The 72,089-nt window shown below is 42.8% G+C and overlaps 2 protein-coding genes across 2 annotated transcripts in view; both read right to left on the bottom strand.

Annotated features, from left to right (window-relative positions):
* Positions 1-52,426: 52,426 nt before the first annotated feature.
* Positions 52,427-63,663, bottom strand: nr1d2b (nuclear receptor subfamily 1, group D, member 2b). Its single transcript, XM_067361685.1, has 8 exons — positions 63,220-63,663; positions 61,771-61,986; positions 61,058-61,146; positions 60,397-60,541; positions 56,984-57,648; positions 56,703-56,888; positions 56,381-56,591; positions 52,427-54,260 (listed from the first exon to the last, which is right to left on the bottom strand). The coding sequence occupies exons 1-8, from the start codon at positions 63,236-63,238 to the stop codon at positions 54,064-54,066; spliced, it is 1,728 nt and encodes a 575-aa protein (XP_067217786.1). The 5' UTR covers positions 63,239-63,663; the 3' UTR covers positions 52,427-54,063.
* A 4,874-nt stretch (positions 63,664-68,537) lies between these two features.
* rpl15 (ribosomal protein L15) overlaps positions 68,538-72,089 on the bottom strand; it is a 5,079-nt gene continuing 1,527 nt past the window's right edge. The window contains exons 3-4 of the mRNA XM_067361690.1: positions 71,303-71,439; positions 68,538-68,917 (exon numbers count right to left, since the gene is read on the bottom strand). Coding sequence (XP_067217791.1) covers positions 68,612-68,917; positions 71,303-71,439 — 443 coding nt within the window. The 3' untranslated portion in view covers positions 68,538-68,611. The remainder of the gene's footprint in view (positions 68,918-71,302; positions 71,440-72,089) is intronic.

The raw sequence follows: 72,089 nt of genomic DNA, 5'->3' as shown, positions 1-72,089 counted from the left end.
TGTATGCCTGGAGGAGGCACTCAGGTGTCATCCCAGAGCAGCCCGAGCAGCCAGCGGTCGTCCCAGAGCAGCCCGAGCCCGCTGCCGTACCGGAGCTGCCCGCTCTTCCTGATACGGCCACGGAGGCCGTCACCGAGCTGCCCGCTCTCCATGATACGGCCACGGAGGCCGTCACCGAGCTGCAATTACAAACGACTTACTTCTAGTTTCTGACCAAAGCTGTAGCTCAATACTAGTGTTACTTGATCCCAGTGCTGCGTTCGACACTATAGATCATAAAATATTCCTAGATCGACTACAAAATGATACTGGTATTTAGGGGCAGGCATTACGGTGGTTTAGGTCGTACCTATCAGACCGTCACAATTTTGTTTATTTAAACAGGGAAAAATCTAAGATCACGATAGTAAACTATGGAGTGCCGCAAGGATCTGTCTCTGCTATTTTCAGTATACATGCTGCTACTCAGCAATATTATAAGAAAACATGGAATTAGTTTCCACTGCTATGCCGACGATACTCAGTTATATATTTCAACACAACCAGATGAAATCTCTAAATTATCCAATCTGACAGAGTGTGTTAAAGAAGTAAAACATTGGATAACTAGTAATTTTCTTCTATTAAAGACTGAAGTATTACTTCAGAAAACCTGTACACAGAATCTTTCAGACTACAATCTGCATTTAGAAGGATGTACAGTTACTCCATCCTCGACAATTAAAGACCTGGGTGTTATATTAGACAGCAACTTGTCCTTTGAAAATCATATTTCATATGTTACAAAAACAGCCTTCTTCCACCTCAGAAACATTGCTAAGATACGGAATATGTTATCTATTTCTGATGCAGAAAAGTTGGTTCATGCTTTCATGACGTCTCGACTAGATTACTGTAATGCATTATTAGCTGGTTGTCCTGCTTCCTCAATAAATAAGCTACAATTAGTACAAAATGCAGCTGCTAGAGTTCTTACCAGGGCAGTGTTTCCCAAAAGCATCTTAAGCCTAAGTTGATCATAGCTCCATTGGTTTCAATGGAGCTAAGATCAACTTAAGCTTACGATGCTTTTGGGAAACATTGCCCAGGTCAAGAAAATATCATATATCACCAATTTTATCATCTCTACACTGGTTACCTATTAAGTTCCATATCGATTATAAAGTATTGCTAATGACCTATAAGGCTCTAAATGGTTTAGCTCCTGTGTACTTAACCGATTTTCTATCACCCTACAATCCTTCATGCTCTTTAAGATCACAAAACTCTGGACTTCTGGTTGTACCTAGGATAGCTAAGTCCACTAAAGGAGGGAGAGCGTTTTCATATTTGGCTCCGAAACTCTGGAATAGCCTTCCTGATAATGTTCGGGGCTCAGACTCGCTCACCCAGTTTAAATCTAGATTGAAGACGCATCTCTTTAGCCAAGCATTCACATAATGCATCTCATATCAGATCAATTGCACATGACTATCTTTGCTTAATGTTATGAACAGCAGCTCCACTAATTATTCTCCATTTGCTTTTCTGTTTTACCTCACTCGTCCCGAGATGACTAGAAAAGACATCAGCTTCAGTTTGGATCCAGCCTCTTAAGAAGACCTCAGATGACCAATCCTAATTATTGTTAATATGTAATCCATTTTTCCAGGAGCTCATTGCTTCTACCTTCATTTAAACTGCTAACAGTGATTGTAAATTAATTAATTGCCTAAATTGCCTAAATTTTTACATTATTTGCTAACTGCATTCTCTGTAAAGCTGCTTTGAAACGATATATATCATGAAAAGCGCTATACAAATAAATGTGAATTGAATTGAATTAAATTGAATTGAGTATATTCAACCGTGGGCATGGGGTACTTTTTATCCATGTGTGCACCTAACCCATCTGGTGGGTTTGCTGCCAAAAAGCTCTTTTTTTAGTTTCACCTGACCATAGAAGCCATTCCTGTTTGAAGTTCCAGTCTTGTCTTACAACTGAATATACTGGAGATTGTTTCTGTTCTGAGACTCAAGGCTCAACTAATCTCTGAAATTCTCCAGCTGTGATCCTTGGAGAGTCTTTGGCCACTCAAACTTTCCTCCTCACTGCACATCAGGACGATTTAGACACGTATCCTCGGGCAGCCACGGCAGAACAGAGTCTATAGGCGACCCCAGCGGGTCAGAGTCCATTAAGGGCCATAATAATTCGGAGGCCCTTAACGGCCATGGTTGAGCAGGGTCCCCACCCACAAGCTCCCCACCCTTGTTTATACTCCCCCCCCCCCCCCCCCCCCCCAAAAAAAAAGTTATTGGGGATATCAAGGGAGGCATTGGCAGATTCATGGGCAAGGAGCTTGGGTGGCGCCAGCAGGGCAGATGGCCTGAGCGGCAGCGGTAGAGCAAATGGTCCAGGCGATGGTGGCAGGGCCGACCAAGGCTGCTCTGTGGCCGTATCAAGGAGAGCAGACAACTCTGGGACGGCAGCGGGCTAGGGCTGCTCCGGGACGGCAGCGGGCTCGGGCTGCTCCGGGACTGCAGTGGCCTGGTAGACCGGTCCAGAGTCAAAAAGGCCTGAATGCCTCCTCCAGGCACGCAAGACCGCCAAAACATAAAAAGTGAAGACAGCCCTCTTGGCCATCACAGGACTGACAGGGAGAGCAGGCTCTGGAGCGGACTCACTGGCTGGAATGGATTCTGGAGAAGATTCACTGGCTGGAGCAGGCTCTGAATTTACAGACACTGAAGGGGCGGCCATCTTGCCCGTGGGCACTGGCAAAGGAGCCATTTCGTCCATCGCGTCCAGGGCGCTTAAGTCCATAGCAACCGGCGAGCTTGAGAGCGTTGCAACCGTCGAGCTTGAGAGCGTTGCAACCGTCGAGCTTGAGAGCGTTGCAACCGGCGAGCTTGAGAGCGTTGCAACCGGCGAACTTGAGAGCGTTGCAACCGGCGAACTTGCGTGCGTTGCAACCGGCGAACTTGCGTGCGAAGCGGCCACCGGGCTTGAGTGCGAAGCGGCCACCGGGCTTGAGTGCGAAGCGGCCACCGGGCTTGAGTGCGAAGCGGCCACCGTGCTTGAGTGCGAAGCGGCCACCGGGCTTGAGAGCGTAGCGGCCACCGGGTTTGAGTGCGAAGCGGCCGGCGAGGACTTGGGGATGCCAGCTGCTCGGACCGTAGTTAGTGGAGGATCAGCCACACTGGAACGCAACCCTCTCAGTTCCCGGACTGATCTACAGACGTGACGTGACTCTGGATGATCAGCGGCGACGTGACTTTCCTCTGGGCGATCAGCGGCGACATGACGTTGCTCTGGGCGATCAGCGAAGGCGTGACGTTGCTCTGGGCGATCAGCGAAGACGTGACGTTGCTCTGGGCGATCAGCGAAGACGTGACGTGACTCTGGGCGATCAGCGAAGACGTGACGTTGCTCTGAGTGATCAGCGAAGGCGTGAACTGTTGCTGTTGTGATGGTAGCCGCCATTTCGTGCGTGTTCCTTGGCGCGGCGGCCATTACGTGATCTACCATGGTGTCACATTCCTCTGCGACCTCCACAGTAAACAGAGAACCAACCGACAACAAAGCAAAGTCCATAAAGCTGCTGAGTGATGAACGCGGTCCCTCTCGTCTTAGTTTATCCTGGAGAGGTTGGTTGACGCCATCACAAAAGAAGTCAATCAAAGCACAGTCCGGTAGATCAGAGAGGTGAGAAATATCCAAATATTCCTGCACATATTCCTCTAACGATCGCGTGCCCTGCAAACTCCATAATAACAACTGAGTAATGTCCATACCATGTAAACGTTTTCCGGGAAAGCTGCTGGATCGTTGTTGTGGCGAAGTCTTCTGTAACAAAGCAGGACTCAGGCGGAGATCCATTTGCAAGCTTTTATTCAATGGGAGCATAGTCGTACAGGCTGGGTCGATCAGGGGTAAACAGGAACAGCAAGGAACAGGCAGAGTCGTAATCAGAGTACAGGCAGTAGATCAAGGACAGGCGGATATCGTTATGGGTAATGTAGTCCGGGAACTGACAGGAACAGACGGTGATCGTGACAAGAATAACACAGGGAATCAATTAAAGAACGCAATAGTTATGTTGAACTACTGTTACAATTTGGTGCTCCAAAATCCCAGAGGTTTATCATGGGAATTTGCATTCATCCCAGGCTAACCTTTATTGAGGTTAAATTTATTAGACCATAGTAAATAAAACAATTTACAGTGCAAATGTCAGGGGTGTCAAACTTACAGCCCGGTGTCCAATCTGATTTGAACTATGATAAAACATAGAGATGCACTAGTCCAGGGGCCAAAAATGTTTTTAAGCTGTTTTTTTTTTTATTATTATTATTCTGGGCTTGCAAACAAACTCTTGTGTAATATTTTCTAAAGATATAAAAATCAAAATAGGTGCTAATATATTGAAATAATAGGACACGGAGTGTCTATTTACAGTAAGTGCAAATAGCGTCCCTTGTTGACAAACACTCTTTACAGTATAGCTTCAATGTCTGGTTGGGCCACTCAAGTTTAAAAAGGGACAGTTGTAATTTGATATATTCAGTGGCGTAACAATAACATGTAGGGTTTCAGATTTGGCTTTTACAGCGATCGCTGTGGGGTCGAATCAGCATTTTGCCGAGCTCACCCAATAATAGAGCTCACTACTATTTTCTCATCATATACATTTTCAATAAAATGAAAATAATGTTCAAAAAGTGGAAATAAAATGTGAACAAGTGTTTAATAATATCAAAAGTGTTCATTGAGTATGGGCTTGGTGGAAAGTGGAGGGGTTTTATTCTCCCAATAATGCAGCATCCATTTAATAATTTTAATAAATATAATCACTCTGATATTATTATTTGCCAATACTAGCCTACAGCATCTAAATACTATTTACACTTCTTGCAAAGAACTGATTGGCTGCTTTTACATGGTGTCAATAGAATATATCGCTATTTCACCTAGTATAAATAGCATATTGTGAAAATGCTGCTATTGTCATTGTCATGATCACTAGTGAGAGTGCCCTAGTCAGCCACTAGAGGGCACTCCATCCTGGACTCTTGTTTTCACCCCTTGGACTACATTACCCAATATTCACTTCTGGACTCATTATCCCACTCATTGCACTCAGCTGTTTTGTGTTTCATCATTAATGTCTGTCTATTTATACTCAGTTGTTTCTGTCCTTGGTTGTGGTTTGTTGTATTTTTGTTACGTGCACTTTTGTACTCCTGGCTTTTGTTTTGTGGACTGTTTCTGTGATTTTGACCCTTACCTGTTCGGAGTTCCCTTAAATAAACATCACTGCACTTGGATCTTACCATCTTGTTTCTGTGTGCATCCGTGACAGAACAAACCACCAATGCAAGGATCCAGCAGCAGGAGACTCCGGTCATCGGTGGGGGCTGAGGAGGCTCAGGCCCTGTTGTCAACTCTTCGTCAGAGGAGAATGGGAGTGCGGGCATTTGTCCAGAAGTTCTGGTCACGGGCGGAGGGGTATAGTCTCCCTGATGTGGTCCTTAAGGACATATTCAATGGATGTCTGGATAGACCTCTGCCGCAGTGGGAGATGGAGCTGGTAAAGGGGTTAAACTTTTGGAATTTCTCCAATTACCTGCATCTGCGTGGGAATGGGCTGATTCGACTACCTCCAGCACCCGCTCCAGTCCGTGAGCCCACTCCAGCCCGTGTGTCCACTCCAGAGCCCGCTCCAGCCCGTGACTCCGCTCCAGTCCGTAAGCCCGCTCTAGCCCCTGTGTCCATTCCTGAGCCCGCTCCAGTCAGTGAGTCCACTCCAGAGCCCGCTCCAGTCAGTGAGTCCACTCCAGAGCCCGCTCCAGTTAGTGAGCCCGCTCCAGTTAGTGAGCCCGCTCCAGTTAGTGAGTCCGCTCCAGTTAGTGAGCCAACTCCAGTTAGTGGGTCCACTCCAGTCAGTGTGTCCACTCCAGAGCCCGCTCCAGTTAGTGAGTCCACTCCAGTTAGTGAGTCCACTCCAGTTAGTGGGTCCACTCCAGTCAGGGAGTCCACTCCAGAGCCCGCTCCAGTCAGGGAGTCCCCTCCAGAGCCCGCTCCAGTCAGGGAGTCCACTCCAGAGCCCGCTCCAGTCAGGGAGTCCACTCCAGAGCCCGCTCCAGTCAGGGAGTCCACTCCAGAGCCCGCTCCAGTCAGGGAGTCCACTCCAGAGCCCGCTCCAGTCAGGGAGTCCACTCCAGAGCCCGCTCCAGTCAGGGAGTCCACTCCAGAGCCCGCTCCAGTAGGGAGTCCGCTCCAGTAGGGAGTCCGCTCCAGTCAGGGAGTCCGCTCCAGTCAGGGAGTCCGCTCCAGTCAGGGAGTCCGCTCCAGTCAGGGAGTCCGCTCCAGTCAGGGAGCCCGCTCCAGTCAGGGAGCCCGCTCCAGTCAGTGAATCCACTCCAGAGCCCGCTTCAGTCAGTGAGTCTACTCCAGAGCCCATTCCAGTCAGTGAGCCCACTCCAGTCAGTGAATCCACTCCAGAGCCCGCTTCAGTCAGTGATTCCACTCCAGAGCCCGCTCCAGCCAGGGAGTCCGCTTCAGAGCCCGCTCCAGCCAGGGAGTCCGCTTCAGAGCCCGCTCCAGTTAGTGAGCCCGCTCCAGTTAGTGAGCCCGCTCCAGTTAGTGAGCCCGCTCCAGTTAGTGAGCCCGCTCCAGTTAGTGAGCCCGCTCCAGTTAGTGAGTCCGCTCCAGTTAGTGAGTCCGCTCCAGTTAGTGAGCCAACTCCAGTTAGTGGGTCCACTCCAGTCAGTGTGTCCACTCCAGAGCCCGCTCCAGTTAGTGAGTCCACTCCAGTTAGTGAGTCCACTCCAGTTAGTGAGTCCACTCCAGTTAGTGGGTCCACTCCAGTCAGGGAGTCCACTCCAGAGCCCGCTCCAGTCAGGGAGTCCACTCCAGAGCCCGCTCCAGTCAGGGAGTCCACTCCAGAGCCCGCTCCAGTCAGGGAGTCCACTCCAGAGCCCGCTCCAGTCAGGGAGTCCACTCCAGAGCCCGCTCCAGTCAGGGAGTCCGCTCCAGTCAGGGAGTCCGCTCCAGTCAGGGAGTCCGCTCCAGTCAGGGAGCCCGCTCCAGTCAGTGAATCCACTCCAGAGCCCGCTTCAGTCAGTGAGTCTACTCCAGAGCCCATTCCAGTCAGTGAGCCCACTCCAGTCAGTGAATCCACTCCAGAGCCCGCTTCAGTCAGTGATTCCACTCCAGAGCCCGCTCCAGCCAGGGAGTCCGCTTCAGAGCCCGCTCCAGCCAGGGAGTCCGCTTCAGAGCCCGCTCCAGCCAGGGAGTCCGCTTCAGAGCCCGCTCCAGCCAGGGAGTCCGCTTCAGAGCCCGCTCCAGCCAGGGAGTCCGCTTCAGAGCCCGCTCCAGCCAGGGAGTCCGCTTCAGAACCCGCTCCAGCCAGGGAGTCCACTCCAGAGCCCACTCCAGCCAGCGAGTCCGATCCAGTCCCGCATGCTCTCCCTGTCAGTCCTGTGATGGCCAGGAGGGCTGTCTTCTCTTTTTATGTTTTGGCGGTCTTGTATGCCTGGAGGAGGCACTCAGGTGTCATCCCAGAGCAGCCCGAGCAGCCAGCGGTCGTCCCAGAGCAGCCCGAGCCCGCTGCCGTACCGGAGCTGCCCGCTCTTCCTGATACGGCCACGGAGGCCGTCACCGAGCTGCCCGCTCTCCATGATACGGCCACGGAGGCCGTCACCGAGCTGCCCTCTCTCCATGATACGGCCACGGAGGCCATCACCGAGCTGCACGCTCTCCCAGATACGGCCACGGAGGCCGTCACCGAGCTGCCCGCTCTCCCTGATACGACCATGGAGCACCCCTGGCTAGCCCTGCTGCCGCCCAGGCCGCCAGCCCTGCTGCCGCTGCCCAGGTCGTCTGCCCTGCCGCCGTCAACCAAGCCTTCTGTCCTGCCGCCGTCAACCAAGCCGTCGGTCCTGCCACCGTTGTCCAGGCTTCCTGCCCTGCTGCCACTGCCCCGGCCGTTGGAACCCGCCTGGTCAGTTCCTCCAGCGCCGCCCTGGCAACCAGCCAGGACTCCAGACCCCAGGGAACCCGCCTGGTCAGTTCCTCCAGTGCCGCCCTGGCATTCAGCCAGGACCCCGACCCTCTTAGAGCCCCCGTGGTCTGTTCCATGTTAATGTCTGTCTATTTATACTATATTGTTTCTGTCCTTGCTTGTGGTTTGTTGTATTGTGACGTGCACTTTTGTTTCTCTGGTCTTTTGTTTTGTGGACGGTTTTCTGGATTTTGACCCCTGCCTGTTTTGAATTTATGATTGTGGATTGCCCAAATAAATGCTGCAATTGGATCCGTCTATTGTTTCTGTGTGTACCGTGACAGTCATTTAGTATAAATAGCATCTACAGTAGGGGTGTCAAACTCATTTTAGTTTGAGGGACGGACTGGAAAGAAATTAACCATATGTGGGCCGAATTACCTTCTTATAATAACCTTAGTGCGCAGATAGTTGCATTAATATTAAACATCAACAAATTAATTTGCAAGAAAACTGCATTGTTTTTTTGTTTTTGTTTTACAGTGAAAAGACTATTCGATTTTTATGATTATTTACTATTTTGATTTATCATGGCCAGATTCTGATACTGGTTGCAGATTTTTTTTAAAGCAAATTTATTTGTTGTTTGTTTTTTCACAGGCCAAACTGGCCTTAAACAAATATATCTTTGATATTAGAGGCAAACACTGGCATTTGGATATTAGAGGCATTTTTTTATCATAGTCAAAGATGTTGCACATGAGCAGTTGTTTTTAATTTAAATATCTGAATAATTTCAAGATTAACAGCAAAAACTAGGTCTGGTCTGACTTTAGCTTTTTTGAAATTATGCTACATAAAACAAAATCAGCAGACGGACTGAATGAATATTACTACTTTATATGGAGATAAGAGGAAAAGCCGTCAAAACTTTTCTTAAAACAGCTGCCTTCTGAGATATATTCATATCAATCCCACTGTCATATTTATATTATTCTCCCTATTTTTCGCGAACAATGAGCTTGTGCATGGTACAGTAGTTCCTCTGCTGCGGGTCTGTTCTCTTTGTGTCCGTATTCAGCGTGTTAAAGTCCTGCTTAACATACTTCGTAGATGCACAGATTAAATTTTGGGAAAATATTACAAAGCAGTTTGTTTGCATGCCCAGAATAATAATAATAAAAAACCCCGCTTAAAAACATGTTTGGCCCCTGGACTAGTGCATCTCTATGTTTTATCATAGTTCAAATCAGATTGGACACCGGGCTGTAAGTTTGACACCCCTGACATTTGCACTGTAAATTGTTTTATTTACTATGGTCTAATAAATTTAACCTCAATAAAGGTTAGCCTGGGATGAACGCAAATTCCCATGATAAACCTCTGGGATTTTGGAGCACCAAATTGTAACAGTAGTTCAACATTACTATTGCGTTCTTTAATTGATTCCCTGTCTTATTCTGCCCTCTAGTGGGATATATATCGAACATGCTGCTAACCCTGCCCAATACATACTTTTAATGTTATTAAACACTCGTTAGGCAGGTTATTTGCACTTTTATAACATTGTTTTAATTTCTATTGAAAATAAATGCCTTTTTTGATATGTTATGTGAAACTAGAAAAGAACGAACTCGGCAAAAGGCGGATTCGAAACCGCGGCGATCGCAGTAAAAGCTAGACTGGCGGTCTAATACTTTAGCGTTACGCCGCTGGAGACATTGTCAGATGCACGTCCTTTATCATACTTGATAGATAATGAAGAGTTATTATGTTGAAATAACGAGATATTATGTCGTTATAACGACTTATTATGTTGAAATAACGAGATAACTTTTCGATTTTTTTCCCTTTTTTTTTCACCATGCGGTTCAGGGCTTCCGTAGAAAACTTATCTTGCATCCGCCCTTTCAATTTGCTGCCATTGCAGCCACCTCTTCATGGTCCCCTCATCCTCCATTTCAGCAGGGTTTCTCTGAACTGCAGCTTTGAAATGAAGGAAAACATATTGTAAGGTCATTATTAAGTCTTTAGCATTTCTTTTCTTAGCACCTATATATTTGATAAATTGCATCCAGAGTTTATGCATGAGTTTAAAATATCTGTATACGTACGTTCAGGTTAAACTTTAGTTTATGCTTGCACAAAATCATAGAAATTTCCTTTGCTTTAAAATATATTAAGTACTATGATTTTAAAAATATTGTATGGGATATATATATATATATATATATATATATATATATATATATATATATATATATATATATATATATATATCCCATACAATATGTTTGTACAATACGCACTGTTTGAAGTCTGACACCAAATCTTTTTTTTTTTTTTTTTTTTTACAGATATCAGGGTCAGAAATAAACTTTTCCAGTAAAAGGCATTATTGAGAGGCATTTTTTTTTTTTTTTTCAACATCAAGGAAAACCATCATTACACTGCAAAGGTTGAACATAAGTGACATCTGACATGGCATTTCTGTTTATTGATTATAGACTGTTTAAAGCAGCACACGTACAGGTATTTAGCCTACACAAAATATCATAATGCCGCCTATAAATATAAAAAAGGAACTCTGAGGGCGAAGCTGCAATTTTATAACAGAATTATTATTGCTCTTATGTTAACAATTATTAATAGAACGTTTTGTGGGGAAAAAGCAAGTTCTTCCACCTGAAACGTGCTTCATGTTAGGCCTATATGGCGCCACAGCACTCCGACTCACTTCAATAATCACTCATTGGAAAAGATGAATTGACTGACTGATTTTAGTAGACAAAATATAACTCGATATCTTTGCATTAGCCAACAGTGCTCCAGAGCTCAACAGTTGTTCTAAATATGTTATTCAAAACTATCACTCTCTGGGGCCGAATGGATACTCCCAGCTAACCAAAATACGTGACTGTTACGTAACTGCGACGTAATTTGGTGACCAAACTTTCGTCGTGGCTACGTAACTTGTTACGTTGTGGCAACCGGAAAAGTGAAATTCCCGGATACGTTGCCACAACGTAACTTTGTGACGTTGCCAGTTAGTAACTGCGACGTCGTGGCAACGTCGTGTATCAATAGTTGTGTGTTGGTAATCAGTTTGTAATTTTTATATTTATTTATTTTTCTATGGGCGGACATGCAGTAGTTTAACCTCATTTATGTCCTCATTTGCCCAAACTAATTTAAAGGCTATTCCAACAGCTGTGAACAATGAATGCAGAGCTCAAAATGAATTCAATTCATTTATTTTGAAAAACACGCAGAACATGAACAAAAATCCAAATAAAAATAATGAAATACACCCAAACTATAAATAAAAACATATCGCCTACAGCAAAACATAAAATAAAAGCATTCAAGACGTTTTGCACTCAGTATCATTAAAAACATGCTATGCTAGCGTAACATTTTGCCAATTTCAGATGTTCAATCACAGAGGTAATAATATTAACATAAAGTACTTAATGTAGACTGTGGGTAATGTTACTTAACCAATCTGACGCAGTTGTTGAACTTTATTGCTATATAGACCTTATGTAGCCCCGCCCCTTTTTAGCGCTGCACTCGTTGTCTTTTGACTTTCGGTTTGTATTTCCACAGCGATCCTATGTATTTATGAATGAACTGCTCATTTTAAAATCTTCCCGGTCTACTGACATTTGTTAAAACATCTGCTTTAAACATAACAATGCTCATCATAACTTTCATTAACTCTACAACAGGTAAATCCACTTCACCTTCTAATTATTCTTCAACAGCGATGCCACAGAAATATATGGGCTACCGCAAAAACGGAAGTTCAAAGACAATTTTCTAAAGATGGCGGCGCGCTTGTTTCTCAGGTAAATACATAGACAGTAAAAGAAATGGACACAGCGACCCCCCATTGGAACTCAATTTTTGCGATTTTTAGCACTTCCGTTTCTGACGCGCAGACTCAAACTAAGCTTGATGACATCAGCAACCTGTCTGACAGATGTAAATCTTCTAGTAGCTGTGCATGAAAACTGCCATCGTTAATCTTGCAGAGATGGCGAGCTTGAGCGGGGAGTTCTTTGGCGTGAGTGAGCAGGAATAAGTATTCTGATTAATTATTTTGTATAGTATTTTAAAATGTAACGCCAGTACGCCATATTAAGATAATCTCCCCGATTGCCTGCGAGCTTCTCCTCCTGTCTGTACGGTAATTTCTCTACTGTGCGACAAAGAGTCGAGTGGTTATGACGCAATCGTTAGCCTATTTTTACAAAAACTGTTTCTACGGGGCCATAATGTAACATAGAAGGTAATGGAGCCCTTTATACATTGTCGTGTATGTTTAGAAATAAATAATGGACAAATGGAGTCTTTAAACGCCTCAGATGTAAAATTATTGTAAGTAATTAATTAAGTGACGCCAAAATGAATGGGAGTCAATGGGATGCTAACGCAAGTGAAGTTCTGCTACAAGATGGAGGCACGCGGCTGACTTCAACTTCCGGTCGACTTCCTTGGGCACTGGGTAAATAAGGTCTATAAAACTGACGAGAAACACGGAGAAACGTTGACGCTGTCCTCTCCAGCAGCTTGAATGTTTTCCCGGTTGCCATGGCAACTCTAACGGCCACCAGCACTAACGTAAACATAACAATCAAAGATGGTTTTGCGTCTTTCCAAAGTTAACTTTATACATTTTTATAAAAGCCGTTTATTCGTTGTCACCTCAGAAAAATAAATTCTTCTCTCAGAAAAATTAACTTTACTCTCTTAACATACTGCGCGCATTTACTCCATTTGTGGAGGCGCACGCTGTATGTCACGTCATGACAAATTATGGACTGTAGGAACTGTGGACGAACCAGACAAATGAATCATTCAGATGATTCTTTCAAAACATATTTCTAATTCAGAATTGAGGTTTCGCTCTGGCTCGTCTACAGAGAGAACCAATGCTGAGTGCTTTTACGACACCCTATGCTTCCTGATAACAGGAGAAGCAACATACTAAAGGGTCACCCAAGAAGATAGATCCTTTGATCACCAGAGCAAAGGAACAGAGAGACAAAGCAGACCCCTTTTGTTTCCTTACTTCACAGGAAAGCCAAAGAGACTGTTCTACAAATAAAACTGCTTCAAAATTGTTCCAACAATTTTAATGGACTTATCCAGAGCCAGCCCGTTATATAGGCAGTATAGGCAAATGCTAAGGGCGCTATCTTGCTAGGGGGCCCCAAAGAGGCCGGATGTGTGGACAGGGGCGGATCTACCGGGGTGGCACGGGGTGGCATCTGCCACCCTAAGAAAAAGCTTTGCCACCCCAAAATTATTACAGAATAAAATATATAAGCAGTGTTTCAAGTACTGCTTTTCAGGAGTGGCGCTTCAATATGATGAGATGACTAAAAAAATTGCATAACGCAAAGTAAGTGGCAAGAAAACACGTCTTTCAATAAACAGTGTGCTTCATTAACCGGTTCTTTGAGAGTCAAAAACACAGCGCAGCCAATTTTTTGGCGAGCCACTCCACTTTCATCATGGATAAAGGTTTTTTTGCCATCCAACGAACCAATAACATGAAATCAATACGGAGATCCCGATCACAGAAACTAATAGCAGAGTTGGTGTAAGAATCTAAACGTATTTTAGCTTTTCTCGATTGCTAACACATTAGAAGTGATTCAGTTGGCCCAGTTTCCCAAACCATTCCTTCAGTTATCAAAACAAAGACACATTTCTCAAAACGTTTAACATTGACAACATTAGGTAGCAAAACTGATGACACACCAGTCAAAATCTGAGAGAGAGCTGAATGAATAATTTACAGGGGTTTTAAACTTACACAGTACCAGTAGGCTATTTTAGATAAGGGAAATTTCATGTTGTGCACCCTCAATGTTGTGATTGTCAACTGTCTTTGTAGCCATTTGTTATACGTATACTGTATTTTTTTTAGCGCTGAGAAATTATTGCCTAGGGATATAGTCTTGTGTCAGAAGACCAATACACTGCTATAGTACTGTACTGTAATGAAATTTAGCCAAATGTGCAGAGGATGCTGAATTTATTTTTACTGCAATTGAAAGTATACTGCATTGTGGTGCATACCAAGTTCATACTTATTTTTCCTCATGCTTTTCATCTACTGCAGGATCAATTTATAATAGTAAAATGAAAAAGAGGTATTTTTGTTACCGTGTTATATGAATTGATCTCACTAGTGTTCACTGGGCAGTGCAGTAGTCTGTGTATTTGTGTGTCATCTGATGCCAAAGTCTGATTTTGTCAGACAAGAATAAGTTTTTGACTTCTGAACATTTTATTTTGACCTGGACATTTGAGGTTTGTGAAGTTGGTGTATAGTTTTGATATTGTGTTTAGTTGTGAGAAAATGTTGAATAGTTTCATTAATTGTGCTTTCGCAATCAAGAAAAACAATAGAGACTGAAATGTTTGAAGGACAAATTTATGTTGGCTTGTCATAAACCCAACTTCAAGTCTTGTTTAAAAAATGTAAAAACTTTGGTCAGTTAGTCCAGAATATAGATGTTCTGGGTGATTGCTAAAGTGTTGCTAGGTGGTTGCTAGGAGATTCTGGGGGTTGCTAGGCTCTTGCTATGCAGTTGCTGATGTGTTGCTAGAGTATGTGGTTGAGCTGGGCGAACACACACAGACATTCCCACCTCTGCTTATAACAGAAAATCAAAAATTGTTTTGTTTCTCTTTAACGTGCACTAAAATGTGATTTATACCATTGAAGTAGCCTGTGTAATATTAATAAAACTGTTCATCTCCTTTAGTGATACAAGCTCAGACTCATTTAGAAGTTTTTCATATAGTGTATTTACTTGGTGCCATGATGGATATTGAAATTTTGTTATTTATTATTTATTTTAAACAGTATATAGATACTTTCTGGTAATGCAATGTTTGTGAACACAATTGTGTATGTAAGGCTATAAATGTATGTAAGGCTATAAGTCTCCAAAAACTTCGCCCCTTTAGATAATACGCAATATAAGGGGGCGCCAAAAAAAATCTTGCCTAGGGCGCCAAAGAGGCTAGGGCCGGCACTGAGCACAACCCAACCATCTCCTGGAAAACAGGCGAAATCCTGAAGTGGGGCGACACCTGTTTCTCTCGCTGTCTGGCTGAACTTCCTGTTCCATCTTCTCCTTCGCCTGATCTCTCCCTCTGCGCCACTTCCATCATGAGTCCAGTTGAACAACGCTCCATCGACATCCCCAAGTGTTACGCCCCCTTCAGCGATGTCTTCTGCCCGCAACGGGCTTCCAAGCTGCCTCCACATCGGCCATGGGACTGTGCCATCGACCTGCTTCCGGGTGAACCAGTGCCAAAGGGTAAGATATACCCACTTTCCATCCCGGAGGAGAAGACCATGGAAGGGGGACGAGTGGAACGAGTGGAAGGGGGACGAGTGGAAGACCGCCTTCATTACTCCTACCGGCCACTATGAATACCTGGTGATGCCGTATGGCCTGGTCAACGCCCCCTCCGTATTCCAGGACTTCATACATGAGGTGCTCCGGGAGTTCCTCCATCGCTTCGTCCAAGTGTACATCAACGATATTCTCATATACTCCCGGAGCCAGGCCGAACATCGCCAACACGTTGCGGAGGACCTCACCCGTCTTCGTCAGTTCAACCTGTTCCTCAAAGCCGAGAAATGCTCCTTCCATCAACCCTCTGTCTCCTTCCTCGGATACAACATAGACCACAGTGGCATCCGGATGGACGAGAGGAAGGTGGAATCCATCACCAACTGGCCAGAATCCACTACTATCAAAGAGTTACAACGCTTCCTCGGATTCTCCAACTTCTACAGACGGTTCATCAAAGGTTACAGCTCCATCACCCATACACTTAACAGCCTGCTCCGTGATAAGCCCAAGTCTCTGTCCTGCAACTCGGCAGCCACCAACGCATTCAATCACCTCAAAGAAGCCTTCACCACCGCTCCCTTACTCGTTCATCCTGATCCAGAGAAACAGTTCATCGTGGAGGTAGATGCCTCGACTACTGGAGTGGGAGCGGTGTTATCGCAGCAGCAGGGGACGCCAAGTAGACTCCATCCATGCGCCTTTTTCTCCCGCAAGCTCAGCCCGGCGGAAGTCAACTACTCCATCGGTGACAGGGAACTTCTTGCTGTTAAGCTTGCCTTGGAAGAGTGGAGGCATTGGCTGGAGGGAGCCAAGCATGCGTTCCTGGTGCTAACCGACCACAAGAACCTTGAGTATCTTTGTTCAGCGAAAAGACTAAACCCAAGACAAGCTCGCTGGGCCATGTTCTTCTCCCGATTCAATTATACCATTTCCTACCATCCAGGTACCAAGAATGTTAAGGCTGACGCTCTCTCTCGTCTCCATGCTCCAGAGGAAAAGACAGAAGAACCTGAACCTATCATCCCGAGCTCTCTCATTGTAAGTCCCATTACCTGGTCAGAGGAGACCATTCCCTCCTCCAATGCCTCCACGAATCCTCCGCCGGGCTATCCACCTGGCTTGCTTTACATCACTCGGACACGACGCACTCCAACCATCCACTCGGCTCACATGTCACTTGGCACTGGTCACCCGGGGGTCAATGAAACCCTCTCATTGCTAAAGGATCGCTTCTGGTGGCCAGGGATGGCATCTGATGTCAGAAGCTATGTGCAGGGCTGCCGGGAGTGCGCCATCTCCAAAAGTCCTCGTCATCTGCCAGCTGGGAAACTCCTTCCGCTGCCTGTTCCAGATCGACCATGGTCACACCTAGGAGTGGATTTCATCACTGATCTCCCTGTCTCAGAAGGAAATACCACCATCCTAGTCGTTGTGGACCGTTTCTCAAAGTCCTGCCGTCTAATTCCACTCCCAGGATTACCCACTGCCATGGAGACCACAGGAATACTCTTCAATCACGTGTTCAGGTATTTCGGAATACCAGAAGACATAGTCTCTGACAGAGGACCTCAGTTCATCTCCAGAGTGTGGAAATCGTTTCACTCCCTCCTAGGTGTGGCCGTCAGCCTGACTTCCGGATACCATCCACAGTCGAATGGGCAAACGGAAAGGTAGGTTCAGGAGATTGGCTGCTTCCTCCGTACCTTCTGTCATGACCACCAGGACTCTTGGAACCAGTTCCTGGGTTGGGCCGAGTACGCCCAGAACTCTCTCCGGCAGTCTACTACAGGACTCACACCATTCCAGTGCGTACTCGGCTACCAACCCCCACTGTTCCCCTGGACCGGGGAACCCTCCAAAGTTCCGGCAGTGGATTACTGGTTCCGAGAGAGCGAGAGGGTCTGGGACTCAGCGCACCATCAGCTGCAACGAGTCCTGCGCAGACGCAGAATGACGGCCGACCTTCGACGCTCCAACACCCCGGTTTTCTAGCCCGGTCAGAAGGTTTGGCTGTACACCCGGGATGTCAGACTGCGTCTGCCCTGCAGAAAGCTGAGTCCCAGGTTCATTGGCCCATTTCCCATCATCAAGCAGGTCAACCCAGTCACCTATCAACTCCAACTGCCACACGGGTATCATATTCACCCCACTTTCCACGTGTCACTGCTGAAACCTCACCATCCTTCTGCTCTCTCCACAGGCGTCGTGGTGGTCAGCTGGAATATTTAGTGGACTGGGAAGGTTATGGTCCCGAGGAACGCTCCTTGGTCCCAACAAACGACATCCTGGATCCCAGCTTACTCCAAACTTTCCACGACAGTCACCCTGATAGACCGGCACCGCGGGGAAGAGGATGACCACCACGGCGTCGGCGTCCTCGGCCCTCTGGAGCGGGCCGTGGAGGGGGGGGTACTGTCACAGACACGTCAGGTTCCAACCTCAACCAATCACAGCACACACCATCTCCAGAGTACTGATCACTGCCACCTGCACCTCATCACCTCACTCATCAACAGCACCATAAAGAGCACACACACACAGCACTCCATGTCCGGTCTCGTTCGCATATACTTCCTGTTATGCTTACCTCAAGGACTCCTCTTCATATACTCACCTGTCTCCAGCGTGTCTCCTTCCCTCTGTGCGCCTCGTCTTCTGTGTGGGTGTGCTCCAGTCAGCTCCAAATGTCTCCAGCGATCTCCAAGCTCCAGCGTATATCAACCTGCAACGAAAAGGACAGTAACTATTCCCTATATTACCATCTGAACTTCATCTGCATCCATTCTACTCACCTGTTTGATATCCCATGCTCTACTGTGGTCAATAAACAACCAATACCTGTTTACATCTGTGTCTGCCTCCTGTGTACCGTAACATACACAGGGTAGATACATATATACAGAAGTGAAAGTAAAGAAAGGGAAAGAGAGAAGAGAGGTGGCAAACTTACTAGCAGTCCTTTGCTGAGAGCCAGCACAGAAATTAGTTATCTAATATTCAGAAATGGTACTTGCATCAGTTTGCTTGCTGAGTTTCGGTTCAGTCTATGGTTCAGTGCTGCTGCAGTTCATTGGCTTCTTCCGTTTCCGCGGGAGGATTTGAACTGAGGACGTGAAAGTTAGTTTCGCCGGAGAGATGGTGGTCCCGAAAGATGAGCGCGATGGATTTGCTTGCTGAGTTTTGGTTCAGTCTATGGTTCAGTGCTGCTGCAGTTCATTGGCTTCTTCCGTTTCCACGGGAGGGTTTGAACTGAGGACGTGAAAGTTACTTTCGCCGGAGAGATGGTGGTCCCGAAAGATGAGCGCGATGGAAGCGCGTCCCCGTAACGTCCGGGAGAGACGTACGTGAGTGGGCGAGGGATGATTCAGGGCAATCGGGAGAACACACAGGAAAATCCTGGTGCTCCTCTTTTATGACAGACAAGCCGACACACCTCCTTGAGATGGAATAGCCAGTGACATAGGTGCAAAGTTGGCGGGCAAACTTTTCCTTTGTCTTGTCTTGTGGCTTGATTTGCATAATTTATGGAGGTATCAGATAGGAGTGTATTTCACAGCAACAATGCATTTGACAGCATATGACAGCACACATAGGTGAATGAGACGTGGAAAGAGCTTTAAAACGAATCCAAACTTGACAGATAAGAAAAGCATGTAAAAGAAGTTATGGTTTACAGACAAAATTCCATCATTAAAATGAACACTAGCACAAATACAGTCATTTAAACTAAGTCTAAACATTAGGAAACATACATGCACTTGACATACAAGATGGGTACATTTTGGCCCAGTCATATTTTGAGAATAGCTGTACATACAATCTCTAAGCATGTTTGTGTGGGTTTTTGTGTGTGTCTGTGTGTGTCTGTGTGTGTTGGAATGTGATCTGGCACTTAATCCACATGAGGGGCCTTAGGAAATGGGGCCCTCTGTTTAATTTCTGACAGAGTAACAAACGTGTCAAAGTGTCTTTTTCTGGACCGGCCGTTGCCGATGTGAGATTTACAACACAGTCCATCATGCTAAAAGCATTCTGAAGATTCCAGATTTTATTGACTGTCCTGATAAGTGTGCATATGCTACAACAGGGAAAAAAATTTAATCATTATTCATGTTATCAAATCTAGGGGGTATCTGTCCAGGTGATTGTCCATACACTCATTAAAATCTCCTCCCAAAATAAAATAAGCATTATTGTATTTTTGTGTAACTTTTTAAGTTTATCCATTAGATGAGAGAACATATTGGAGAGTTGTGTCCATATACACAGCAAGCTATAAAGGTGGCGTTATCTTTTTTAATTACAGCACAGACCCATCTGCCTTCATCAGAGCACAAAGTTTCTAATACGTTCCATTTAACTCTATGTAACATAATGGCAGTCCCAGCCAAGTAGCTACTACCATGGCTAAAGAAAATTGAGTTCACCCATTGCGTCCTCCAAAACTTGACATTGTTTTCCCTTGAATGAATTTCTTGAAGAAAGATAAGATCAGCTAAACTACTTTTACAGAACAACAAGATTGTCATGCGAACCTCGGACATTTAAAGTTACAACCGACAAGGATTTAAACATATACTGCATAACAAAAACTCAGAACAGAGTGAATAAAAATAAACAAAAGATTACCTTCCCTATGTTATGATACAGACGGCACGGAGACAGAAGTAAAAGCAGGTATAGTGGTTTATTAGAGGATCAGCAATAAGCAGGTGAGTAAATGTAAGATGGAGGGTCTCAATGAGAAGGTAGAGGTTTGATACTGTCCTTGTAATTGCAGATGGAGTTGGTAGTCGAGGAGATGGAGTATGGTGGACGAGGAACACTCACACACACGGAAGGAGGAACACAGGAGGAGGACTGGAGACAACGGGGCGATAGGGATCGCTGGTAGCAGGTAAGTAGCAGGTAAGTCCTTGAGGTTCGTATACATGAGTCTACTACAAACGAGACCGAACAACTGGTGTGTGTGTGAGTGTGGGTTAAATAGTGCTGGTGATTGAATGACTGATGATGTGCAGGTGTTGACGATCAGAACTCTGGTGATTGGGTTCGTGGATACTGACGGGAGGTGGAGCCTGACGTGTCTGTGACAGTACCCCCCCTCCCACGGCCCGCTCCTGAGGGCCGAGGACCCCGACGTCATGGTGGCCGACCTCGAGGGCGTGGGGCAGGTCTGTCTGGGTGGCTGGAGTGGTAGGCTTGTAGCAGGTTGGTCAAGGATGTCGTTCCGCGGGACCCACGACCGCTCCTCTGGCCCGTAGCCCTCCCAGTCGACGAGGTACTCCAGGAGACCACCACAGCGCCGGGATTCCAGAATATCCCGAACCTCGTAAGCAGTCCCATCCTCCAGAAGAAGTGGAAGGGGGGGCTCGGCGACTGTCACGTCAGGCTCTGTGGAAGGAGAGAGAGAAGGGTGGTGAGGTTTGAGTAAAGACACGTGGAAAGTGGGGTGAATCTTATACTCAGGAGGGAGCTGAAGACGATACGTGACGGGATTGATCTGCTGAAGGATGGTGAATGGGCCAATGAAGCGGGGACTCAGTTTCTTGCATGGCAGACGCAGTCTGATGTCCCTTGTCGACAGCCAGACCTTCTGCCCAGGTTGGTAGTTGGGAGCGTTGGAGCGACGAAGGTCGGCTGTCATCCTGCATCTGCGCAGGGCCCTCTGCAACTGATGGTGGGCTGAGTCCCACACCCTCTCGCTCTCCCGGAACCAGTAATCGACGGCAAGAACGTTGGAGGGTTCCCCATCCCAGGGGAACAATGGGGGTTGGTAGCCGAGTACGCATTGAAAAGGTGTTAATCCGGTGGAAGGTTGACGGAGAGAGTTCTGGGCGTACTCGGCCCAACCCAGGTAGTGGTTCCAGGAGTCCTGGTGGCCGTGACAGAAGGTACGCAGGAAGCGGCCGATCTCCTGGATTTTCCGTTCCGTCTGCCCATTCGTCTGAGGGTGGTATCCCGATGACAGGCTGACGGTCACACCCAGGAGCGACAGAAAGGCCCTCCAGACCCGGGAGATGAACTGGGGGCCCCTATCAGATACTATGTCTTCGGGGATTCCATAGTGGCGGAAGACGTGGTTAAACATTAACTCAGCAGTAGTGAGAGCGGTAGGTAGACCTTGGAGAGGAATCAGTCGGCAGGCCTTGGAGAATCTGTCCACTACCACGAGTATGCAGGTATGACCATCAGAAGGTGGGAGATCTGTCACGTAGTCAACTCCCAGGTGTGACCATGGTCGCTCAGGAACGGGCAGAGGAAGGAGCTTGCCGGCCGGCAGTTGACGAGAGCTCTTCGAGATGGCGCACTCCCTGCAGCCCTGCACGTACCTTCTGACATCCCTGGCTAAGTTGGGCCACCAGAAGCGTGCTTTGAGCAGCGAGAGGGTTCCATTGACCCCCGGGTGACCAGTGCCAAGTGATGAGTGGGCTGCGTGGATGAGTTGAGTGCGTCGTGCTCTGGTGATATACTGGAGACCGGGAGGACAACCCGGCGGAGTGTTGGAGGAGGCATTGGAGGAGGGCAGAGTCTCTTCAGACCATTGGATGGGATTCACAAAGATGGTTTCTGGAAGGACGGTTTCAGGATCTTCAGATTTCTCATCCGGAGCGTGGAGACGGGATAAGGCGTCAGCCTTGAGGTTTTTGGAGCCGAGACGATAGGAGATGGTGAAATTGAATCTTAAAAAGAACATGGCCCAGCGGGCTTGTCGGGGGTTTAGTCTTTTAGCAGCTTTAAGATACTCCAGGTTTTTATGGTCGGTTAAAACTTGGAAGGGGTGCTTGGCTCCCTCCAGCCAATGCCTCCATTCCTCCAACGCAGGCTTGACAGCCAGGAGTTCGCGGTCACCGATATCATAGTTGACCTCCGCCGGGTTGAGCTTGCGGGAGAAGAAGGCGCATGGATGGAGTCTACTGGGTTGCCCCTGCTGCTGTGATAGTACTGCTCCCACTCCTGTGGTCGAAGCGTCTACCTCGACGATGAATGGCCGTTTGGGATCAGGGTGGACGAGGAGGGGAGCGGTGGTGAAGGCTTCCTTAAGGGCTTTGAACGCTTGTGTGGCTTCTTCGGACCAGGACAGAGACTTGGGCTTATGGCGTAGAAGGTTGGTGGGTGGGTAGACAATGGAACTGTAGCCCTTGATGAAACGGCGGTAGAAGTTGGAGAAGCCTAAGAAGCGTTGGAGTTCTTTAACCCTCTGGAGTCTGAGGCTGATTTGGGGCTTGGAGAAGTTTTGACATGCCCTGACATTTGTGCTTTTTTCAGTTCTTCATAAACATATTAATGGAAAAAGTGTCATTACACTGTATTCAGCACAAACTAGGCTACAATAATATGTGAGGAACATGTATGTACATGTTTGTGTTTTTGAAGGAATAACATTTATGCGTGGTTATTGAAAAAACAAAAAACTTAAGTCACTGAAATAAGGCCAAAAAAGTATAGTAAATCTGTGTTCACAAGACTTTTGGGTATTGGAGGTTGTAGACTAGAATTTTTGCTTCAGAATTATGTAAAAATTATGCTGCCTACTCCTTCATATAAAACAATATATTCATTTAGTTTTTGTAAGACACTTTTTGCCATGAAACACAGTATGCGAGGAGGCGTGAATCACCACTGAAAATGGGCCATTCTCACCTGAGAAGACAAAAGAATTGGATAGTAATGAGCTGAAATGACTTGCATATTAATGAGGCATTTCAGTCAGGTAGGCTGTGAAAAAAAACCTTCTGTGATGTCTCAAGCTCATTATGATATATGAAACATACAGAAAAATATTATTACAATATAAAGTAATGGTTTTATATTATACTTTAAAATATAATGTATTTCTGTGATGCAAAGAGTCTGAATATAGGCTTTTAGTTTAAAAGCATGCACATTTGGAGAAATATTGGATTCTCATATGCTTATGTCAATTTTCTATACAGAGGAGTTATTAGGGCCCAAGCGAAAATTCGCGCAGGGCCCTCTTGTTCTTCTAAGGATTATTAGGGCCCAAGCGAAAATTCGCGCAGGGCCCTCTTGTTCTTCTAAGGATTATTATTATTTTTTATTTATTTTTTTTTTTTTTATTTTTTTTTTTTCCGTCTTCCGGGGCTTTTTGGGGGCCTTAACATGCTCAAAAACTCTTGAAAATTGGCACACACATTGGAATCCGCGGCCATTAGGACGCCGGAGAGGCTGGTACCCGGGCGTGGCAGGGGGGCTCGACAGCGCCCCCTTGAAAAAAGTCTGAAAATTTGGTCCATATATTAAACATGCTTGCACGTATTAGTATGAAACTCGGTACACATATAGACCTCATCGGGCCGAACAACTTTCGCGCTCTAAGTTAATCGCCACGCCAACAGGAAGTCAGCTATTAAGGGTTGTTTGAAAAACGCATGCTCTGGAATTTGATATACTCCTCCTAGACGATTAATCCGATCGCCACCAAACTCGGTCAGCATGAAGTCAAGACACTGATGATTAAAAATTGCCAGGGGATTTTTGATATCTCGAACGGTTTGGCCGTGGCGAGGCAACGAATTTATGGCGAGAAAAAGGAAACAGGAAATGTGTTATAACGTCTTAATACATATATTGATCTTTATGAAACTTCACGAGTGTGTTCGTTATAGGAGTCTGATCACATGGATGTGACTATTGTGAGTCAAAGTTATAGCGCCACCAACTGGCAGCAGGAAGTGTATCACTTTTTGAAATGTTTTGAGATCACCCTCTTATTTTTACCTGATTTGCTTCAAACTTCATCAGTGTAATGTCAATACACAGCAGATGTAGACCTATGACAGGATTTTTGATATTTGAAATATTGTTGCCATGGCAACAGGTCAAACTGTAATAATATTCTTGAGTGTTTTTGAGGCTCTTAACATGCTTCAAATTGCATGAAACTCGACACACACATCAATATTGTCAACCAGTAGACATGGACAAAGCCATAGAAATGGGCGTGGTGGAGGGGCTCAGTAGCGCCACCTTTTGACAAAAGTGGGGGGTTAGTTTTTCCTACAGTCACCAAACTCGGTACACATATTATTCTCATCAAGCCGGACAATTTTCTAATTTACATTCATTAGCTCCGACCAACAGGAAGTCAGCTATTTTGGTTTGAATGTTAATTTTTTGAAAAAACAGGCTATGAATTTTATACTACTACTCCTACAGGGTTTATCCAATTTACACCAAGCTTTTTTTAACTTGTTGCGAACACATTGAAGTTGTTTAATTGCAAACGGATTTTGGATATCTCAAACGGTTTGTCCGTGGCGAGGCAACGAATTTATGGCGAGAAAAGGGAAACAGGAAATGTGTTATAACTTCTACATACATTGATTGATGTTTATGAAACTTCAGGAGTGTGTTGGTTGTAGTAGTCTGATCACATGGATGTAACTATTGTGAGTCAAAGTTATAGCGCCACCAAATGGCAGCAAGAAGTGTATCACTTTTAAAATGCTTTGAGATCACCCTCTTATTTTTACCTGATTTGCTTCAAACTTCATCAGTGTAATGTCAATACACAGCAGATGTAGACCTATGACAGGATTTTTGATATTTGAAATATTGTTGCCATGGCAACAGGTCAAACTGTAATAATATTCTTGAGTGTTTTTGAGGCTCTTAACATGCTTCAAATTGCATGAAACTCGACACACACATCAATATTGTCAACCAGTAGACATGGACAAAGCCATAGAAATGGGCGTGGTGGAGGGGCTCAGTAGCGCCACCTTTTGACAAAAGTGGGGGTTAGTTTTTCCTACAGTCACCAAACTCGGTACATATATTATTCTCATCAAGCCGGACAATTTTCTAATTTACATTCATTAGCTCCGACCAACAGGAAGTCAGCTATTTTGGTTTGAATGTTAATTTTTTTAAAAAACAGGCTATGAATTTTATACTACTACTCCTACAGGGTTTATCCAATTTACACCAAGCTTTTTTTAACTTGTTGCTAACACATTGAAGTTGTTTAATTGCAAACGGATTTTGGATATCTCAAACGGTTTGGCCGTGGCGAGGCAACGAATTTATGGCAAGAAAAGGGCAACAAAGTGTTATAACTTCTGCATACATTAATTGATTTTGATGAAACTTTGGCTCAGTCTTCGTTGTACAAGGCTGATCACATGGATTTGACTATTGTGATTCAAAGTCATAGCGCCACCAACTGGAAGCAGAAAATGTGTCACTTTCAGCATACATTGAGATCACCCTCTTATTTTTACCTGATTTGCTTCAAAATTAATCAGAATAATGTTAAAACTTGGCACATGTAATCCTTTGAAAATGGGCAGGGAGGAGGGGCTCTATAACGGCACCTTGTAGTGCAGTAAATGTAGAGTGAATTTGACATAGTCCTTTGATGTTTAACCGTTTTAAGTGCCTATTGCCCGCTGTGCACAGTTGCCCTGAAGCCACCGGGGTGGCGGTGCCACCGGGCTTGGGCCCGCCATCGCTGCTCGCAGCTATATTTATTATTTTTTTTTTTTTTTTTTTTTTTTTTTTTTTTTTTTTTTTTCCGTCTTCCGGGGCTTTTTGGGGGCCTTAACATGCTCAAAAACTCTTGAAAATTGGCACACACATTGGAATCCGTGGCCATTAGGACGCCGGAGAGGCTGGTACCCGGGCGTGGCAGGGGGGCTCGACAGCGCCCCCTTGAAAAAAGTCTGAAAATTTGGTCCATATATTAAACATGCTTGCACGTATTAGTATGAAACTCGGTACACATATAGACCTCATCGGGCCGAACAACTTTCGCGCTCTAAGTTAATCGCCACGCCAACAGGAAGTCAGCTATTAAGGGTTGTTTGAAAAACGCATGCTCTGGAATTTGATATACTCCTCCTAGACGATTAATCCGATCGCCACCAAACTCGGTCAGCATGAAGTCAAGACACTGATGATTAAAAATTGCCAGGGGATTTTTGATATCTCGAACGGTTTGGCCGTGGCGAGGCAACGAATTTATGGCGAGAAAAAGGAAACAGGAAATGTGTTATAACGTCTTAATACATATATTGATCTTTATGAAACTTCACGAGTGTGTTCGTTATAGGAGTCTGATCACATGGATGTGACTATTGTGAGTCAAAGTTATAGCGCCACCAACTGGCAGCAGGAAGTGTATCACTTTTTGAAATGTTTTGAGATCACCCTCTTATTTTTACCTGATTTGCTTCAAACTTCATCAGTGTAATGTCAATACACAGCAGATGTAGACCTATGACAGGATTTTTGATATTTGAAATATTGTTGCCATGGCAACAGGTCAAACTGTAATAATATTCTTGAGTGTTTTTGAGGCTCTTAACATGCTTCAAATTGCATGAAACTCGACACACACATCAATATTGTCAACCAGTAGACATGGACAAAGCCATAGAAATGGGCGTGGTGGAGGGGCTCAGTAGCGCCACCTTTTGACAAAAGTGGGGGGTTAGTTTTTCCTACAGTCACCAAACTCGGTACACATATTATTCTCATCAAGCCGGACAATTTTCTAATTTACATTCATTAGCTCCGACCAACAGGAAGTCAGCTATTTTGGTTTGAATGTTAATTTTTTGAAAAAACAGGCTATGAATTTTATACTACTACTCCTACAGGGTTTATCCAATTTACACCAAGCTTTTTTAACTTGTTGCGAACACATTGAAGTTGTTTAATTGCAAACGGATTTTGGATATCTCAAACGGTTTGGCCGTGGCGAGGCAACAAATTTATGGCGAGAAAAGGGAAACAGGAAATGTGTTATAACTTCTGCATACATTGATTGATGTTTATGAAACTTCAGGAGTGTGTTGGTTGTAGTAGTCTGATCACATGGATGTAACTATTGTGAGTCAAAGTTATAGCGCCACCAAATGGCAGCAAGAAGTGTATCACTTTTAAAATGCTTTGAGATCACCCTCTTATTTTTACCTGATTTGCTTCAAACTTCATCAGTGTAATGTCAATACACAGCAGATGTAGACCTATGACAGGATTTTTGATATTTGAAATATTGTTGCCATGGCAACAGGTCAAACTGTAATAATATTCTTGAGTGTTTTTGAGGCTCTTAACATGCTTCAAATTGCATGAAACTCGACACACACATCAATATTGTCAACCAGTAGACATGGACAAAGCCATAGAAATGGGCGTGGTGGAGGGGCTCAGTAGCGCCACCTTTTGACAAAAGTGGGGGGGTTAGTTTTTCCTACAGTCACCAAACTCGGTACACATATTATTCTCATCAAGCCGGACAATTTTCTAATTTACATTCATTAGCTCCGACCAACAGGAAGTCAGCTATTTTGGTTTGAATGTTAATTTTTTGAAAAAACAGGCTATGAATTTTATACTACTACTCCTACAGGGTTTATCCAATTTACACCAAGCTTTTTTTAACTTGTTGCTAACACATTGAAGTTGTTTAATTGCAAACGGATTTTGGATATCTCAAACGGTTTGGCCGTGGCGAGGCAACGAATTTATGGCAAGAAAAGGGAAACAAAGTGTTATAACTTCTGCATACATTAATTGTCTTTGCACTGGCACTGGCTACCGGTCAGGTTTCGCATCGATTTTAAAATTCTCATGCTCACCTACAAGGCCTTGAATGGTTTAGCGCCACAATATCTGTCCGAACTTTTAACTGCATACACCCCAAGACGCAATCTTCGTTCTTCTGATTCTGGCTTTTTAATTGTACCTTCTACACGTTTACGCTCTATGGGTGACCGGGCTTTTTCTTCTTTTGTCCCAAACTCTGGAATGCTCTTCCCAATGAGATCAGACATGCTGACTCTTTTAGTGTTTTTAAATCTTCACTTAAAACTTACTTTTTTAGGCTTGCATACAAGTGATTTTTTTTTTTTTTTTTTTCCTCTTAATTCTGCTCAAATGTATGTTTATTGTATTTATATGTTTCTGTGAAGCGCTTTGAGATATAACTTTAAAGGCGCTATATAAAATAAAGTTTATTATTATTATTATTATTATTATTGATTTTGATGAAACTTTGGCTTAGTCTTCGTTGTACAAGGCTGATCACATGGATTTGACTATTGTGATTCAAAGTCATAGCGCCACCAACTGGAAGCAGAAAATGTGTCACTTTCAGCATACATTGAGATCACCCTCTTATTTTTACCTGATTTGCTTCAAAATTCATCAGAATAATGTTAAAACTTGGCACATGTAATCCTTTGAAAATGGGCAGGGAGGAGGGGCTCTATAGCGGCACCTTGTAGTGCAGTAAATGTGGAGTGAATTTGACATAGTCCTTTGATGTTTAACCGTTTTAAGTGCCTATTGCCCGCTGTGCACAGTTGCCCTGAAGCCACCGGGGTGGCGGTGCCACCGGGCTTGGGCCCGCCATCGCTGCTCGCAGCTATATTTTTTATTTAATATTCAGTGTCATTACTATGAGCGCTGGTGTTTTCAATTCATCCTTGAAGTCGGAGGGCGCTCTGTGCATTTTAGTCCACAAATTCATCTAAAAGAAGAAGAGGCTATTCCATGAATGGAGTTTCCAATTCATACAGCAGAAGGAGGGCGCTAAAGAAACAAAAACTCATCTAAAATTCATCCATAGAAGAAAAGTAAACAGGAAGTAACTGCATGTCTTCTAGAGATCGCTAACCCTGACTTTTACATCCAGATAAACACTTTTCAAGACAATAAAAACACGATTGAGATGATGAATGCATGTATTGCCTCTGAATTTGCGTCTGAATAGCGCTGGCTCCGTGGGCGTGGCCGCATTAGCGGATAATGAGCTGAATCACAGTCTTCTGACATGGCTCTCTTTTCATACAGATTACATAAACACAGAAGGTTTGTTTTCGATTTGACTTACATGATTTAAAACCTGACATCTTAACGTTTTTTTAGACATAAGTTTAATTTTTGTGTGATTAGTATTCACTAAGTTACAGTTCATTTTCTGAGAATTATCAGATTGGATTTCGTTCAGAGGGAGAGGAGAGATCACACATCATGTTAGTTTTCTTTATTTTACAAAAAGCACAATATTTTGTTTTTACTTTGAGTGTATATAAATAAAAGAAGACATTCTATAGTTTCAATTGATATATTACTTATGTCTCTATGACAAAAAATGACGGAGTATTTGAAGTCTGTTTTGCTGCAATGTGGAAAAAAAACTGCAAAACGCGCCGACGCGCTTTTAGACCTCAGAGTGTTAATGGTAGTCGGAGTGGGCCAGGACCGGATGGCGTCCACCTTCCCCTCGTCCATCCGGATGCCACTGTGATCAATGTAGTAGCCGAGGAAGTGGACGGAAGACTGGTGGAAGGAGCATTTTTCCGCCTTGAGGAAAAGCTGGAACTGTCGTAAGCGTTTGAGGACCTCCACAACGTTGTGGCGATGTTCGGCCAGGCTCTGTGAGTAGATGAGGATATCATCCATGTATACCAGCACAAACTTATGGAGAAACTCCCGGAGTACCTCATGAATGAAATCCTGGAATACGGAGGGGGCGTTGACTAGTCCATATGGCATGACCAGGTATTCATAATGGCCAGTGGGCGTGACAAAGGCGGTCTTCCACTCGTCCCCCTCGCGTATCCGGATGAGGTTGTACGCGCTGCGGAGGTCCAGCTTAGTGAACACAGTGGCACCACGGAGATGTTCCAGGGCCGCTGGGACAAGGGGAAGTGGGTAGCGGAACTTAATGGTGATCTTATTGAGTGAGCGTAATCAATACAGGGCCGCAAGCCTCCGTCCTTTTTGGCCACGAAGAAGAAGCTGGAAGCAGCAGGGGAAGTAGATGGACGGATGTATCCTTGCTTGAGGGCCTCGTTGATGTAGTCCTCCATGGCCTTCTCCTCCGGCACAGATAGGGGATAGATCCTTCCCCGTGGCACTGGTTCACCCGGTAGCAGATCTATGGCACAGTCCCATGGCCGGTGTGGAGGTAACTTGGAGGCTCGTTGTGGGCAAAAGACATCGCTGAAGGGGGCGTAACAGGCTGGAATGTCGATGGATCGTTTCTCGATGGGGCTTTCAATGGAAGTGGCGCAGATGGAGACTTCTTTGGAACGTGGAGATGAAGGAACAGGAAACCCAGAGAGACAGGCTGAGAAACAGTGTTCGCCCCACTTCAGGATTTCGCCCGTGTGCCAGGAGATGGTTGGGCTATGCTGTTCGAGCCACGGGCGCCCTAGAACCACGTCAGCGGTGGATTCCTCCAGAACCAGCAGATGGATATCCTCGACGTGAAGGAGGCCTATACGGAGTTGTAGTGGACCAGCACATCGGGTGATTCTCTTGCGGCTTAGGGGTTTTCCGGTAATGGAGTGGGCTTGATAGGTACTAGGCGACGGCGAGGTTTTGCACTTGAATTGACGGCAGAGGGACCCGGAGATGAAGTTCCCGGCTGACCCTGAGTCGATGAGTGCAACAACTGGAACAGAGATATTGGCAGCAGTAAGGGTTACAACGGTGGTGAGTGGTTTCATCTGGATAGGAGAGGGAAGAATGGAACTCACCAGAGGCCTTGGAGGGCGTGTTGGGCATGCAGAGAGGACATGCCCGGGAGAGGCACAGTAGAGGCAGAAGTTCAGGGTCAGCCGGCGGTGTCGTTCTGCAGGGGTGAGTCTGGAGTTGTCAACTTGCATAGGTTCGTTGGCTGGTTCTGGGGAGCTGACGGGTTCTGACCGACGGAGGAGAGGTTGAAGAGGCGGCTGGCCCTGGTGCTCTTCAAGACACGGCTGCATACGAGTGCCTACGCGGATGGCGAGTTGGATGAAGCGTTCGAGGCCGATGTTGTCCTCGTATGCAGCGAGATGCAATCGCAACTTGGGTTCTAACCCCTGGCGGAAGGAAGTGATGAGGGCTTGTTCATTCCATCCGCTACTGGAAGCCAGGGTACGGAACTGCAAGGCATATTCACTCACAGCATTAGATCCTTGTTTTAAGTTATAGAGTTTCTCACCGTTAGAGGAATCCGAAAGGGGTTTTCCAAAGACTTCGCGGAAGTGAGAGACGAAGGCTGCTATAACGCTATAACGGACCTAACACCAAGGTATACTTCGGGCGTTCACATCGCGTAATTTTCGTCATCAGGAGGGTTCGCGGACAGTATGGACGTCTGCACTCCCCGTCCGCGTGCAGGCCAATTTTCGTGATGGCATGGACCGTGTGTGAACTGTACACCGGCCCATGCGAAAGTGAATTGAGTGCTTGAAAACAAAAGTCCACTAGATAGTGTACAGTGCACATGCTGAACGCATCTTTCTGCAGCCAAATACTTTCAAAGGCTCGCATGCGCATCTGTGCACGAGACAGAAGCCGTGTGCATGTTCATAAAAATGAAGCATAGGCCTAATAGAAATAATGTTGTCAATAACTTGCTAAAGCCTATCTATGTTAAACGTTACTACTAAAATCATTAAGAAGCTGAATAAATGGACAAAGAAAGTGTCAATTACCATGACTTAATGATGATCTATTGCATTTGACCGTCATTTTTAAAGTGGGTTTCTGAAACTTATGCATGCAGTAATGTAAGCAAGTACAGAATTTTAAACGAGTCATATTGGTTTTCTGAAAAAAATAAATAAATAAATAAAAACGGCTACGTCTGCACATTTTAAGATACTACACAAGATGTGAATAAATGTAACTCGTACTTAAAAATGTAAATGTAACTTTGAGTTCGTTAGCCCAGGGCCCCGCGAAGGCTTAACGCGGCACTGGTCAAGGTGATAAGCAAATAAAGAGATTAATAGTAAATTTAACAATTATAGAAAAACAAATATAGTAACTTTCACATTTTAGGTCTATATGCAGATTAATAGTTTTTTTTTTTTTTCAGTTACATTGTTCATCAATTTACACCTTTTGCATGAGAAAAGTTAAGTGCAAACAGCAGCTTAGGTTACATGACGTCTGAATAGAAGACTTGTTTACCATCCGTCAGAGCAAAGGAATTACGAAAGGTAGCTTTTTTGCCCTCCTCCCATGCTTTCTTCATAAGAAGCCACAGCTTATCCCGCGCTGCTCTATCTTCAGGAGACAGAGGTTCAGAGAGTCACAGTTTATTGTCAATTAGAAACTTGCAACCTTTTGCAGCACTCCAAATAATGTCATGTATGCGGCGATGCGAGAAAAGAATTATGAGCTTTTCCATCCACCCTCTTTGGACCCAGACGATGAACAATGTCAGCACTGTCCTGGAACCTGTCTCTGATTCCAGGAGCAATTTTCTCGAAGACGTTGAGAACCACATTTCGAACGCCATGCAATTTTAGGAACCATCTCCAACTGTAATGTCTGCACTCCTGTACACTTGCTTTCAGCGTTTTGTTTTCCTCTCTCAGAGTGCAGACCTCAGATTCCAGATGATCAAGAGCCTCTTTATGAACACCGACATCCAAGATAAGCTGTTGCACCCTCGCGGTCAGACTCTTGATTTTTTTGGAGGTTGCTTCAGTTGTAGTTTCAATCGGCGAAATCTTTTGGAAAGTTTTGTTGTGTTTTAAAGCAAGCTCACGGATAGCTGCCAATACATCCTCATTCCCATTTCCACTAGATTTTTATTTATTAAACAAAAGACAAGTTATTTCAAGTCATTTAACTCAAGTCCAGTCAAGTCTCAAGTCATGAATGTCAAGTCAAAGTCAAGTCAAGTCTTTTGTTAATATTTGTTAAGCAAGTCTCAAGATCTTAAATGTGCAACTTAAAGGTGCGTTCACGCAGCCTTGTAATTCCTGTAGTTGTGAGATTCTAGCTTGTAAAAAGCGTTCACGTCCTCGTATAGCTCGTAATTACAGTTTGTAAGCTGGGAGTTTTCTGAAAGCTCCCAGATGTACCACATGGCCGCTGTACCACCTGACCGGTGTAGATTAATTTAGAAGTTGATAGTGGTGCCATGGAAGCGCATAATTCCCAGTCAAAGGATGTGAACAGCTCAGAATATAATGTCACGTGTTGTCATTTCAAGATTCCAGTAAATACGAGGTGGCATGAACGCAGCATAAGTGACTCGAGTCCCCCACCTCTGGTATTTAGAATATACAATAACAAGAAGCGACACTTAGAACGTTCCATTGCAACACTGGCTCCCAGCAGCAGCCCTGCGGATTCCTCGACTATGAATAGCCCCAGAGTCGGGGTCGACTCCAGCACAGGAATCGACTCTAGGTGTCAACTCTGTTGCTGTGTCCGGAATCGTTCACTTGTTTACTGATTCTCGAATCCATAGCCTACATAATGCATGGCAGTTAAGTGCATAATGTCTAGGGTTAGGTGCACTAAGCAAGGAGTGAACGAAATGAAGCGAGGAATTCGGAAACTGACTAATTGCGTCAGAGAGCTGTCGCAGAATCTTTGTCACATTTATGTAGCTTACTTTAGAAATAGATAACAGTCATAGTGACTTTAGTTTGTAATTATACATACCTCCGTGTCAGCTTTAGTATTAATGGTAGCTTATATTATTGCAATAAATATAGATTTGATTTTCCATAGTTAACCGTGTTCATTAAACTAACCATACATAAAAATAATAAAAAACTCACATCAAAAATAAACACATTAATAAGTGTACATTGTTGTTTGCAGTTTTTATGTATTGTATTAATTTTAGTATCTTTAACTCATGTCCAAGCACTTTTAAGACAATGATCATGTGCGTTTAGCGCCATCCCCGACCATTATAATGAGATGAATTCATTAGAATCACTGCTTTCTCGTTTATTTAATTCTGACATAATATTTGACCACAGATGTTTTTCGTGACTTTTCTCTCGGTAAAATTAGGTATTGGCAATTAGCAACATTGATAGTACTCATCAAGTCATCTCTAAATTAGACTAATTTGGACAGTCTCGCTTAACGTGATTTTAAAGCTTCGCGTCGGGGAAAAATAAATGAAGCGTGTAAGGACTGCCATCTTGGCTTATTTAAGACCCTAATTTCATCGACTCCTACAGTGGGAGTTGGGAGTCGGAGTCGACTCCAAAAAACATGGAATCGAACACCCCTAATCAGCTGCTTTGTTAAAAAAAACATACATTAAAGCTGAAATCCAACTTGAATGATGACAACACAATAAAATGCTATCACTAGTCATCATCAAATCCTTTTTACAGTTTATTTTACACACTTGTGTTTAAGTCTTCCACTTTTTTCACAAAACCTCTAGAAACCCAGTTAGTTTGGGTTAAAATTCTTTAAAAGGCTTATAAACACTGAATTATTACCAACGTATGAAAGTAAATTAAGGACATGCATCAGAAAAATTGGAAATGTTGGACAATAAATATATGAATATCAGCTTGTTCCCTTTCGAAGGGAACTTCAACTCTGCGTTTAAATCGCATTGGGGAACGTCACACGTGAGCTGATGTCTGAAAGCCACGTATCAAAAAACTCCAATCATATTGGCCGGCGACAGCCTATGACATCATCATAGCGCAACCCGGAAGTATATAAGGAGCGTCTAGAGAACCAGTCAGTATCTTATCGTCTTTCGGGACTGTTCTGTCTGATTGCGATTGTATCGACTCCGGTAAGGGATTTTATAATATGCCTTACAAACGTTCAAGAGAGTGTGTTCATCCGTGTCCTAGGTTTTGACACTTGATATACACATTTCTGGGCATTTTCTGTCTGGGAGAGGAGCGCGCATAGACAGTGTTTGAGGGTGCTGTCTGTTTTTTTCTGTTATTTACTGTGAGCATCTCCCTTTTGGGACGCTCCATTCTTGTTTGGCACTCTTCTCGAGGGAAGAGGTGTCCGCATCTGCACCTGGTGATTCTGGCCCCGTTTGTGCTGAGGCAAAATGGCGGCTGCAATCATAGGGCTTGCAGGTGAGCTTGTTGGGAAGTTTGAGAGAGTTGTATTCTCTCTTAACTCCCCTGGGGCTGACGAGGATGAGTTGTTGGATGACAAACACCAGCAGCTTCGCATACACAGCAGCCAGAGGAGCGCGTGCTGCCGGATGCGATGACGTCCATGTTTGACAGCGTCCGGCAGCGCGCGCTCCTCTGGCTGCTGTGTATGCAGAGCTGCTGGTGTTTGTGGGGCAGGCTGCAGCTGCCGTGAGAGCGCGTTGAGAAAGGGGCCGCACGCGGACGGCTCAACGAGTGGTTCCTTTCTGTCAATGAACGCTGCAGCTTCCATAAGCTTTCCATTCCTTCCTGAGATCGGGAGGGCATGGAAAAACCCCAAGCCATTCAGATTTGCATCTGAGCCCAGACAGATTGCATTCTTTCGCATTCATTCATTTTTTTTTTTTGCATTCTTTCTCTTATTCTGGAGATTTGGAGGCGAAGCCCAGGCTTTACAAGGCATGTGGCCCTGTAGGCCCGCAGCTTAGCGGCCAGGCTAGAGCTAGGTTAGGTGTGTTTGTTAACTACCCTATGTATGACTATCCCGTGTCAGGTTGTATAGTTCCTAGTTCTGGCCTCCTCCTGAGGGAGTTGTTAAGCTGTATGTCCATTTCCCCTTGTTCATGTAGGTGCAATTAGTTATGTAGGTGTTATTAGCCTCCCTGGTGCTGTTTTTCTCAGGTGGTAGTGTACGCTAGGCCCCACTCTCTAGAACATCATTCATGCTATGAATTTGTCTTTCCCCTGAGCCACTTGATTTAACATTCAAGTTTGAGTTGACGGTGCTAGCTTTTTAGCCTCTGTCCTCTAGGGCTCAGCACAGATTTGCTAAATCTGTTTGGTGAGAGCATTTATCCTCTTTAGTATGGCATGTATTTCATTGTGTTTGCTTTGAGTTCTAGCTTTTTGCCCTACATTTGTTTATGTGAGCTTTACTCTAGTGCTGCCACAGGTTGGCACCTGTTATCATAATAGTAGGCTTGTGAAATAAGCCTCTATTTAAGAGCATGGTGACTATTATACTCCCCAGTTAGGGTTTATTGTGTGTCACTGAGTGCATGTTGGATTGCATACTCAGGGTAGTGTTAGAACCGCTTTCGCAGTCTGGTTTCTATTAGCTCCCTGTGGTGGTCTTGACAACAGCTATATTGCATATAACTTTAGAGTTGTAGGCTCTAGTGCTTTTAGCCTCCTTGTAGTTTAGCAGCTTGTGTTTCTCAAGTGCTGTTGTTATGTGATCATAGTTTGCTCACATGATTTTGCAGCTCACGTGTGATGTTCTCTGATTCCCCAACAAATGTGAACACAGAGTCTTGTTCCCTGTTCTCAGGGAACTATGGTTACATACGTAACCTGAGATGATTTTGCAGTGTTGTCTAATGTCCATTGAAGCAAAGTGTCCAAAAGTGTGAATTATGTGATAACGGACACAGCAATGCATCATAAAATCATTATGTTTGTAGCGTGATCCATTAAAATGTACAATATAGCCTATTTCAATTCAGACCTAGATATTATTACTATTACTCCACTATGTCTAAAATATATTGTTTGCTGCGCTTCTGATTTGGCAGTGATATTCACCGACTTTGGGTGCGTAAAAAAGGATTCTATGGTCCAGTTAGTATTTTAGGAAAAGTATGTTAGGAAAGTCATGTCTACCTCAGATTTAACGTTTGAATTGTACATCAGCATCACGTTACAATCTTGTTTACTGTAGAGAAAGCTGCTTACATGTAGGCTACACATGGAAAGTAACAGTGAAGACACTTTTTTATCAGCTTTTCTGCATACTGTCCCTGATAATCATCACACATGCACTTACCACTTACTACTTTAATGAAAATCCTTTTTAATGAATGAATAACTGTTGCTCTGCTCTTCATCAACAGGTGCTTGCACCACCTGCTGGTGAGGTAAACAAACAGCAGATGGAGATTATGTTCGGTACTCTACTGCTATTCCTGCAGTTGAAATTTGAACCACTGAATTTGTGGATGCGAAATAATATGGACCGAAAATTGCCTGCTGAATATTATAGCTTGTATTTTTAAACAGAATTAATATTTTGTAAGAGAAATCTAAAAGGTGAATATGGATCATTGAATTTTTAACAATGAAAATATGCGTGAAATGTTTTAATTGAAATATCCACAGTTTAAATATAGAAACATGTTGAATTTCAGCCCATAAAAATGCAAGCCCTAAAAATACAATGCTTTAAAATACAAGCACGGTTAATGCAATGTATATTTTTTTCAAGTAGTGCAATTCAACAAGATTTTATTTCAAAAACACATGGCATGAGTTTACTTCCATATAAAGGCCCTTTCACACCAAAAGTGAAATGAATAAGCCTCAGGCTGAAGGAAAAACCTCTCTGTACAGTAGAAGGTGCAGCTCAAACAAACCTTTCAGCTGTACTGATTAAAGAGCATATACAGGAGAAGGAAGTTCAACACTCTTAATTCTAAATCTAATCTAAAGTAATTTTTTGCTTAGTATGGTTGAATTAGATCATTGAGGGTCAGCAGCAAAGACATTGGTTAATAAAGTGAGATTAAATACATAAAGTATATTTGTGTAATTTAATATAGTTTCACTGTTTTTATTCATTTTGAGGAATACTGAATGTTCTCATGCAAGTGAGATGAGTAAATGGATGTTCACATTTAGTCTAGAACTACAATAACCATCATGTTTACACAGCAAACACAATGCCTCTGCACTTTATTCTCTCAACATGGGGACAGTAGAGCTGCCATTCAATAAATGTGAAAAAGTAAATTAGATATTTTGTTGTAAATTGAAAAAGTAATGCGTTACTTTACTAATTACTTGAAAAAGTAATCTGATTACGTAACTCAAGTTACTTGCAATGTGTTACCCCCAACACTGTTACCATTACTGAAACCACCAAAGTGTTTTTAAAATACGATGGGACCAGCCCCTCTAAAACTCTGATTCACTATAGACGTGATCGAGGAACCCACCACATCCAAGACTTGAATTAACAGATGTGGTGGAATAACACTGAGAGAGCAGCAGGCTGGTTTCAGGTGATGAATAATCTCTAACAGATAAGAGGATGTAACAGGCTCAAACAGTTATTTGGCCAACAGTAAATAAGTCAGGAGGGGCTAAAGGACAGCCATGATCCAGGACAGGATTAGAGATACTAGCTCTAATGTTTGTAATCTTATCCATGAAAATTTTCAAGACGTTTTTACAAGCTTTTCCTGAATATTTAAGACAAAATTTATTACACGGAATAAGACTTTCCGACTATGATGGTTCTTTGAGATTAGGTCTGAAAAATACTGTGCCTTGGCCAATTTAATAAAATGTTGATAATTGATCATACAATCAATAAGAATCTCATATGAGACATGGAGCTTATCTTTTTTTCCATTTTCTCTGTGCTTTTCTCCATTTTTGTCTGATTGACCAATTCTCTGTGTTAATCTAGGGCTGAGATACAGCTTTAGATTTTACCTTTTTAAATGGAGATATACAGTCCAGAATAATGTTACACTCACTCATTGTTAAAATCAGCCAACAACTCCTCTAAACTCATAGACTAGATAGAAATGGATCCCATTTATCCCTAGTGACTGTGTATGGGAGTTAAACGCCTCTGAAAACTTAGAGACCACCAGAGCATTAATGGTCCTGACATAACGATTAACTGGCTCAGGGCCAGTTGGCCCAGTGAGCTTTGCATTAAAAATAATTACAAAATGGCCTAAGAGCACAAAGTTTTCTATAGCCAGTTCACACGCTGGAACCCCCCAGGACAGTACCAAATCCAGTGTGTGACCCTGCATGTGTGTAGAGCCCACTACAGATTGAGTGAGGTTAAAAGATTCCAGCAAGGATGAGAAATCTTGTACTAGAGGCTTATCTGGGCAACAAATATGGATATTAAAATCTCCTAATATGACAAGGCTATCACATCTTGGTATCAAGGATGATAACAGTTCAGAGAATTCACAAATAAAGTCTTTGTTATGGTTAGGAGGTCTGTATATAAGTGTACAATTAACCGGCCTAATTAAATCCACTTTAAATACTTGCTTCTCAAAACTAACAAATCTATCCACCAATACAGTCTTGCATTTAAAACAGTTCTTGAAAATAGTGGCAATTCCCCAACCCCGACCCGTTGTCCTTGAAGAGTTCAGAAAATTAAAGTCACAGGGGGAGGCAATAAATTCTGCAGCTATAAATGTGTGGGTCAGAGTGTTTTTTTGTCTATACTATAAAAAAAAATGTAAGTAATGTTTGAGAGAGAGAGAATTTAGAACACAACTTGTTTAGATTAATGGCTTTGATTTTCTTACAATTTTTGAGTTCAACATGTTTTATGAAATATATATTTTATATTAAAAATGTTCAAAAATATTTTTCATAAACTAAAACCTCTATCCCCAGTTTCACAGACAAGGCTTAAACCTAGTCTCAGACTAAATCGCATGTTTGAGCTGTCTGAACTGAAAGCAACTTGCACTGACATATCTTAACCCTCTACTGTACACATTTTGATGGTACGTGATAAAAATTATTCCACATAATTTCTTGGATCATTTGGGAACATTTTATTGATAAAACATTCTTTTTCTTCTTCTGTTCTTTGATACTTTTTTGACCATTCTAATTGGTTGCATTCATTTAAAGAAACGTACTGAACATGGCACTTAAGAAAACTTTCCATTGCTCGAGGGCAACGCTATGCTGTAGAGGGTTAAAATATGTCAGAGCTATTGTTTTGTCTCAAGATGCCTACCAGAGGGCTGTTTCATAAAACAAGATTAGAAAAAAAGCCAGGCTTATTTTAGTTAGTCAGTGTTATTGTCATTGAATTCTGTTTCATAATACAAACTTAAATTAGTTCAAACTCAGTTACTCTGGCAACTTATGCTGGGAAACTAGCCTGGTTAACTGCAGGCTAACTGGCAGGCTAAGCTGAGCTCCTCTAACACTGACCAATACAAACGCTGACTCGCAATGATATTACAGCTGACTCTCTCACATACAATTATTTTACTTTATTAACCACTCTCAGTCCTTTAAATATATATATATATATATATATATATATATATATATATATATATATATATATATATATTAACACATTTACTAAATAGAGCTAAATAAAAAAAAAAATTGGTGTAAGTTTAAGACATTTTTTTATTAAAGGTATAGATAATGAACCAAAACATCTTAAGAGAAGTAATTTCTTAAAAATTAAGTGTTATGTAGCCTACTGAATCATTCTCAGACTTAATACTGACAAAAATGGAACCACTTGGGAGAGAACTGTCAGGAGACTTATTTAACAAAAGAGGACAGTGGTATAGGAGGATTACCAAATCATTGTTTTAAGAGTGAAAATATAGCAAAAGTAACGTCTCGGTTACAAAGGTAACCCTCGTTCCCTGAAGGAGGGAACGGAGACGTACGTCGGACAGACCGATGAATAGGAATCTTGCTAGAGAGGCCCATCTACTTTGAGTGTAACTAAAACGAGCCAATGCACATTGACATGCAATCATATGCATCAGCTGCTCGCCTCGCAGTGCGGGTATTTAATGAGCAGCAGGTGCGTTGCATCTTCAGGTTTTCGCTGAGGAGCCGAACAGGTTAGGTGGCAGCATCAGCGGGGTAAAGCGACTGTGGCGATGGGACGTACGTCTCTGTTCCCTCCTCCAGGGAATGAGGGTTACCTTTGTAACCGAGACGTTCCCATTCAGTCGGTCACGTTCGATGTACGTCGGACAGACCGACGAATAGGAATCCCTACCAAAGCACCACAGGAGCTTACCCCTTCCAACACGCTGTAGTAAACCACCTGACCCCCTTGCCTGAGCACGGTGGGACAGGGCTGACACAGAGAGTTTCAATCATGGCTGTTCCCCAAAACTCACTCAGTGAGACTATAGGATAACACTGGGAAAGCGTACCCTTTCGCTGGGAAGGAACGCTGTGGAAACCACATCCTTACCCGAAGGAGTTATGTGGAGAAGCACATATGGACTAACCCCGTAGGGCTGTACTACATATGGAAGAACTGGGGTGACTCCAACCCAATGAGAGGTGGGTTCTCCCAGAGGGAAAGACACAGGTTTTGTTTAGGAGAAACCGTGGAACTAGAATATGGGATCCCTGTAGGGTCCCACATAAGGTCTCCAGCCTAAACCTGGTTCTCGAGGATACAACGGATATAGGAATATAGGCCTGGCCAGACGCTCCACCACGTCAGCTGCCGAAGGGAGATCGGAGGACTCAACAGGGTCTGCCTTGTAGGGACTCTCTGGAGTAATAAGTGCATGTAAGCGCAGCAAGCCGACACTAAGCCGGGGCCTCTCTGTGCCTCTGACCTGAGGTGAGAACATGGGAGGAGACCAGCTCGACACAAAGGCTATAGAATCTAGCGAACGTGTTAGGTGTCGCCCAGCCTGCAGCTCTACAAATGTCTGTTAGGGAGGTGCCACGAGCCAGTGCCCAGGAGGATGCGACACTTCTCGTGGAGTGAGCATGCAACCTGAGCGGGCAGGGCATGCCCTGAGCTTGATAAGCCAGGGCGATGGCATCCACTATCCAGTGGGCCATCCTCTGCTTGGAGACAGCCTTTCCCTTCTGCTGGCCTCCGTAACAGACAAAGAGCTGGTCTGAGGTCCTGAAGCTTTGGGTTCTGTACAGTCGCAAAGCGCGGACTGGACAGAGCAAAGCCAGGGCTTGCTTGCAGGCTCACTACCTGGTCCCTGAAGGGAGTAGTAGGAACCTTGGGCACATAGCCAGGCCGGGGTCTCAGTACCACATGGCTGTCACCCGGCCCGAGCTCAAGGCATGAATCGTTGACCGAAAATGCTTGCAGGTCCCCTACCCTCTTGATGGAGGCCAATGCAACCAGCAGCAAAGTCTTCATAGACAGAATCTTTAAGTCTGCTGTCTGCGAAGGCCCAAAGGGAGCATTCTGAAGTGCTCTTAGCACCAGAGCAAGGTCCCAAGAGGGTATGGAGGGGGGTCAAGGAGGATTTAACCGTCTCGCCTCCCTAAGGAACCTGACGACCAGGTCGTGCTTGCCATCTATGTGGTCATGGTATGCAGAAATAGCAGCAGCATGGACTTTGAGGGTGGAGGGGGACAGCCTACGCTCCAACCCTTGCTGCAAGAAGGAAAGCACGACTCTGCCAGTGCATCTGTCCCGAGTGTTCCCTCGGACAGGGAGTAAAACAACTGGCAGTGGGAGGTTTCTGGTGAGGCAAACAGGTCTACTTGAGCCTTTCTGAACTCTCTCCAGATCAGCTGGACCACCTCGTGAGAGCTCGTCGGCCGCACGGTGGCGGGCGAGTTGCGACATGCGACGGGAGCACAGACCACCTTGACGGTTGATGTACACAACGGTCGCAGTGTTGTCCATATGGACCAGTACATGCTTGCCCCGTAGCGGCCCTTTGAGGTGGCTCAGGGCAAGGCGTACCGCTAGCAACTCAAGGCAGTTGATGTGCCAATGCAGTTGGGGGCCCGTCCACACCCCTGACACTGCATGCCTGTTGTTCACCTGCTCTAGGGACACTCCAGCCCGAAGAAACAAAGGGTCCGACCACGGGCTGAAGGCTTGGTGGCACTTCAGAGTGATTGCCACCCGGAAAGTGCCACGTTGCCATGCCCATCTCGGGACTCGGCCGTGAAGCCAGTGTTGAAGCGGTCTCATATGAAGCAAACCGAGCAGGGTTACTGCTGCTGCGGCTGCCCCATGAGCCTCTTGTAGCGAATTAACTCAAAGGGGAAATATTAATAATTATTCATACCTCAATATGATTTATTAATTATGATTAATTATGAATATGTAAATCTGTTAATCAGATTTACTGGATATAGCTACATTAATCTTAATATTACAATCAATTAACCTGTTGTCCAGGGGACACTTAGTGTTGATTGTTTAATAATTCTAAGAAATGTTAATCTCCAGGTTATGGAAAAATAACATTCTTATTGCACCGTGCTACTTAGAGCATAGGTTCGGGTCTAAATCATTTAAGGGGCAGTTTATTAGCAGACGGAGTCAGAACCAAACATGTATTGTGCACAATCTTTATTAACTAACTCACAAACACAAAACTAAACTAACAAACACATAACATATAACAAAGGTCACACACACATACGAACTGTACGTAAGAATGAGTAATGATAGGGTTGAACCGGAAGAGGTACTATTACTAGAGCTATAGGAAATGTCAAAGACAATCTGGAAAGTAATCATCAGTTTCTTTTAGCAATAGCAAGGTAAGTCTTACAAATCAATACTAAATCGCTGTTTAGCATTAAAATGTACGATACTTGGAGGTGCCCTTAGGCTGAGGAGCGTCGGATCTGCAGGTTGAGGATAAATCTTGAAGTTATCATCTGAAGTTATTGCCAGTCTGTTGGGTGATGAGCACATGGCTGGGTGTTGTAGGCTGGGGGCCTACCAGCCTTGCGGGCCGGGCCTAGAGAGGCCAGCCGCAAGAAGACCTGTTCGGTTGTCCAGAAGCAAGGAAGAAGAAGGGAGTGGCACTGTTCGCTGGTTTTTAACCTCTGGTCAAAGTCACACCTCTCAGTTGTTGACCGGACCAATGAAGATGTTGTAATTCCGGGTGGCAACACCCCTCCTGTCAGGGCTTTTACAACCCAGAAAGATTAACAAGCTGAGTTCTTGAATCAGAACTATTAAAGATTCTTGTAATACTGATGTGTTGCACAGGTATGGACATATCGCATACACAAGCATTTAAATCTTCCCGCTACGAACGTATAGACACTAAACATGGCATTATTGAAGTTACCTTAAAAATCATAAAAAAAAACTTAAAAATCATAAAACATGTAAATACAATGACTGCAATACAACACAGTAATAATAGATACCATTTCCTGGGAATATGCCTGTTCATTTATAGAATTAATGCTGTAACGTCTTTGTTCTGTGTGGAAAATGCAGGGAAGATGCAGATTTCCTGTGTCTCTTCGCTGCTCTCAATGTGGAAGCACATTCCTCAGTGCAATAAACTTCTCAGGGGATGGGGACAGTCAAATCTCAGAGTGAGCTTAAAACTATTGGTGAACTAACAAATAATTGTGTCTGATTTGTTTCAGTCATTACACTCTGAAATAATTTCAGTGGGACCGCTGTCCTGTCTTTGAAAGTATTCAAGCAGTTCAGCACTGACTGAACACGTTCCTCTGTGAGGTGTGCTGTCTGCTTGACCAAATCCAACTCCATACTGAGAAAAGAGATCCTCTGCACAGGGGAGAGTTTGCTCTTTTCCCAGTTGACCTGAAGGCTCAACTGGCTGAGGTGACTGAGCAAATAAAGAATAAATCAAATAAAGAATAAATAAATAAATAAAAAACAGCTATTTGCTCAATAATGGCAAACAAAACAAAAAACAGAAAATAAAGAGAGGACTTCGACCCCGCTGCTGTGCTGTTCAAAGAGAGGGAAGAGAGGAACACAGTCCAAACAATGGGCAGGTATGAGACACAATAACCAGCAAGCAGGCCAGGAAGTGCAGCTGCTGTAACTAGATCAAGATGACGGTAGGCTGGAGAGCAGTTATGGCAGAGCAGAATGAGACCAGAGGACATCAGCGATGGCCAGGCAGGTACACTAAGCCCAACAGGCAATGCACTCGGGTTTCTCAGGCTCTGCACTAGGCTTGCTGCAAGGCAATAATCTAATTCGCAGTAGAGAAAGCAGCTTCGAAAGCAGTCTATACACAGGGAAAGTGATCTTGAAGACATTAAATTAAACATGAACACAGCTTTTGTGTCTTTATCAGCTTCTCTGCATATATTCTAGCCCTGATAATCACACTTACCATTTGCTCTATTTCTTTAAATCCGTTTTTGTGAATGAACAAAGACGACTAACAGCAGTTGAAGATCATGCATCGGCGATCTACTGTTATTCCTGCAGTCCCCGGATGTCCAATGTTAAATTTGAACCACTGAACTTGTGGAAGCGAATTTGTAAAGTAAAATAAAATGGACTGAAAATTGCCTGTTGAATATTTTTTTGGTTGTATTTTTAAACAGGTTGTAAATTTTTAATCTTCGTTAACGTTAATTAATGAAAATACAGTTGTTCATTGTTTGTTCATGTTAGTTCACAGTGCATTATCTAATGTTAACAAGATTTTAATAATGTATTAGTAAATGTTGAAATGAACATAAACAATAATTAATAAATGCTGTATAAGTGCAGTTCATTATTAGTTCATGTTAACTAACATAGTTAACTCCCAGATAGCATGTAGTATTGTGGCCCACAGCTTGTGGCACATGTATATTTGTTACGGCTGTAAAGCCCTGGGCCGATTCCTGTTCACCATAACTGGCCCAACTCTGGCTATAGAGATCTGGGCCACTTCTGGCAATGACTTATGTTCACTCCCAGATGGTATAATGTAGCAATAATTATCATAAAATTGTCTTAAAATTGACTAAAATGTCTTGGTAGTTCCTGATGTGTGTTAACTACACGTTTTAACTAGCAAATTTGTCAAAAACTATTTAAAAACTATTATAAAATATTTGCAGTAAAACTTAAAATAAGTGCCATATAAGACAGAACATTCTCTAATATGTATAATATCAAATCTATTTATAAGTAATACAGCAATTCATTTTATATGCTTTTATGTATTTTAAACAGGGGTCTCGTACCTGTGGTATGAGCTAATGTTAAAGCTGCTGTCCGTAAGTTTTGCCTCTTTGTCTCCTTCTCCGTTTGAAACCTGCAATTGCGGTTATATGCAGAATTATTATCGTTATGTGCGTTGTGCATCGGCACGACTCCTCAGTGCGGATGAATCTAATGTGTGCTGTCAGTCACCACATCAGTGGATACTGTACTTCGGAATCACAGATTCTACATCTTGGAAGTATGACCAAAATAAGAATTTTTACCAGGAAATGTCTGAACAAGTAACAAATCTGCCACTTTTGTTCTGACCAACTGAGGAAAAAAGCATTAGCCTACAATAAATCGTGCTGCCAATGGTGATTAAATCTAACAATCGCTTAGCTCATATCACATCAAACCATGCAAATTATTATTGTTGTTATACTTTGTTCTCAAATTGTTAATGTAAACAACATCAGCATTGCTTGACTATGTATTTAGTGTGTATCAGCACTACCTGTAGATTTCAATTTCTGTAGCCACTCCGCAGTCCGAAGTCTTTTGCTTTTGACTACGGGTCAAATCTCCAGTTGTCACTTATGATTGTCATTTGGACCATTCTGGATTAAAATCTGCCATCAAAATGTTAAGTTTAATTATTTCAGCTGCTTTGAGAAAAGGCTATAAATGATCCTCTACCACCAGCATCCTATATGTATAGTCTGCTAGCTGAAACTCCTTCCCTTCTGTTTACAGACGTGACATAATGACACATACTTGCTCAAAAATTTATTTTTAACCAAAAAAAAAAGTTATGGACTGTAGATTTAACTAATGAACCTTATTGTAAAGTGTAACTGGCTTTTTTTATTTCAAACACTTTTGGCATTAATAAACTTCCATATAAGAGCGGCTTAAATTTTATTGATTTTGACTTCCTTAATAATACCCTAAAAATGAATTGGCTTAAAGGTGCCCTAGATTCAAAAATTGAATTTACCTAGGCATAGTTAAATAACAAGAGTTCAGTACATGGACAAGACATACAGTGAGTCTCAAACTCCATTGTTTCCTCCTTCTTATATAAATCTCATTTGTTTAAAAGACCTCCGAAGAACAGGCGAATCTCAACATAACACGTGTACGCCCCCAATATTTGCATATGCCAGCCCATGATTGAGGCATTACACAAGGGCAGCCAGGATTAACATCTGGATGTGCAGCGAGCTGAATCAACAGTCTAGGTAAGCAAGCAAGGACAATAGCAAAAGATGGCAGATAGAGCAATAATAACTGACATGATCCATGATAACATGATATTTTTTGTGATATTTGTAAATTGTCTTTCTAAATGTTTCGTTAGCATGTTGCTAATGTACTGTTAAATGTAGTTAAAGTTACCATCATTTCTTACTGTATTCACGGAGACAAGAGAGTCACTATTTTCATTTTTAAACACTTGCAGTCTGTATAATGCATAAACACAACTTCATTCTTTATAAATCTCTCCAACAGTGTAGCATTAGCTGTTAGCCACGGAGCATAACCTCAAACTCATTCAGAATCAATGTAAACATCAAAATAAACACTGTACTTAAATGATTAGACATGCTGCATGACGAACACTTTGTAAAGATCCATTTTGAGGGTTATATTAGCTGTTTAAACTTTTTTTTATGTTGTTTAAGGCAAGCGCGAGCTCTTGGGGTGTGGAGCATGAGAAATGAATCGGCTCATTTCTAATTATGCCCCAAAATAGGCAGTTAAAAAAATGAATAAAAAAAAATCTATGGGGTATTTTGAGCTGAAACTTCACAGACACATTCAGGGGACACCTTAGACTTATATTACATCTTTTAAAAAAAAAAAGTTCTAGGGCACCTTTAAATGCTTCCTCTACAATCAGTCTTCTATTTGTAGTGTAATCCCACGATATGTCTCTCAATTAAAGGTATAGATTTCATTTTAATGTGCAGTTATTCTATTAGTAAACTTCCTTTGAAACTCTCCAATTATCATGAGCAAATGATTTTGGCTTTGGGACTTATTTACAAGCATCATTTCTCACCACACAGCTTATTTTTTTGTATTTGGAATAACATACTAACGTTACTAACGTAACCTCGGTTCCCTGAGATACGGAACGAGTACTGCATATGGGGAAAAGTCTCCCTTTTTCCCCGTCACTGAAGCCTTTTTCAATAATGCAGTGTAACTGCATCGTCATTGGTTCAACAACTTCTCATGAGTGAACCAATGACGATGCAGTTACACTGCGTTATTGAAAAAGGCTCGGCATAGCTGCGCGGCCTATGGCGACAAAGCGCGCGAATATTCCCTCCGAAAGGGCGGGGTTTAGTGCTATATAAGCGGGCGTTTCGCCATAGGATTTCAGGCCATATCGACTGAAGCGACGACCCTGAAGCCGCAGCCTCTTGGCATGGCAAGCAACACAGTACTTGTTCCGTATCTCAGGGAACCGAGGTTACGTTAGTAACCGAGTACATTCCCTTTCGATACTTCATTCGTACTGCGAATGGGGAACGAATTCAACCACGCCGTGCCACTGTAGGGAACGACTGGACATGTTTGGGACACCTAGGGGGGTCCACGAAACTAATAAGGCAGAAGCCGATCATCACACCGATAGGACCCAAACTTGCAAAGTCGGAACGCCCAACTGGTAAAATCTGACAAAGGTGGACGGCGAGGACCAGCCGGCCGCCTCACAGATGTCTTTGATAGAAACTCCACTGGACCAGGCCCATGAAGAGGCCATACTTCTAGTGGAGTGAGCTCTAACTCCTATGGGGCATTCTGAGCCCATGGAGGAGTAACAAAGAGCTATGGCGTCGACAATCCAATGCAAGAGGAGTTGCTTTTAGACCGGAGACCCTTTGGTGCGGTGTGAAAGTAGGCATCTTTCAGGTTCAGTGAGCAGAACCAGTCCTCGTGACAAATCTGTGCGAGGATCTGCTTCAGCGTCAGCATCTTGAACTTCCGTCTCATGAGGGAGCGGTTCAGGATCCTGAGGTCTAAGATGGGTCTGAGACCGCCATCTTTCTTGGGGACCAGAAAGTAACGGCTGTAAAAGTCTGACTCGCTCTCTGGAGGAGAGACTATTTCTATAGTCCCTTTCCTGAGCAGCGCCAAGACTTCGGTTCGGAGAATGTGAGCGTCATCCGAAATCACCGAAGTTTGAAGCACCCCGCTGAAGCGTGGGGGTCTTCGGGCGAACTGGAGCGAGTAGCCCTGACTTACGATCCCTAGAACCCACTTTGACAGCCCGGGGATGACCCGCCAAGCCTCGACCCGGGTGGCAAGAGGTTGAATGACATCGGCTGACAGCCCGCCTGAGGGGGGGGGGGGGGGGGGGGCGTACACCGAGGGGAGTGGAAGAGGAAATTTGCCCTTTATTAGAAAAGGTAAAAATGTGTTCGCCGTGAAAACGACGGTTTGTGTGGACGCAACATTTGTGGGCCCATCTGTAACACTGAGCATCATTCCCACGCCCGGATGTGAACGAGGCGGAGGGGAAACTGCGCAAAGGAGCTTTGGGGGTGGTCCGGCCGCAGCGAGACATTCCCCCGTCCTCTTCCTTCCTCTTAAATCAGGATGACTTGGGCGTCACAGGGTCCAGCGCAATCTTGGGCCGGGGTCCCTGGCGTCTCGGGAAGGAGCGTTTGGCAGAGTGAGAGCGCTGGCGTTGCTCCTTTGGCGGTGCTGCCTGGGATTCAGAGGGGGCAGGCTTGCTCTGCTGAGCCGGCGCAGGCCTGGGTCGGCTTGAAGCAGATGCGGAGCTGGAGTGTTTTGGCAGGAAGTGTCTCATGGCCAGAGACGACTTCTTCGCTGCGGTGAATCACTCGGTGAAACCCTCTACCGCTGGCCCAAAGAGACCAGAAGGCGAGACAGGGGTGTCTAAAAAGGCCATCTTATCCGCGTCCTTGATCTCGGTCAAGTTGAGCCATAAGTGACGCTCTAAAACCACCAGGCTGGCCATGGACCTTCCAATGGCCTGGGCTGTGGCCTTCGTGGCTCACAGGGCTAGGTCAGTGGCGCTGCGGAGGTCCCTGAAGGCGGGTGCATCAAAGCCGGACTCGTCCATAGAGTGGAGAAGCTTGGCTTGAAACACTTGGAAAATGGCCATAGTGTGGAGCGCCGAGACAGCTTGGCCTGCGGAGGCATAGGCTCGCGAAGCCAGGGTGGAGGTAGTCCTGCAGGGCTTTGAAGGAAGGGCCCTCTTTGTTCTCCAGCCCACAGCCACGGGAGGACAGAGGTGAGCTGCCACTGCTTCATCCAGGGGCGGCAGGTGCTGGTAGCCCTTTTCTTCAGCGCTGTCCACAGTCGTGATGGCTGAATGGTGCGTGGTGTGCAGGCAGGCAGAGTAGGGGGCGCGCCATGACTTAGTCAGCTCCTCGTGTACCTCAGGGAAGAACGGGGTAGCACGTTGACGAGGGGCCTGGCATCTTCCCGGCAGGAACCACTCATCCAGGCGACTCCGTGACGGCTCTTCCGGCGGAGCCCAATCCAGTTCTAGCTCCTCCACAGCTTTTGAGAGAACACAGAAAAGTTCGGCATCAATGCCCGAGCCGTGTTCAATGGGCTCCAGCGGAGGCGGGGGGGCGGGGTCGTCCGACTCGCCAGCCCAGCCTTCTGCTTCGGAAGCCACAAGAGACATGGAGTCATCTAGCGGCTCTTCATTCGATCCACCGAATGAGATGAGGTCAATTGCATGTGCTGAGGGATGCTGCTCAGGGTGGGAGAATCTGACGGGCGACTGCTCTCTGGTGGGAGAGGGCGAGGCACGCGGGGGCTGGGCCGACGTGAGCTCGCTCAACTCCGGGCGCTGGGTCGCTCTAGCCTGCTGTCTCTTCCTCGCAGGCTCGTGGCGGGAAGGGGACGGGAGGGCGCGAGCGGCGGGACTGCTTCCGGCAAAGAAAGCAACCCGCGAGCGCAGAGAGGCCAGACTCATGCACTCGCAGTGCGGGCTTGAAGCGTTGGTGAGCGCGGCTTCCGCATGGGGCTTACCCAGGCATCCAACGCACTCATCGTGTCCATCGTTGTCCTGCAGAGGGGCTCTGCAGGTGTCACAGAAGTGAGGCGGCATTTGAAGCAACGCCAGCGCCATGAAAACGGCGATTGGGGGGCTCTTTTAGAGCGGATGAATCCGCTAGGAAATGCTCTTAGAGCGGTATAAAACCGCGAGGAAAACGCTCTCAGAGGGGGCGCCGGATGGCGGCAGGAGACGGTGGCCGGAACAGGAAGCAGGCGGCGGGCGTCTAGAAGAAGCAGTAGTCCACGAGGGCGCTGGCGCTGTCGTAGTCCGGCGGCTCAGCTGTGTCCATTGCGGGGCCTCTTCAACTGCGGCGAGAGCTGCTTCTTCCAGGCGGCAAGCTTCTTCGGCTTCAGTGCGGAGATCAGTGAAGAGATGTGTAGTCGTCGCTGAAGGAGAAAGGACTGAAATCCTATGGCGAAACGCCTGCTTATATAGCACTAAACCCCGCCCCTTTCGGCAGGAATATTTGCGCTTTGTCGCCATAGGCCGCGCAGCTATGCCGTGCCGTCATTGGTTCAACAACTTCTCATGAGTGAACCAATGACGATGCAGTTACACTGCGTTATTGAAAAAGGCTTCAGTGATGGGGAAAAAGGGAGACTTTTCCCCATACGCAGTACGAGTGAAGTATCGAAAAGGAACTGTAATATTCTACATAAGAGGAAATCCTTGTTTCTTGAAAACTGGTTCAGTAATGGAGTGATGCTAGTAAACCAGATTTCTAATAATGATAATGATGGTAATTTAACTACTCTGATTTTGTTTTGAGTACCAATTTCCAGTATCTAGGAAATTATTTTTTATAGTTTTCAAGGCCATCTCTTTGGAAAATTGTATGCTCTTCAGAAACAATAATAGTGGCTCAATAATATATGTTTGTGATTGAAGGTCAAAATTACAGTTTCAGTGCAGCTTCAAAGCATTCTACATGATCCCAGACAAGGAATAAGGGTCTTATCTAGAGAAACCATTGCTCATTTTCTAAGTTTGCACTAATTGTTTTATACTTGCACTAGCATATTGTATATGACAATGAAACTAGCTGCAATGAAACTGTAATTTTGACTTTCAACCGTTTGAAGGCCACTGAAGTCCACTATATGGAGAAAAATCCTGGAATGTTTTCATAAAAAAAAACTTAAATTTCTTTTCAACTGAAGACAGAAAGACATGAACATCTTGGATGACATGGGGGTGAGTAAATTATTAGAAAATTTTAATTTGAAAGTGAACTAATCCTTCAAGGACTTACTGCAAAAACACACAAAACCTATTTTGAACGATAGTGGATGTCTATCTATTAGACTTCACTTGTCTTTCTCTTTACATTTGTGTCCTTACAAATGGATGCAAAAATAACCAAATGGGGAGAAAGAGATCAGCATTTATCTGTTTATTTTCTTATTTATATGCATTTAATTCTCTATATATATCCAATATATATATCTAGCTTACAATGCTTTCACAGAAGAAAACAGACAGACTGGATTATGGCAACACAACACAGACAATGAGTGAGCCACAGGCTGAACAATGAGATGGGAACACCAACACCAAACCTAACTGAAGATACTTCTTTAATTAACTATTCACATACAGCAGCTTTGATATCAGATCCGACCCGAGAAGAGTTGATGCCCAGAGATAGCAGGGAGAGAGGCATTGCCAGTGTTCCTTGGTGGAGTTTTGGGCCATGTCCAGTTTCCTTTTCCTGTCTGGTCCAATATTGCTCAAGTATGTGCACTATCTGCTTACTGCAGCTAATCACACAGACACAATAATTCTACAAGAACTTTCACTCAACAGACTTGCCAAAAAAAAAAAAAAAAAAAAAAAAAAAAATTCAAAAAAGAGAAATGAACAGAATTGCATTTATATGAAGTGGAGCATTTCCTCCCTAACCATCAGTCAAAAAATTCATCATAAATATTCAGCCTGAAATGATCACCCATACAGATGCATCAAACTGGCAGGTGACATTACTAGATGGCTTTGTGTCCCATCAGTACTGGGAGGAGCATGCATTCTTATAGACATAAAACGCATATGTCCTCCTTTTGTCATTCAGCATCATGAAACATTGTGTCATTATTAAAAGCCCTACGAATCAAAACATATACACAGATGCACCATTATGCAGATCTAAAGTCAGAAACATACTCTATGCAAGAACGCAAATGCTTGGCCAAGCCTGGTTGAATATTGGCGGTAACAAACACTTAAGCTGGCAAAGGAGTCACCTTTAAATGTTTGTACCAATAACCCAGATGTGTCATTATTCAGGTAGCTATCTATAAACTTGTCAGCAGCTGAACTAACTTTAACTTTCTTAGCTAGATTCTTTTCAAATTATTGCACCACCAAGGCTGACCTGAAGGAGAAAACTGACTGTTAATGTCTCCTACAGTGTCGGCAAGCCATGCATGGCTGGAACTTGCAGTCCTTTACCATAAAATTGAGCTTGTATAACAAGAGGCATTTGCGTTCACATACTTGAGTAATGTTTCAGGTCTAAGACAGAGTGGCTTACTTTGCACATAACAATTTTTTAAATGGAAACAAACCACAAAAATAGATCTATCCATTAAACATTCTTGTGTCCTTCTGCCAGAAATCTCTGATTAGCAGCTTGTTCCACATTCTTCCATTACATAGTTGGTGCTTTTTGTCTTTTCTTGTCTTCAAATTATAGAAAGGACCTCAAACTGTGCTTGTGTACTAGTTTCTCGTTTGTTTTAAGCTTATGTGTTAGACTATCCCTTCATATCCCCTCCTGTTAACAACACACAGCTTTCATACAGCCACCTTACTTCCTCTTCTCTGAAAGTATTAAAAGACCAACAAGGAACAATCCAAAAACAGTGAACGTGTCACTTATTGCACAGGCAGTATAAATCTAAAAACAAATTCAAGGTGCCTCTGCTTACACACAAACCCCGTAATCATACAAACTCTCGTAAGCATCTACAACGAAACCCCTCCAGTTTGTGTCTGCGGGTCTTGTGCATTAGCACGAACAGAGGCGTTTTACAGTACAATGACTTCTTAAGGGGCGTGGTCCACAGTTATGGGGGTTGGTGGGTGGTCAGGGTTGGACCTTGAAGGCCAAGAGCTGCTCAGAGTGCATGTTGTTGAGGGAGCGCAGGTCTGGAAGTTTGAGAAGCAGTTTAGTAAAGATGGCAATCTCGTTGGGGTGATTCTTGGTGATCAAGCTGCGCAGAGCTCGAATCAGAGTTTCCTGAAGTGCCTCAACTGAGTTGACGTTCTCGAGACCAGAGCGATCTGTGGGGAACACAGAAGTGGAATTAATTTCACAAGTTTTCATTGGCTCGAGGCATACTGTGGTCCGAAAATAAAAGTTTATTTTTGTACTATATAATCATTATGACCTTCCTGACGTCACTTCTTGTTCCTGCGTAGTCTAAGTTTGGAGCTGAATCAATTTTAAACCTTTAATCATTAATTTTATTTCTGAAAGTTTTTAATGTTGTTTATATGTCTGTGTGGTGTTTTTTAATATGCTTTAAGACAAACCATGTTCAAATTCATCAGTCAAAACCATTGCTGTGTATTTTCTCCTTAAAACTGCAGTGAGCCAAAGAAGCCGAATAAATGTTTTTTCACAGGAAAAAAAATTTAAATGTGTAATTTTCCTGGTTTCTCCCAAGGTTTTTTTCTCCATTTTGTCACCTTTTGGAGTTTGGGTTCCTTGCTGCTGTCGCCTTTTGGCTAGCTTAGTTGGGGACACTTGATATTCAACGTTTTTGATCTGTCTGCATTGACACCATTGTATGCGAACTGAACTGAACTGGACGATGACATCACTGTTTTCTCCAGAGCCGATGTATAGATTAATTGACTAAACTAATCCTTAGTTTTTAAATTTAAGTGAGATCTAATCGTAACTTTATCTTGAAATCTTTATCCTTAAAGGGTCATGAAACCTCAGAACACATTTTCTGAGCTGTGAACAGATATGTATAGACTGCACATCACTGAAAACACTAAAGATACTCATTAATTTTATTTATAAAGTTGAAATGAGTTATTTTTGCATTTTTCAGAGCGATTTCTGTCTTCCAGGTTGGAAAAGCAAAGTTGGAGCAACGTCACAAAATCTGATGTCATCGTTTTAATACCGGCAAGATCCGGAGTGCTGGTTGGCTCCAGTATGGGCTGGTCGAACATGCTGACGTCAACCGTTTCTGCATGTATTCATGACAAAAAGCTCATTCAATCAAATTACTGCGCTATAGTATGCATAAGATTATAATTGCAGTATTATGCATGAGGAATCACTTGTCTTGCCTCAGTCTCTATTGTTGTCATTCAGAGACATGGGTCATAGATGCTTGTTTCCTCAGTGCTACAACACAAAAAAGCGTTTTCCTGTGACGCGACCAGAGCAGAAGTTTGGGTGCATGTGGTTTGTTTTGCTGTAATCTACCAGCACAAATGGAAAATATGTTTGCATGAGATCGCATTACAGCGGATAATTCAAATGTCACAAAAGTGCTGTTCATTCAACTCTGCCTGCTCTGCGTTTGGACACGCGTGCCGTGTGTATGTTTCCCCCAGCACAGAAACACATGAGTGCTGTTTGTATTTTGCCTGCGATGCGGTCAGAACTAGAGTTTGAATACGAAGACATAATACAATTGTTATGATATACACGTGGAACGCGCATATGGTCGGGTTCAGCGCAGAGCCACGTGGATCAAAGACCATATACCGAATAAAGTTTTAAAGTTTTTATAGACATTATTTCACACATTCTCCTGCACCAAACATGAACCAGCATGGTGTATGAACACATATTTCATCAAGTCTTCTTCAAAAGAAATATATGTGCAAACTGGACATAGTGGTGTATCTGAACGCAATGACACGCTTATTCTGATGGACAAGACTTAGAGAATGGACAATTAAACTATGTCTTTATTCTTTCTGTGTTAAACTACATGTTGTTTATCATGAGACTAGTGCTCGTAAATGTAATGAAAGTATTATTAGCTCTTTTAAATATTCTTTTGCATTTCTCCCTTGTGCTTGGGAGTTTGTTGTCATTTTCTCCATGCTCATATATTAATATTCATTATTCTGTATAATGAGTGTGTTGTATGTCTGTGTTTTATTGGTTATTCTCTCCCCTATTCCCCCACCTCTACACTCCCACTTTTCCAGAGCTTTACATGCCTATTTTTACAGAGTTTTTCCAGCTCAGAGGTGTGAACGACCAGGCTAAAACAGGGGGGTTTCATGACCCTTTAATTGCAAATATTTAATATTTAAAGCCTTAAACTGTCATTTGAATTTGCAAAAAGTCATTTCATCATCTTAGATACAGAACTATTGAGTGTATGGTCTGAGAACGGTATGACACAACAAGAAGTGATAAATACCTGCAGACACCAGCACTACAGCTGTAAAGAGGCTCATTTCCTCCTCACTGAGGTTGAGAGCTTGCAGCTTCTCAGTGAAGTCAAACATCGAGTTGAGGAGATCTCCAGCTCCCAAAGACCGCAGAGCCTCCACGCTATACTTCTTGCCACTCAGAAATGTAACCGTCCGCTCCTTCACATCGAACAGGGATGTAAAGCGCACCACAAGCACCTACCAGGACAGGAACCAAACAGGAAACCTCAGATCTTTTTACAGTTCAAATGAAATTGAATTACTTGCTATGGGATTCAGTGTAGAGATTGTGTTGTGTTTTGTTCATACCTCAAAGGTACCAGCCTTGAGCAGGCTGACCTGGTCATGCTGGGATAGATCTTTGAATCCTGGGATACGCTTTGCAAATTCCACTACCTCCCTGACAGCTGGGGTGAAGCTCATGGAGAACTCCTCCCAAATACTGTGACCCGATTTCTGAGGATCCACATAGGGTGATGTATTCATGGGGCAAACCTGTGAAAGAGGATCATGTAATTTCCTGAGTATTTGTATGGACTACTGAAATTTTGGAATTGCCATTTTTTGTATTAGTACTCTGTGTAACTCACCAGGTGCATCCTGTTAACCCTTGTGAATGTTGGGACAGTATAGCTGCCATGGGCATGGGTTTCATTGTCATTATGAGCTCTCAGACAAAGGTTCTGCAGAGATGGTCCACTGGAGATGCAGTTGGGCAATCTGACAGGACAGCTGCTCTGAGTACTGCAATGTCGGCCGGAGTCTTCAGTGCCCTGTGGGCCAGAGCTCGACTGTGGCTTCTGTTCACTCACTGAGGATGTATTGTTCTCATGGTTCCAGACATCCTGAGTCTTCTCTGTGAAATGGCTGAAGTTGTTAGGGGCCTCTGAAGGCATGCTGCCCTGCTCCTGATTGTACATGAATGTCTCCTGGTGTGCCCTGGTAACTGTGCTGATAACCTCCTCCTCCCCGCTGTCAGTGGCACTGGAAGAGTCTGAGCTTGGGCTCGTATCCATGGCAATCGGAAGCTCTGGGTCAGGGCTGGTTTCGGATCGGTTGCTCCTGGGGGAGGTGGAGGGGGAACGAGAGGAAGGGCCAGAGCTTTCCTCTGAAGCTCCATCGGTGGCTGAAATCTGGTTGCTAAGAGGCAGGGGCTGATTGCCATGGCTGTTGTTCATCATGTTGTTCATTGCGTTCTGCATCTCGAGCAGCATGCGCTGCTTCTCTCGTTTAGGAATCCGGCCAAAACGCACAGCTGAGGAGCACAGACAGTGTTAGATAACAGACTTTAACAGACTGACACTTATGTAGATAGATAGATAGATAGATAGATAGATAGATAGATAGATAGATAGATAGATAGATAGATAGATAGATAGATAGATAGATAGATAGATAGATAGATAGATAGATAGATAGATAGATAGATAGATAGATAGATCTCCTATACACATTGATCAAATTATATATCATCTAGCTAAGTGCAAATAACATTTACTTTATATATTTATTTATTTATTTATTTGTATTTTAAAGGTGCAATATGTAATATTTTTGCAGTAAAATATCCATGAACAATTAGTGTCGCACACCTGTAGGTAATAGATATGTGCGTAGGAAAAAAGACTGGTATACTCAAAATATGAAAAAACAAGAAAATCCCGCACACTATCAACTTGCAAAACAATTAAAAAGGTACTTTATTAGCAACGTTTTGATCGTAAGATCCGTACGATCGAAACGTTGCTAATAAAGTACCTTTTTTATTGTTTTGCAAGTTGGTAGTGTGCAGGATTTTCTTGTTTTTTCGTTTTTGCAGTAAAATATCCAAAAACCACTAGGCCAGTGTTATACATTTTGTTCACTTGAGTACTTACGATATCCCAAATGTTTCCAACTATTTGTAAATTGTGAGAAAATTGCAATTTTAACCAACGCTCCGGGACGTGTGAGAAGCATAGACAGTAAAAGAAATGGACACAGCGACCCCATTGGAACTCAATTGAGTCAAGTGAAGCCCATTTTTAGCGATTTTTAGCACTTACGTTTCTGACGCGCAGACTCACACTAAGCTTGATGACGTCCGCAACCTGTCTGACAGATGTAAATCTTCTAGTAGCTCTGCGTGCAAACTGTGCGAGCTTGAGCGGGGAGTTCTTTGGCGTGAGTGAGCAGGAGTAAGTATTCTGATTAATTATTTTGTATAATATTTTAAAATGTAACGCCAATACGCCATATTAAGATAATCTCCCCGATTGCCTGCGAGCTTCTCCTCCTGTCTGTACGGTAATTTCTCTACTGTGCGACAGAGAGTCGAGTGGTTATGACGCAATCGTTAGCTTATTTTTACAAAAACTGTTTCTACGGGGCCATAATGTAACATAGAAGGTAATGGAGCCCTTTATAAATTGTCGTGTATCTTTGGAAATAAATAATGGACAAATGGAGTCTCTAAACGCCTCAGATGTAAAGTTATTCACTGTCAAAGTGACGCCAAAATGAATGGGAGTCAATGGGGATGCTAACGCAAGTGAAGTTCTGCTACAAGATGGCGGCACCCGGCCGACTTCAACTTCCGGTCGACTTCCTTGGGCACTGGTGAGGAGTCTCCTGTTAATTGCGTCATACCCGCTTTACCCTCGGTTTCCGGATTTATTTTGTAGAAACACCAAAGATGCTTTAATATATTACACGGTTTTAATAGACAAGGGAACAACTGTTTCGATATATTTATAGACAGAAAACTAATTGTAGTTTATATAGCTCAACACGTTTAGTCTTGTTTAAATCTAGTTTTCTTGACTTTTTTGCGAGTACCATGCTTTACCATGCCTCAGAGAAAAACACTTTTTTGTCAAGTAGCTAACAATCAGATGCAGCTTTATTTTTAGTAACAGTAATACAGAATTTTCTCCATCATACAACACGTTTTAAAATTAATTGCATGCCATTTATCAACACAAGCCATCCAGCATTTAATATATTCTAAAACTGATCTATCTTACTACAGTGTGTCTCAAACAAGTGTCTCACAGCAGCCGCCGAACGAACGCACAGAGTAATGTTATAACATAATTTTCAACACACTCAAATGTATCTAATATGATAAACAGAGCTGCGTTACCTCATACTCATGACCGGAATAGCAGAAGGGGCACCAGCGACTGTGTCATAATAAAAGTTCCGCTGCTTGCGGCGTGCGTTGCGCAAACGCTCCTGGCATCATCAGACTACGCCTTTGTTTTGAATAGGCATCTAGCGACCTCTAGTGGACAGAATTATTACATACTGCACCTTAAAGGCACAATTTGTAAGTTTTGCAGTTAGAAGTCCCTTATTCAAAACATTAACAAAGCTTGATGAAGTCGTGAATGAGTGTCATGGGAGTTGTCATCTTCACCTCCTCAGCCAGCTGATGGAAAGCAATCCGACGTGACGAGCAGAAATCATGTTCATGGGTGAGCTAATGTATTAAAGTTTTATTAACATCACTGTGGTATGAAGCAGGGCGCGGCCAAGAGCCTGAGACATTTTACATTGCTGTTTTTATTATGCTGTAATGCTTCAGCCGGCCACTGCCACTCCTTTCATTTTAGTGTTTGCTTATTTTACGATTAAAGTTATGATTAACGTCTGCCTCCTCCTTCCAGTTGCTCACCTGTCTAATCAAACACTTAATATATTTAAAGCATCTTTGGTGTTCCCATAGTTTCTACAGAAGTAAAACTACAGAAATCAAGGGTAGTGCAAATATGACGTAATTGAAAGGAGATTACACTGGTTAAAATAGCTGCTTTCTTTGGATTTAAACATTGTTGGAAACATTTGGGATAATATGAGTACACAAGTCAACAATATAACATTGTTTTAGTGGTTTTTGGATATTTTAATCCAAAAAATTGTATACATTGTGCCTTTAAGGTTTAAACGCTGAGGTCACATATGTCGGCCTGTAACAGACTCCACTGATTGAATCTAGGACACAATGTCAGCTGGAGCTCACCATCTCTGGACATGCCCACAAGCAAACATTTCTTAAAACGGCACTGCTGGCACCGGTTCCTGTTGATGCGCATAATGGGACAGGTTTCGTTCTTAAGGCACTTCTTATATTGAATGTTCTGCTGAATGCTCCTCCTGAAGAAACCCTGCAGGTGGTAAAATGAAAGAGATAGAGAGAGGTGTCAGGGTCACTGTGCCCACACAGAGAGTAACAGATGTCGAGTTTGGAGTTTGTATGGAAAGCAGGTGTCCCTCTCAGGACTCATGACACCGTTCTGTCACAGAGCTTTGCCCTGATGGTTAAACAGGCTGCTGAGTAGGAGGCTTTCTGGATATAAATAAAGCAAAGTGACATCTCCCTTCATGAAGATGCACAGGTACATGTGATCCAGATAAAGCATGACAGCCATGTCACATCAACCCTATTTAAATCAACCAAAGTGACACCAGGAACAGTTTACCATGAAAACAAACACTATACAACACAATCGCCTCCACTGAGAGATAAAACCATGATAGTAATAAAATACAGATTTTCAGACATCCCTTCTGAGCTTTTGACTTAAAGATTCTTTGTACCTCAGAAATAACAAAATGAAACCTCTAATGCTTATAAGTTCACACTAAAATGTGGCTGTAGACTCATACTAATATTTTCTCACCTTACATCCCTCACAAGCGTGAACGCCGTAGTGAAATCCTGACGCCACATCTCCACACACTTTACATAGCAGCACCAGACCGTTAATCTCTGCAGGAGCAGAAATACAGAGGGTCAGATGAACAAGGCTCTTTGCTCAGTTTGGCTTTCTCCTTAGAACAGCTGCTTTCTGTTTCCTCAAACAGCCAGAAGACCATTACTTCATGATGAAGCCAATATAATGAATTGTGCAATGTTGACAAATATCAGATCACTACTATCAATTATATAATTATTCTGAAGAATCAACAATACTTTTTTGCTTTTTCAATTCCATTTTGAGCTCCCTAACATTAAGCAGAGATGGACAACTTTAACACTAAGGCCTGGTTTCACAGACAGGGCTTAAATTAAGCCAGGATTAAGTCTTAAGTAGCTTTTATAAACATACCTCAGGAAAAAAAGACATTACTGGTGTGCATCTTGAGACAAAACAATGGTAGTGACATATTTTAAAATACGTCAGTGCAAGTTGCTTTCAGTTAAAACATCAAACATGCATTTTAGTCTGGGACCTGGCTTAAGCCTTGTCTGTGAAACTGGGGGTCAATATGTTGGATTTAATTTGTAGAAGATCATATTTAACAAAGTGTGTAGAACACGTGGTTGCAACATGAAAACATTTCTCGTTCTCTTTCTCTTTAAATTTATTTTTTATTTAGATCAGTCTCTCACTTGTAATGCCACTTTTGGTGGTGGAGGGTGATCGTGCCTTCCCTCCACTGTTCCTTGGTGGGCGCGACTGAGAGGCCACAGGAAGGGCCTCGCCCTGTTGGCCCTGTCCTGCGTGAGACGGAGAGCAGGACTGATAGCTGCTGTTGGAGGAGTCACTGTGGCACGACTCTGGACTGGAGGCAGAGCTCGAGGAGCTAATGTAAGCTATTACTCCACCTGGTGGATGACACACAGAAGACCAACACAAGACAACTTAAGTTAGGAAGACATCAAACTATTTATTTAGCTTCATTTTACAAATCATATATATATATATATATATATATATATATATATGATGTCTCAGACTCATATGAAGCATATGAGTATGAAACATGGCCTAGTGGTTGATTCTAGCTTTTACGTGCATCTGTTGACAACTGTCTCGATCATTAATAATAATAAAATAAAGATATAAACATAGAGAGAGGACATGCAATCCATATAGGTGGCCATTTACTAATGAAGATACAAATGTTTTCATTGTCATTATGTTTTGGTCAGAAAGCAGAACAGGTTTTGTGAGCTCTCTCTGTATGGGTTGACCTAATTTCTGCTGTTCCACTCTCAATGGTTAGGTAACACACTTACATAATACTTTCAGGGTGTAGGCTTTACCAACAACCAACTCAACTCAAATTAAATACTGAGAACTAACAGAAGTTGTATTTTTTTCAAACACAAATATGCTATTATATTTTAATACATACATGCTAACTTATGCAAAATTTATTTTTATAAAATTAAATAATAATTGCATGCTGGTGAGTTGAATGGAGCAAATGGTATTAAATATATTATTTCCCTTTAACTTGAATAATATTTATATATATATATCTCAATTAAAATATCTAATTTTTAAATAACTTTTTTTTTCTTTACGAAGAACAAAACTGATTGACGTCATAAGTATCCCAGTCTGAGCTGTTGATTGACATGTTCTTAGCCCCGCCCCCACGTGTACTCGGCATGTCTTGTTCGGAGTGTAAAAGCCGAAAAGTGGGTCATACCGCAGCCGCCTCACGTGTATCTGCAGCTGCAGACGCATCCATCCTGCCATGCAAATTATGCAACAAGCACGTCACGACTTCTCTCAACCAATCAGAGTAGACGCACGGGACGCGTAAACACAGATGCACATGGCTAGGCAGAGCGGTCCATGTGAGTTGGGAGACTGCAGTTCAATAGTAACCCACAATCTATGGCATAACAACAAGCCTGACGCTATTAACCTACTTAGAGTTTTCATGCTGCAAATAAAGTAATAAAAGCCCAAACTACACTTTAATGCACAATGCACATTCACAGCATCACGTGAAACTACATGTTCCGGTGTTATTTATTAAAATAAGAGTGCACTGAAGGTATAAAGTTATATTCAAAAGTAAAAGTAAAACAGACTGATCTTACCAGCCTTTGTGGATTCCATATCCTCCGACAGCTTTGAGCCCCAGTCACCTGTATGTTAGTGCCGTTTTTACACAGTTTACACAGCAACTGTCTAGTCGCTGTGAGATCCTATAAACCGAGTATCTCTACCTATACACTACCTGAGAAACATTTCTAACTAAACCAACAAGATAATCTGGGATATATTAGCTCCGCGTTGCTTAGGAAAACAAAAAACTCGCATACGTCTTAGAAAACTATAAATACATACATATATCTGTTTTACTTAGAATAATTAGACTCTTCCAGACCGGACAGTCAGGAGACCAAATCCACACGATTTCACGTCTAATAAAGAGGGGTCGACACGAGTTGCTGTAGTTCAGAGTTGTGAATAAATCAAGAACGCAGAGAAAGGGCGCGTGTAGAGTGAGCAAAACTGAGCGTCAGTGCTGCCGCGGCTGCTGTCTCCAGATCATGTGACCCACTTCACGGCAGCTCCTCCTCCTTCTGCATTAGTGTCATTATAACCCACTGACACACTTTCACTGCTCCTGCAGGGGCCTCCTGTGCACCCTCATCCCACACCCCAGAGTGCCCTGATGACCCCAGCAGACATCAAACTGACATTTTGACAGTTTTAGTAGTGCTCCCCTAAGGAAGCCAAAAACGTAATGAGAAATATAAGCAGGGCATAAAGTATGATAAGGATAAGTGCACTTGCTTGTGCACAATGAGAATAGTAAGTCACAGTGGCAAAAAATGTTACATTTTTTGACAACAATATTTTTATCCAATTCTCAATTACTACAAACTGGCATTTAAAGGAATACTCCACTTTTTTTTGAAAATAGGCTCATTTTCCAACTCCCCTAGAGTTAAACAGTTGAGTTTAACCGTTTTCGAATTCATTCAGTTGATCTCCGGGTCTGGCGGTACCACTGTTAGCATAGCTTAGCATAGTTCATTGAATATGATTAGACCGTTAGCATCTCGCTCAAAAATGACCAAAGAGTTTCAATATTTTTCCTATTTCAAACTTGACTCTTCTGTAGTTACATTGTGTACTAAGACCGACGGAAAATGGAAAGTTGCGATTTTCTAGGCCGATATGTCTTGGAACTATACTCTCATTCTGACGTAATAATCAAGGAACTTTGTTGCCATACCATGGGTACAGCAGGCACAATGATATTATGCAGTGGCTGTGACACCAGTTGTGAGACAGTTGTGAGAGACGGTGCATACTATCATTTTGCCTGCTGCACCCATGGTACGGCAACAAAGTTCTTTGATTATTACGCCAGAATGAGAGTATAGTTCCAAGCCATATCGGCCTAGAAAATCGCAACTTTTCATTTTCTGTCAGTTTTAGTACACAATGTAACTACAGAAGAGTCAAGTTTTAAATAGGAAAAATATCGAAACTCTTTGGTCATTTTTGAGCGAGATGCTAACGGTCTAATCAGATTCAATGAACTATGCTAAGCTATGCTAACAGTGGTACCATTAACATTAACATTGATGGAGCAATAGATTTTGTGTTAAAATAAATCATAAAAGTTGCTTGTTTGTTTAATAATCCTATAAATGTTTGATGTGGTAAACATTTTATTTGTTTATCTGAATGTCATGTGACCATTAACCAACATCAGAGGACCATTAGTTGTATTATTATTACTGACTTAATTTTATTATTGGCCTAACTTATTAACTGACAATCACAGGAGGTCCTTCAAGTAAATATATTAGGTCAAAGAGGTTCAGCTGACAAAAAAGTTGGGGAATTCCTGCATTGCATGCAGTGTTGGGGAAAATTACTTTTAAAAGTAATACAGAATGATTTCGTGCAAATGAGATGAGTAAATGCCTGTTCACATTTATGCCCGTTTATACTAGACCGTTTTCATTTTAAAATGCCGATCCTCTTCTACACTGGCATTTCCACAGTGTTTTAGAAACAATCTTCATCTACACTACACCAGTGAATCTCAACCTTTTTTGAGTAATGGACCCCAGTCATATTTGGAACCATCCTCAAGGACCCCAGAATAAAATTTGCTTATTGGTATGATTAATTTCTTTTGTGACGACTAAATGCAATAAAGTATAATTTACTACAATGTTAGTTGACTTGTCCTATATTTAGTCATATCATCAGTTATATTATACATATATTATCTTCTTCTTTTATAGGAACATGTCAAATGTCAAAATATACAAAAATAAATATTGAGATAAGTGATATAAGGACCCCCTGGCATTATGCCAAGGACCACTAGGGGTCCATGGACCCCTGGTTGAGAAACACTGCACTACACCACCGAAAACGCATGTCACATGACCATCCATGCACACTGGGCAAGTGCATACAAGTGTAAACAGTTGTCTCTTGCATGTAGGTAGCTGCTGCATAATGGCTGCCCAAAAATGACAACAAAGCCATTAAAGATTGCAGTTCAGTCTCCATTTTACTGTTTACACGGTCGTCAAGGATATGCAGAGCAAATGTGGGCAGCCATGCCATCGTTTTCAAAAGTCTCCGTTTTGGTCTGTTTACACTGAAATGCAACCCCAGCGTTTTCAAACTAAAACAGGCTCTGCGGTGTTTTCAAAAGTCTCCGTTTTCAAGGGTCGAAAACGCCGGAGTAGTGTGTCGAACAGGCGTAATCGTAGCATAAGTTATACATTATAAAATGAGAATGCACTAGTGTAAATGCCAATTGGCTTTTTGTCTAGGACAGCGCACACAACGCCTCTGCACTTTATTTCTCTTAACATTTCAACAGGAGAGCTGTCAGTCAATAAATGTGTAAAAGTAACGTGTTACCTCAAGTTACTTGTGATGTGTTACCCCCAACACTGATTGCATGTAAATATGTAATGATGTAAATGTGTACATTTTAATGTTTTTGAAAAGCAAAAGCCTTCCAAAAGACAGTAATACATGGTTAAATGACTTACTGAGTGATAATTCAAATAATAACTAATGTGTTAGTCAGAAGCTGATTATGATACTGCATACCAGGAGCTATAGAAAATGTTGCAATGTTGAGAAAACACTTAAAAGTGAAATGATTTCTGTACATTCAATGATGAAATGCTGTGTGGGTCTCAGTTTTCAGTGATAGTCACATGACTATTGGCTGGTCTGTGCAATTCCACAAACCTGGAAGACCTTCTGAATGTATATAAGCAGGTTTTTTTTTTTTTTAAGTAATATGATTACAAGTATTTTAAAATGTAATATAATCTAATAAAAATTATTCATTCTGATTATGTAATGCAGATTACATGTAATCAGTTACTACCCTGGACATAAATTTATGAAATACTACACGTAAAAAAAAAAAAACGAAAGACAGTCAGTAAACTTTGAAACTGTTATAAAAAATATGAGCCTAAATTTTAAAAAAGTATATTTATTATTATTACATTTCTGTCTATAGGTAATTCAGTAGTCACTTTATGGCCCAAAGACAAAACAGGCTCTAGAAACCTTTAAGAAACTGATGAGCATGCTAAATGGTTCTCATACCAAACACTAAGCTTTTCCTTTCCGTTTTAAGCTCTGGCTACAAAGGTTAGGGGTCAGATTATGACCTCCAGCTAAATATGTTTACACAAAAATTTTATTTAAAGCCTAGAGATGCCACAAGGAAGCATTTTAAAAGACTTACAGGCTGTTCCTGAATCAGAAAACACCCTTCATGTGATAATCTTTTAGTGTTGGGTCAGTGTAGCAACATTTTAATCTGACAGGAATGAAAACAAGGCTGTGAGGGAGATAGAAATACAGTGTGTTCAATGTATTGTACTGTTGTTTAACAACATACTGACTGTTTTCAAAAAACTTTCAGGGGACAAAAAATCAATAAAACAATTTTGAAAGATGTGATCTAGGACCTTTATACAGTGTGTGCCATTGTAAAGACTGAGTCTCGTTTTCATCCACATGAAATTCAATATGGCACCTGTCCTTGCAAAGGTTTATTGAATAGCTATAGGATACTATGACAGAAGAACAATGGTTCCAAAACACTTGAGCCACACCAAAAATCTCTAGATATTGTTGAAAAACATTCAAAGCATTTTAAAGAGAGATAGCACAAGCACATTTTTCATCCAAAACATTTTACAGTAAGTTTAAATGATAAAATATAAAATAAAATAAAAATAAAATAGAATACAATTAGTGCTGCAAATGAAAATACAAAGTAATGATATGCGTCAAAGGTTAGTGGAACATGTTCAGTTACTCTGCTAGCACACCTGTGTTAAAGTTAACATTGCTGTGAGGGTGTTTCTAATAATATGGGATCAATGTACATGACATTTTGATAGTTGTAGTTCAGTAATAAAAATCTAAAATGGATTCAGTTTAGTTTTGTGATACAGTGCTGTAATCTGGAAGAAAATAACACAATTGGCCTCAGGAGACTGTCCTTATAACCAACACACCACAAGTTCATTTGAAGAGAGTATTCTTGTTTATGGTAAATAGTTAATATGTGGGCAGTGTATATTTTTATGTTAGATGTATTAATAAATTAAAACTAATTTTATGTTTTAAAAAATGGCAAATTATATACTCAAAATAGATCATGCTTATTGGTTAAGTTTACACGTTCTACATAAACTGATGTTTTCTTCATGTGTGGTGTGGATGTACCTGCGCATATTTTTAGATTTTGAAATAAAGCTTTTACAACTTTATAAATGTCTGTGCTGTCAATGCTTTTGATCAATGTAATGCATCCTTGCTGAATAAAAGTATTAATTTCCTTTTCAAAAAAAAAAAAAAAAAAAAAAAAAAAAAAAACTGACCCAACTTTTGAATGGTAGTGACGTTACAAAAGCTTTGTTTCAGATAAATGCTGTTCTTTTGAACTTTGTTCATCAAATAATCCTGAAAACATTAACATTGATGTTTCTTAAGCAGCAAATCTGCATATTAGAATGATTTCTGAAGGAAACACAAATAAATTGCATTTTAAAATTTATTCATATATACATATATTTTTTTTTAACTGTATAAATATTTCCCAATATTACATTTTCTGTATTTTGGGGGGAGATCACAAAATCCAATCTTAGTTTTGATCTAGATCAAACCTTTGGTATGCATTCAAAACTCTTTAGTAAGTTGGGGATACTTTTGATCGCCCCTCCCCCCAAATAAATGATTATCCTGATTCAGGATGGATTTCAGGTACAAAATCCTCTATTAAAATAAAAACCTGCAATGCTGAACAGAACACGAAACTAATAGTGTAAATAACCAAAAACACTTTATCACCTTTAGAACTGAAGTATTACAGATTGTTCATCTCCAACCTCAAAATAAAGACACATCACATGACCATAAAAAGGTACTTTATTTGGATAAATGTACAGTTGTAGCACACATTGTTTAGCGGTAACGGTGCAGCTGCAGGGTGTTGCGTCTCTTCCAGGCTGCACGTCGAGAGCCACCGATGGTGAGGTGGAACTTGTGGCCCTTGCCCAGACCACGGCTCTTCTTGCCAGCAGATGTGAGCCCACGCATTTCCCTGTGCTTGTGCACAGCCTTGGTGATCCACTGCGTGTCGGGGTTACGTCTGATGGCTTTGTGGAAGGTGTCAATGAGGATCACTTCAAAGAACTTGTATGTGGAATCTTCACCCACCCAGTAGGAGTTTAGGACCCGCAGGCCTCCACAATGACGACCGGCACGCTCCTGAAAATGAGACAAACAGAGGGGTTAGACCACCACCACAAGAAAATAAATGACCATCAAATAGTGATAGTAGTCTGTATGTCTTGTTTGTGAGAACTTTGACCAACTTGTAAATTGCACCGATGTTGCCCAACCCAACCATAACATTAGTTTGCCAAATCGGTCATAAGGGTGTAGTGTTTAGTCCATGCAGAAATCACCCCGCAAAGGGACCAACACTTCCCTGCTGCATTTATGCTGCAGCATAAAAAGATAAAAAAGAATGCTAAAAACGTATCCAAATTGTTAACAGATTAAATGTGAAAGCGAGCAAAGAGCGCTCCCTTTAATACTATCATTATAGCTGTCAGTCACAGCGCAATTGGCTACAATGCTCAATTCAATCTCAACGCTGCCTTTAACAGTTTTCAGACAGAGCATGAACAAGCATGAGACGGTTTGAAATCAGCTGTCAAATGTACCAAATTGAGTCAAAATAGTGTTGGTTGCAGTCCACCCGTCCAACAAGACACCAGACACGTAAATATTATTCCACCCTTTACATCACATTAGCAGGTCAGGACACTGACTCAGAGTAAGCTGCTGTGGGAAAAGCAAAAATTCTGATATAATATACATTTTTCTAAAATGTTTGTTGTTGGACATTAAACATGACATGTAGAATTTTAAATCTACAAGTGTAAAGTGACAATTGCAATGCAGGATAATATAATTACTAAGCTCAGATGAATGGATGTGTTCCTTACCAGTTAACGTTTAGTCCGCTTTTGTTCTTATTTTTGTTTTTAAAGTGAATTTAACTTATGCTTTATGTCCATACCATCCAGCCCTACCTGCTGCATTACAAGAGTTTGCCCAGTCAACATCAATCCAAAGTAGTAATAAATTACCATTCATTTACGCTACTGATTCTTAAAGAGAACTTGTAAACCAATAAAGAAAAATCTACCGTTTGCTTACGGCAAGTTGTTAATTTAGGGTATATGCTTTTGTTGGAGCCATCAGTCCACCTCTTTTTAAAAAAAAATTTAAATCTTGTTTAACAGCTAAATTCCTGGAAAAACTATGTTACCTATGATTCTGCACAAAAGAACAAATGACTTTATTCAACAATATTCTCTCTTCTGGGGCTTAATGTTTCCACTTTTGGGGGAGATAAACCTATCAATTGCAAACTAATATTAGTCAATAGGGCTGCACGATATGAAATATAACATTGAACTTGAACGCGATTATTGCTTAAACGCGATTCTTAGTGCGATTATGAAATCACAAAGGCTGCGATTACTTTTGTATGTGCAGCTTGTCAATGAAGTATGGCTCCAAATGATAATCCATCTAAAAGCACTGCGCGTTTGAGTCACTTATAATGTACATTTGAAAAAGCAACACGCGTCAAACTTTTCAGACACGAGAAGCATTTATTAACATCTTGTCCAACAAAAGACAACATTTTGATAACATGTTTTTACTCCAAACTTGCTTCATAATGACAGTTGAGTGTCCTTCTGTGAGATGATGTGGCTTCTTATACAGAATAAGGCAGTCATGGGTTTGTTAGTCATGTTTAATTGAAGTGTTTCTTCTGTTTGTTCAGCTACATTGATATGATGCGTGTCATCTGCTGCAGGGCAAATTTTGAGTTTCTGCGCAAGAGCGCCCTCTGGCTTTCAGATGGAGAAGCATTTACTACTGATCACAGAGCCGTAAAGCTCTGACAAGCCACGCATTGAATAATCGCAGCCTTTGCCATATTGCGTGTGATTTTATCGCGATAAATCGTGCAGCCCTAGCAGTCAACGAGCTATAAACTGGTTTAAGAGTATTTACTTCAACTTTAACAAAGACTTCAAATCCAAACAAGAAAACATCGGAAAATACTGCCAAAAACAAATCACTAGGGCTGTTTATATGCAGAAAGAGTTATAGCTTGATGGTAGAGATCACAAACGTACCTGTACTTTGGTACCAATTCAACAAGGAATGATATCAGTCACACTATAGTACTAACCAACTCAGTAACTGGACACTGTGATGCACAGCCGTTTTCTGTGCACATGCACTCTGTGAAGAACACTCACAATATTACAGACGCGTCTGAATGGTTGAATTTATTTTGTTGTGGGAAAGAGCTCATCTTTGGAACATTTACACTGGAACCGATTCTAGCGTTCATTGACATGAACAACGGGTTGTAAAATTCAAAGTATCTAACCATAAATAAATGTTAGATACTCAAGATACATGCCTGATTTTTAAGACAGTTGTGAAGTATGTACAGCATATAGATTTTAGCAAATCCAATCTGACTAAACAAAACATGTCAAGGTGTGTCATTGTGTCCAACTGTGGATCACCTCATAGGCTGAGATGCTGCTCACATACCTCAGCTACTGACTGCAGACTGCGTGCAAACTTGATCTGGTTGACACCATGGTGCACAGGTTTGCCGTAGGTGGCACCTTTGGGCACGGGACGCTTGCGACCTCCACGACGCACACGTATACGGTAGATGACGTAGCCTGTTTGGTCAAGAGTACAGAGAGTTCAGTTACACAGACTTGAGACAGAACAAGAACACTGAAACTACAGTTACAGAACATTCAAGTGGTTAAACACCTGATCGACAAAACAGATCAATGATAAATCAGATGAATGTGAATAAGATGTCACTACGTGTCATCAATGTGTGCTAGGTGTTGTCACATCACTTCCTAGAGTGCCTCTTTTTGCTCGAGTTTGAGTTATTGCTGATAAGAATACAGTAAGGTGAAAAAAAAAAAAAAAAAGTGTAATTTAAGAATAACTTAAAACAATATTGTTACGCAGTGCATCTAATTAAACATTTGATTTTGAATCAATATAAAAATCAAATTCATAGGCACAGGCTACATTTAAAGGGATAGTCAACCCAAAAATGAAAATTTGATGTTTATCTGCTTACCCCCAGGGCATCCAAAATGTAGGTGAACACATGATGATTTTTAACTCCAACCGTTGCGGTCTGCCAGTTGTATACTGCATTGAAACGGTAACGGTATTTATATCACTTTTTACCTCTAAAACACCACCATGTCCAACTGCCCTCCAAATCCGGTTAGTGAGGTCTGATCGTGCTCTGACAACGGAAGTGATGTCTCGCTCTCATTGAAGCGCAAGAGATCACTTCCAC

The sequence above is a fragment of the Chanodichthys erythropterus genome, chromosome 15, assembly GCF_024489055.1.
Source record: "Chanodichthys erythropterus isolate Z2021 chromosome 15, ASM2448905v1, whole genome shotgun sequence".
Taxonomy (NCBI): Eukaryota; Metazoa; Chordata; class Actinopteri; order Cypriniformes; family Xenocyprididae; genus Chanodichthys; species Chanodichthys erythropterus.
Note: the sequence above shows the minus strand (reverse complement) of the source record. Positions and strands in the feature narration are given on the sequence as shown.

Bases quoted from the DNA above. Each gene is read 5' to 3' on its own strand.
- nr1d2b (XM_067361685.1), bottom strand. The intron at 61,147-61,770 runs GTGAGAGACTGA...CTGCTCCTGCAG, and splicing joins CACCAAAAGTGGCATTACAA to AGATTAACGGTCTGGTGCTG. The intron at 57,649-60,396 runs GTGAGCTCCAGC...TGTGCTCCTCAG, and splicing joins TGTGGGCATGTCCAGAGATG to CTGTGCGTTTTGGCCGGATT.